The sequence below is a fragment of the Macaca mulatta genome, chromosome 4 (genome assembly GCF_049350105.2).
Source record: "Macaca mulatta isolate MMU2019108-1 chromosome 4, T2T-MMU8v2.0, whole genome shotgun sequence".
Taxonomy (NCBI): Eukaryota; Metazoa; Chordata; class Mammalia; order Primates; family Cercopithecidae; genus Macaca; species Macaca mulatta.
Window position 1 is genome coordinate 18,126,302 of NC_133409.1, and position 69,169 is coordinate 18,195,470.

Here is a 69,169-nt window from a genome sequence, read left to right on the forward strand (position 1 = left end):
TTAATTTACAGTGAAGAGCATAGAAGGGATATAAAATTGGAATAGAGAAAAGAATGTCAAGAACTAAGCAAAAACCACTAATGTTTGATGACCTGTCAACTCTCAAATGAAAAGCAGGTGTCCTGTCTCCTAACCCAATCCTGCAAAGACTCAGAGCTTCCAAAGGGACAGGAAAGTCAGGCTTCGATTACAGCTAAAATATGCCTATATCACATTGGATGCATGCATTTTCTACTTTTGTTTTGAAGTCGCTCTGACTACATCTGTGAAGGATTTGAGCCAACTTTGCTTCTCAAATGAGTTTTCTTTGATACATCTCTAAACACTAAAAAACTTTGTGTTAATGTACTGCAACTCGTATAGGCCAAAGAGTTTTAGATTGATTACCATTTTAGAATAGTAACTCATAACCATGAGAACTGGGCTAAATGTTATTCTTTTACATTTTTATAAAATATTTAAATATTAACAAAGACCAAAAAGAAAATTTCTATAAATTCTGTGGGTTACTTAGATTGTCATTAAAAACTGTGAGTTGGGGTGACGAAGAGATTGAATTTAAGCATGACCCTATATTTGCAGACAGAAACAAACGTAATTGAGAAATACATTTGTAACTGTTGTAATCCAAATACAATATATTAGCATTAGTCTTTACTTTGTAAATAGTAGAGCTTTAGAAATGATTCCAAAATTGTAAATATAGTAATATTAAGTTCTCTGAAATATAGATTTTTAATTAAATAAAAAGAAAATGGAAAGATTATTTTTATTAGTAAGACTTTACAGCTCTGGAGTTTGGTTATCTTTAAAAACATTTTGTGGTTATTTGTAAGTCTGTGTTTCTTTCTGTCTATCAACTGGTTACTATCCAAAATTACATAGTGTCTCCTACTTTGTCCTCGTCTCTAATTACAATTTAATTCACATTTTATAACTTTTATGGTAGACTAGAGATTCTGGTTCTCCTTCTGAGATGCAGCACTAGTATGAGAAACTGTCACTTTGTACCAGAACTTTAAACTATACCATTTGAAAATCAACAGAGAGTAGAAATCTAATTAGCCAGGACCCCTGTGGCCAGAGCTGCTGTAAACCCCGGAGCCTCCTCCTGGCTCCTCCTGGCGAGGTGCTGAATGAAAGGAGTCAGAGATCAAGGCACAGCTGGGAAAGGTTAGCTCTGTCCGCAGAGTGTCTTCCTGGAGTGAGCAGACCCCTGACCAAGAGAGGGTTGATGGAAGCATGTTGTGGAGCTTTCTCGGGACATCAGGGTCACGTATATGGTACAGATCCCATAGCACCTGTGACAGCATCAGTCTACCCTTTCCATATTAAAATAAACAACTCTAGCTTTCCCTCACTCTTTCAGTTTGGGAAGAGCAATAATGGAATAATTGTGCTTTTTTCCTGAATATCAGATGATTTTATTTTTAAAATACATAGATGTGTGTGTGTGTGTGTGCACATATATATAAAATGCTCATAGTGAACACACTGATTCATTTTATAGAACTCAAGGAAACCAGCAGTCAGAAAGTTTTTCTGCAGAATATTATGGCTTGGAACAGTCGAGAAAAAGAATCATAGCATATTGATTATGGTACATCAGAATCATAACATGAAAAATCAGAAAAACAGGCTTTTTATTTTTTTCCAAGAAATTTTATATCTTCTGAAATGTGTATATAAAATATACATCTATATTTCTATGTGTTAAAAAGGTAAACGGAAGCACAATGGTGAATGCAAGGGGTAGGTTTTCTCAGAAAGAACACAGCAAAGAAAATATTGATTGGTTATAGTTATACAGTTGCCTTATTTGGTCTATCCCATTGAAAAGCCTCCAGTTATATATACTTACATAAGTTTACTGGTGGATTCTGACTGGTTGAACTTAAGTTCTGTTTTTCCTTAATATAGGTGCTTACTAGAAATAGATCAAGTTAAGTTTTGCTTACGTTTGCAAGTCAAGCAAGGTTTAGGCCAGTCAGGAGACATAATTGGCTTGGCTTACTAAGGGTTTCTTCAGGCTTAGTCTCCATTTTAATTTCCTTTAACATGTATATATACATATACACACACACACTTAATTTATATATAAATGTATATACACATGTGTGTGTATATATATACACATATATATGTATTTTTTTAAATGGAGAAATGGTCATTTGTAAGTTTGGGTATCTTGTTTTAGTGGATAGGTTTTCAGCCTTCTTTCCTGTTTGGCAGGAGCTTCCTACTGCATGTCGTCTTGTTGAAAGGCAATGGTCTGCCTCTTGCTACCAACCCCAGCAGGGTGAGAACTTCTCCTGCTCTGTCCCGGTAGGCAGTGTGTATACATGTGACTTTGCATCAGCTCATCGGATGCCCCAAACCAGATCTTTGTCTCTGAAGTGAAGATTACAAAGAATGAAAAACAGCAAGAATTCTTTCAAGGCTGCAGAGGAGACTATGTCCTAAAGCCTCAGAAGACCTGGTCTGTTTCTGCTAAAAAAAAAAAATACACGTGCTTCTGGCTTTTTGGCTGTAAGAATCTATCTTGATGCCAGGCCTGGTTCTCAGCTGCTCATTGCCTCTGTGACCCTACATACCTTTCTAATAATTCATAACTTTTGCTTAAGCAAATTAGAGTAAGTTTCCATTTTTTGTAACCAATTGCATTGTAAAAGATGCAAATGTTGAGAAGAGACTCAGTCTCAGTCCTGCCATTCAAGATCTTCTCTCCCCAAAATAAATTCTGAAAGTTATCAAATTGGCAGTTTTATGTAATAGGAGTTACAGCATTAGATAATAATAATTCCTCTGCCTCAAAACAAGTTGTCCCAAAGTAATAAAATGTACTAAGTTCTGTGATTTTGAAATTAGGAGGAAGTAAAAACTTGTTCCTTCTTATATCTGGAACCTTGAACTCTAATATTTATTTGTTTTAAAAAGGTCACTATCATAAATGTTCTCAATAAAAATATTAAATGATATTGTAGTATGAACATTTTTTATGGAAGGACACAGCAGCAGCCCTAAGGGATGGACTATTTTTTATAAATTATGTTAAAAAGCTAACTTACTATTGAGCTGATATTTTTTGCCTATTAGAGCATTTCAACTACCTTCAAAATCATATGGCATATCCAAGCTAAATCACAGGGTGTTCATCAGTGGTAATCACTAAATCCTCTAGAAATTATAATACTCCCCAATACAATGGATGGATGTATTCTAACATTAGGAATTATTTCTATGTTTTAAGTTATCATGGGATACAAAAAGGTATTTGGTAGACTCTTTTAAAATAACAGTTTTATTTTTACAATATTTTAGGGAAAATTTAGCATATGATGAAATATTTTAAATTACTTAAATGAATATGATTGAGGAAGAGCATAAGAGAATAAGTTAAAGTCATCCTAGCCAAAGTTCTTGGTCAGGAATTTTACATGATGATATTAAAAATAATATTTTTAAACAATCCAATCAACAGAATCATGAAACTTTTTGCAGTTAACAGCTATAAACACCTGCTGGCATGCACAGATAACCTCCTAACAAGTTCATTTAGGAGGATTTACTGAAATCCAAGATGATAGTAACAATTGAAAAAAAATGAGCTGACTTCCTCTGAAACTCAGAACTACTATGTAGTACCTTTATCAATAGTTATTTTGTTAAAAAATTATTAAGACCATCCTGTTTTTGGCTGGGCGCGGTGGCTCATACCTGTAATCCCAGCACTTTGGGAGGCTGAGGTGGGTGGATCATGAGGCCAAGATATCGAGACCATCCTGGCCAACATGGTGAATCCCCGACTCTACTAAAAATACAAAAATGAGCTGGGCATGGTGGCGTGCACCTGTAGCCTGTAATCCTAGCTACTCGGGAGGCTGAGGCAGGAGAATCGCTTGAACTCTGAAGGTGGAGGTTGCAGTGAGCCAAGATCGTGCCACTGCACTCCAGTCTGGTGACAGAGTGAGACTCCATTCCCCTGACACCAAAAACAAACAAACAAAAAAAACAAACAAAAAAAGACTATCCTGATTTCCTAAAAGACATTCCCTCGGGTAAGTCTTCTTAGCAGTTAGAATAGGACAAGCCAATAGCATCTCCATAAGGAAGTCTCAAGGAAAACTTCCAAATCTCAGGAATATAGAATAGATTGAACAAATGTGTGGAGAACTTGAATCAGAAATTCATGATAATAACACTTACTCCTTTCATGTGTCTAAAAGCTCTGAAAGAGAAGATAATGGATGTACTATAGAACATTTACACTTTAAACTATACAAAGTTCTATAGGGAATATCAAACAATGGCCTTTGCTGATAAAAAGAGCAAGCAAAACGAGATATATGAATGGATAACCAATAATATATTACTACAATTTTATTTGCCAGGATGGGCTAACGTAGGTTTTGACAGACATAATAAGTTTGTGAAGTCTCTAAAAGAGACATAACAATTTAAAAATGTGTAAAAGAGATATTGAAGTTCTTAAAAGAGATATAAGAAGAAACATATAGTACCCCAAGTATAATGATCACTATTAGTTGAAGCATGCATCGTCTCTTCTTGTTGGTACCATCTAAAGACTTCTAGGTTTAAGTTGTTTAGGGCTTCAAAAGACTCTAATATGTTCTACTTGTTTTTCATATACCACACTGATTAAATCTAACAACCGGTACTAGCATTTAAGCAGATGAATTTGATGGTGAGAATTACACAACCAGGACCACTGATTTTCTTTTAAAATTAGGATCAAGAAATTTCAATGGATATTTACTGTTGTCGATAATTCTACATACTTTCCAAGCAAAGTCATTTTGCCACTTTCCTGTATACTTATTTCACATCTTTTTTTGTTAACTCTTGCATATGGCATAGAGGTTAAAATTGCAGGCTCTATAAGTTAGCTAAGAGGTAGAGCAATTGGATCTCTTATACTTTGCAGGTGGAAGTATAATGAGCTCAGAATTGCTTGGCTGTATCTACTAACGCAATTCCACTTCTAGGCACGTTCCCAAAAAATACATACATACGCATGTGTGTGTGTGTGTGTGTGTGTGTATATAACAAAGTACATGTGCAAGAACAGTCATAGATGTTTTACTTATAATGGCCAAAAACTGGAAAACAATTCAAATGTCCATCAATGGCAAAGCAAAAAATATGGGGTATAGTTAGACAATGGCATTCCACAGAGAAAAAAAAAAAAATGGCGGGTGCATGCACCAACATGGATCAAAGCCAGATGCAAAGGGAGCATAACATATGATTTCATTTGTGTGCAGTTCCAAAATCAGGAAAAACTTACCAGTGGTAATAGAAGCCAGGATGGTGACAGACTTCTGAGTGAATGGTTACTGACTGGGAAGGAGTACACTGAAACCCTGTGGGGTGCTGGAATTATTATTATGATTTTTTTTATCTAGATGGTAGCAACATGGAACTGTGAATGTGTAAAAATTCATCGAGCTATACATTGATTGGTGCATTTTTATATTTTCTATATGTATTTTAATGTTTTTTAATTTTGAAAGATGTATAGATTCACAGGAGATTGCAAAAATGTACTGGGAAATCCTATGCATTCCTCCCACAGCTTCCCCCTAAATATAACATCCTATACACACATGTTAAAATAGCAAAACCAATATACTGAGATTTATACAATATATACAGTTTATTCAGATTTTTAGGTTACACGTACACTCTTTCATGTACATAGTTTTATGCAATTTTATCACATATGTAGCCTTGTGTAACTACCATAGCAATCAAGATACTCAACTGTTATATCACCATAAGATTATCTTGATAGTCATGCATCCATCTTCCTCATCCCTAGCTCCTGGCAAACACTAATCTTCTCTCCATCTCTTGATTATGTTCTTTCACAAATGTAATATAATGGAAGCAAGTAGTTTGTATCTTTTTGAGACTGGCTTTTTTCACTCAGCATAATTCCTTGATGTTTATCCAAATTGTTGTGCGTATCAACAGTCTGCTCCTTTTTATTGATGAATAATATTTCATGATGTGGATATACCATAGTTTATTTAACCATTTACCCATTAAAAAACATTTGGGTGGTTTCCAGCTTAGGGCTATTATGAATAATGGTGCTATGAACACTCATGTGCACATTCTTGCTCAGAAATAAGTCTTCCTTTATCAGGAATAAATGGCTAAAAGTACTATTTTGGGGTTGTATGGTATGTTTATTTTTTAATTCTTAAAGGAGCTGCCAAATTATTTTCTAGAGTGGCTGTACTATGTTACATTCCCATCAGCAATGCATGAATAATCCAGGTTCTCTGAACCTCACCAGCATTTAGTGTTATCATTCTTTTTATCCATTTTGCCCATTCTGGTAAGTGTGTAGTGATAGCTCATTGTGATTTTAGCGTATATTTCTCTAATAGCTAATGATATTGAACATCTTCTAATGTGCTTATTTTCTATTTGTATATCTTTTTTGGTTATACATTATATGTGATTTCTATCAACACAAATGTAAAAAACATCGCCCTTAAGAAAACTATTGTAGGCTGTGATGACTCCTTTAGTGTGAATCCCACCTGTGTGGCTTATCGTCTTTGTAACCTTAGGGAAGTCACTTAAACTTTCTCTTCTTCAGTTTTCTTCTCTATAGAATGGTCTAATTAAGATGTTGGGGGTATTTAATATATTTGTACACTTAAAGTCCATAAAATTGTGTCTGGGAGATAATCAGAATAAATGATATGTTAACAAAAACAAACCTTTCCAAAATCTTCTGTTTGTCTCCTCATTCTCAGTTGCTAGCTCATCTTGAACAAAGAATTATAAGACATTAATCTAAGTATATTAGCTCTATTAATTCAGTAAGTCCTTACAACAACCTTGCAAGGTAGCCCTACATTTAAAAGATGAGGAAATTAAGCCACAGAAGGATCGAGTAGCTTGCTCTAGATTAGAAAGCTCTTAGAGGCCAGGCTAAGGAACTGAACCTAGGCAGTTTGCCCTGGAGCAGTGCTCTGAACCAGGAAGTAAGCAAATGGGATTGGACTCATTTTACCACTATAAATCCACTCATTTGCCTCTGAACTCCTTTACTTGACATTTCTTCCTTTCACAGGAAAATAAGAGTGTATATTCATTCATCTAAGGTCAGTCACTACAACTGTGCTTGCATCCTATCTCGGTAACTTGTTCACAAATTTTACTTCTGTTATCTCACTTCTCTTCTGCATCCTCAATTTTCCCTCAACCTGTGTTGCTTTTATTGATATAGCAACATGTCTTAACATTGCATCTCTTCCACACTTGTGATGACTTTGTATTCCTCTACAGTTGTCAGAGTTCTCTCTTCAGTTCGCAGCAAAATTCATTTAATGAGTTATCTTTAAACTCATCTGTGGGATCCACTTATTTATCTGTGGGATCCACTTATTTATCTGCTTTTACTTTTAAGGAATTCCAAAGAGGCTTTCTCCCACAACTTACTAGAAGATCTCTTACTACATTATCAAGTCACAAGAAACTACACTTTTTTCTTGCCTTTTAAATTATTAATTCCACCCTCTCTCTCAAAAAAAACTTTAACTTTATATTACCATTTGGTTGCTTAATTCCCCTTAGCCTCTTGGCTATTGCTGTATATTTTTCTTTCTGAGTCTTTCTTTCTGGACCAATATCTTAATGAAAGTATGGCTTCTATCTCAGTTCTCATCTGTCTTTTCTTTCCTGGTCTTGTCCTTTCCCTAGATGGGCTTATCCAGACCTATGGCTTTAAGTACATCTATATACTAATGATGTTTTAATTCACATCTCCAGCTATGACCAGTCTACTGAGATTTTGAGTTTTATGTCCATCTGCCTACTTGACAGCTGCACTTAAATATCTTATTGGCTTCTCGACTTTGACATTGTTGTTCAAAACTCATCACTTGATTCCTGTCTGCCTAATACTCCAAACCTAACTCTCCTTTAGTCTTCCTAACCTTAGTGATGCTAAGCCCAAAGTTTAGAAGTTTGTTTTAAATGATTCTTTCTTCTACTCTATTTATGCAAGCCACGTAAACATGGAGATAACAAATCAAGTCACAGATGACCATCTTCATTGCTGTCATGTCAATCTTTGAGATTCTGCAGCATCCTCTATTCTTGTTTTACTCTTGTTTCTCCACACAGCAGACGAAGTGATCATTTTAGAGTATAAATTAGATTTTACTATATTATTGCTTAAAATTCTCTAGTGGCTTCTTGTTACTTTTAAACTAAAACTAAAACCCTTATCAAAAGACTTGTCATCATCTAAAAAGGGTGAGCTAGCAATTAAAGACATTTGTGAAGCCTTCTGGATGCAGACTTATTTAAGATGTTTATGTTATTTTCGTCTATATTTGCAATTGTCTGGCTAAATTAAATTTAACATTTACATCTGTATCAATTCATCTTACTATTTTTAATATGTCTAAAGCTTTCAACTTAGTTTTCATAGAAATAGCATTTTTAGTTTACATTCACATTTCATTGCTTAGTGTGACACTAGTTAAATTATAATTAAAATAATAAGTACATTTTCTATAAATAGATTTGGTCACAATTTAAGTGCTTTTTGTTAATCCACTGAGGAAACAGAAATAAGGTTATGCCTTAGCCTAACCTTTCCGAGCTCTCCTGAACCTTTAACTAGTTAAAACTCCTAAACCTTCAACTCCTGAACCTGAGCTAGTTAAATAACTGGGGAATGATCCAGTGCTTTTGTCAATGAATTTAATAAAATCTTATTACATTTGGATATTTACATGTTCTCATATTCTAGATACAAGCAAAATAATAAAGATGTTTATTTGGCCATCATCAAAAGACCCTTAGGCATATTTATATAATTTAATGAGAAATAAATTTTTCTAAAATAATAGATTTATCTGTTTTGAAACAACTGCAAACATCATATATTTAATTAGATTCTTCTATTTTCTCGGGACACCAAAAGAGTTATGAGGCTTTAAATTCAGTTGTAAAGTCAAGACTGACAGAAGAAATATTAATGAACATACCTGGAAGACTTATAGATTTTGTAAAAGACCTTCATAGATATCTTCTACAACCTGCATATATTATATAATAAAATATTCATAGTACTAAATATTGTAAATAATTATTTTTAATAAATTATTGTATATATAATTTAGTTTTCTGATAAACCAGTGAAAATTAAAAATATTGTCCTTTTGTAGCATACACAAAAATTCTGTCCATCTGCCTAGAGTAACACAACAGATTCCTTGATCAAGTAGTGGATAAGAGCTCAATACAAGAATTATTGAATACACTGAGAAAAATGTAATGCATAGTTATTTCAGATTCATATATTATGCAATGCTTCATTTAAAACCCTAATTAATATCCCAAAAGAATTAGCTTATGAACAAATTTTTTCCAGAAATTATTTCCCTCACCCATACTGGTAAAATAAACAATAGATCTTAAGCCAATGGTGGGAAAGGTCCATTTTGATACATTTTTACAACAAAATTAATGAGGTTTAAGCATGCAGTGCCATTTAAAAAAATGTTTTAAGTATATTCTTTGTGTAAAGCCCAGAATTACTTTTTGGGGTGGTAGTAATGTTTGGAGTGTATAAGAGTTTCCAGCCATTTGGAAGGTATTAGCTTTCATCTGTAGCAGACTATTATGGTATTTGCAACTCTATCTTTGAAATTGTCTCATTTAAGTTAATGTAATACATACCTCATTAAAGAAATATAAAATGCAAGCTTTTCTATTTTAACCAAGCAAAAAACTAGCCAATTTTGAATATCTAAAATATTCTTGAACTTTTTGTATTTTTTGAGGAAACTATAACAATTCTTGCCAAAGAAGTATTTTTAAATTTCTCAAAAAGTTATTTGAGTTAGAAAGTTAAATAATTGATTTTGCTTAATTTCTTGCCAGCTGGGGACTTACAAAGAGAGCATTTATTTTAAAAACCAATTAAATATGGTGTGTCAGTGGAACATAGTTTGGAGAAGGAAGATACATGCTGTGACCAAAATTTAATACATATCCTCGAAGTATCTAAATTTCCTGAACTGCTTGCAAATGAGCTGGTTCATGCTTAAATCCTTAGTACATAAATCTTTAACTTGAAAGAGTATATTTATATATTTTCACTTTTATTTGAATAAAAGTTACTCATCATGCTTTTATTTGACAAACCAAATATAATACTTTATATGGTCTTCAGAGAACGAATGTCAGCAAATAAAAGCTGAGGTCTCAAGCTAGGCACACTGAAGTTTTGTCATAATGAGACTCTGTCAACAAAGTAGATAAAATTATAACAGTTCCTTTTGGGATAACAGTGTGAATTAATTTTAAAATGGAAATGTGAAACATTTAAAACTAGAAAGATGAATATTAGTAAGCTAGTAATTTGCTAGCTTATTAATTTAGAGGGAAAAATCTGAAGTAAAGAGAACTTACGAAATTTTCACAAGGTCAAAACATTAACTAAGGATAGCTAAGGTAAATTTACATGCACTTTAACTTTACCACGTGAGTGATTTGTCAATGAATTAGAAAACCAAGCAAAAATCTTCAAACCTGTCACAACTTTTCATGTAGTCCATAACCTGTAAAATTCACAGCCCTATGTTAGCTAAGTCTGCACAAACGTTTCCAGTAATGAATCAGTATGTGCAAAAGAAAACCAGCACAGATTAAATGCTGAGTGTGCCTGAGTATCCCCAAACATATCTACCCAAGCTTCCTATACTTCATATTTTTCTTTTTATAGTGTCAAGCAGTGAACCATACAGAAACAGAAGTGAGTGATGGAAAAACAGTACTTTAAAGTCACATTGTCATATACACTCATTCCTTTGATGTTTTATGAACACTTTCAAGAATCTATATCTAATCAGTCTAAACCTGTGGTAATACTGGATTGAGATATTTTAAATTTGTTCCTAAGAAATTAAACAATACAGATTCAGCTAAAACTTATGTATGTATATCTCTTTTCAATGCAGTTCTCCAGTCTTCCTTCTGCAAATGTGACTTAGTAGTGCAGGGTGCTGTAACAAATACCATGGACTGGATGACTTCAACAACAACTATTTCCTTCTTACAGTTCTAGAGTCTGGAAGTGTGAGATCAGGGCTACAGTACAGTGGGGTTCTTGGTGAAGGCCCTCTTTTTGGTTTGCAGACAGACATCTTCTCATTGTATATTCACATGGCAAAGTTTAGAGAGAGAGGAAACGAACTCTTTCTTGTCTCTTCTTATAAGGATACTACTTCCGTCATAGGACTCCATTTTCATGACCTAATTAACTCCCAGAGTCCCTACCTCTAAATCCCATCACATTGGAGATTAAAGTTTTAGTATATTGATTTTGGAGGGACACAAATATTCAGCCCATATCAAGATGTAACCAGTGTTTATCATTTTCAATAATATATTTATCTTACTTATATTTTTACCACAAACCTACTATGCACAAATACATACAGTAATGGTATAATAAGGTTTATATAGTATTCTAAATTGCTTTTTTAATGGACCTACATTTTGAACTCTATGCTTATGATAAATTTTCTAGCTTTTTTTGTGACAATATATATGCTACAATTTTGTTTGTTCTGAGATGGATATTTGAGATGCTTCAGATATTTGCTATTACAGATAATGCTGAAAAAAATGTGGTTTTATCAGGTATACGTTTAAAAGTTTCTATAGCATATATCCCTAGAAATATAATTTCTGGATTTTAAGATATGCAAATCTTAATTTTACTAGATATTGTTAAGTTGCTTCCCATAGAGGTTGTATCAATTTACACTGCTACCATAAACATGACAATTCTTTGCCAGCATGCAGTTTCGTGATATTTCAAAAAATTTTCATCAGTCTCATGCACCTAATTTTTGTTTTAAATTGAATTTCTATGATTGCTTATAAAATTAAGCAACTTTTCATGTTTATTGGCCATGTAGATTTCTTCTTTTGTAAATTGCTCACATCATTTATTTTCATTCACTTCTTTGCCATTTGCTTATTCCTTTGTAGATGTTAATTATATTTTCTGAATAATAATCCCTTGTTATATCTTTACTGGGGCTGGAGACTTTGTGTGTGTGTGTGCACATGTGTGTGTTGTGTGTATGTATGTGCATGTATGTATTTGGGTCAGTTGTCCCTTGATATCCATGGAGGATTGGTTCCAAAACCTCCTACAGATGTCAAAATATGGAGACTCTCAGGTCCCTGATATAAAATAAAATGGCGTAATTGCATATAGCCTATGCACATCCTTCTATATACTGCAAATCATCTCTAGATTACTTACAATGCCTAATGCAAAGTAAATGCTATGTAAATAGTTGTTCTACAATATTGTTTAGACATAACAACAAGAAAATAAAGACTGTACATATTCATTACAGACACAATATTTTTCAAATATTTCTATCCACATTTGGTTGAATTTATGGATGCAGAGTCCATGAATAATAAGGGCCAGTTATATATAGTCTATACATAAATCTGATATACATCTGTTCCACCTGGATGGGTGTGTTTTAGGACATCGTTACATTGCTTTATTTGTCTTGCTCTGTAATATCTAGTAGGTGCTTTAATTAAGAGAAGTTAAAAATAAATATTGACATTTTGCAGGAAAAACACCTCTCAATACATGTTTAATTCTCCTTTGTCTATTGTTTATATTTTCTTTTTGCCATGAAGTTTAAATTACTTTTTCAAGTTTTATGTGACAACTATTTAGATAGCTTTAGTAGTAATTCTTACATTAGCAATATGTTTTATTAATGTAACTTATATTTTGTTTGTTTTTTATAATTTTTCTTTTTAGTTTGTTCAGGGTACATATTAGGTATATACATTTATGGAGTACATGAGATATTTTGGTACAGGCAAGCAATACATAATAATCAAAACATGGAAAATGCAGTATCCATCCTCTCAAGCATTTATCCTTTGTGTTCCAAACAATCCAATTATATTCTGTTAATTATTTGAAAATGTACAATTAAATTATTATTGACTACCATCACTCTGTTGTGCTATTAAATACTAGGACTTATTCATTCTAATTTTTTTTTATACTCATTAACTATCCCCATCTCCCTGCCACCACAACCCCATACCCTTCTCACCCTCTGGTAACCATCCTTCTGCCCTCTTTCTCCATGAGTTTAACTGTCTTCATTTTTAGATCCCACGAATAAGTGAGAACATGTGATGTTTGTCTTTCTTTGCCTGGCTTATTTCACTTAACGTAAGGACCTCCAGTTCCATCTGTGTTGTTGCAAATGGCTGAATCTCATTCTTTTTTTATATCTTGATAGTACCCAGTTGTGTATTTGTACCACATATTATTTATCCATTCATCTGTTGGTGGATACTTAGATTGCTTCCAAATCTTGGCTCTTGTGAGCAAAGCTGCAACAAACATGGGAGTGTAGCTATCTCTTTGATATAATGATTTCCTTTCTTTTGTATCTATATCCAGCAGTGGGATTGATGCATCGTATGGTAACCCTATTTTTTTTTTTTTTTTTTTTTTTTTTTTTTTTTTTGAGACGGAGTCTCGCTCTGTAGCCCAGGCTGGAGTGCAGTGGCCGGATCTCAGCTCACTGCAAGCTCCGCCTCCCGGGTTCACGCCATTCTCCGGCCTCAGCCTCCCGAGTAGCTGGGACTACAGGCGCCCGCCACCTCGCCCGGCTAGTTTTTTGTATTTCTTAGTAGAGACGGGGTTTCACCGTGTTATCCAGGATGGTCTCGATCTCCTGACCTCGTGATCCACCCGTCTCGGCCTCCCAAAGTGCTGGGATTACAGGCTTGAGCCACCGTGCCCGGCCTGTAACCCTATTTTTAATCTCTTTTGAATGTAACCTACTTTAAATGACTGATGCAAATTAGGTTCCTAAGGCTTACATTTTCCCAAACATTTATTTATTTGTCTATTTACTTAATTTAATTATGGTATAATACATTTAACATGTTTAGAGTATACAATTTTATCTAGTTTTGACATATGTAAACTCCTGTGAATGCTTTATGATAATTAAGATGATCATTTTTATTATTCCTAAAGTTTCATTGTACTACTTTGCATCCTATCCCTCCTTTTATTCCTGTCCCAGGCAATTACCAATGTACTTTCTAGATTTAGTTTACACTTTTTAGAATTTTATATACATTATATCATATGGTATGCATTACTTTTGTATAGTTTCTTTAATTTATCAAATAGACCTTTATAATCATCCATGTTGTAGTCTGTATCAATACTTTATTCCTTTATTTTTTGTGTGATAATGAATGATCCATTGAATGGATGTATTCCAATTTATTTATGCATTAACCTGTTGATGGATATTTGCATTTTTTTCCAGTTTGAGGCCTTACATATAAAATTGCTATGAATGTTTATGTACAAGCCTTCATGTGAATATGCCTTTATGTTTCATTGCTCTTGGATATATACCTAGGAGTGGAATGCCTACTAAACTGCCAAATTATTTTTTAAAGTGGTTGTACTCTTCTACATTCCCACTAGCAGTGTAGGAGAATTCCAGTTTTTTCTTATTATCACCAATACTTAGTGTGGTTAGAACTACATTTTTGTGTTAATTTCTCAGCCTAGTTATGTAAATTCAAGCACAAAACTCGTGTGAGAAGCGGGAAAAATCTGACAAATCCCAGAAAATATTTTCCCTTGCCTAACCAGAGCAGAGTCCTGGTCAGATAATATCCTTTATTTTCTTTCTCTACAGGTGTGTGGATTTGTTTTTCCCACTCTTTCATTGATGGTATAGCACTTTAAAGGCCCTTGCTTTAGGTAATGGCTCCTTTCATAACTTCCTAACTTTCATGACCCAAAGGACTCATCTCCTATGCCTGTGTGTGCCACTAGGCTTTTGAGACAGGTAAGGCATCACCTATCACTTGCTGCCCCAACTTCCCAATTTCTACCCCTAGTCCCAATTTTGATAGCCTCTGCTCTGGACTCTGTTTCCCTCTTTGATTTTGTTCTTAAAGAAATTGAGACTAGTTCATTAAAATTAACGTATGCATATTTACTATTTTGGTTCCTTCTACAGCAAAACAAAACTATTAGCTAATTAATCAAATATGTTCTCCCACAATTGTTTTTGTGTAAGCCAAACAATTAAATTAAATTTAAAAAGTAGAATAAAACAAGAAATTTGAAGCAGTGCCATTCACAATAGCAAAGAGGTGAAAGTAGCCCAAATATCCATTGATGGACGAATGAATCAACAAAATGTGTTATATTCATAAAATGAAATCTTTTTCAGCTCTAGAAAGGAAGGAAATACTGTCATATACTACAACATGAATGAACCTTGAAGACATTATGCTAAGTGAAATAAGCCAGTCACAGAAAGAAAAATATGGTATGATTCCACTTATATGAAATATTTAAAGTAATAAAATTCATAGAAATACAAAATAAATGGTGGTCACTAGAGGCTGGAGAAAGGGGGAAAAGGAGGGTTGTTGTTTAATTGGTGTAGAATTTCATTTTGCCGGATGAAAAATCCTGGAGATTTGTTTCACAACAATGTGAATATACTTAACACTATTAAACTGCATCCTTAAAAATGGTTAAGATTGTAAATTTTGTTATGTGTTTTTTTACCTAGAAAAGTAAATAAATAAAAGCTTTGAATAGTTTTCCTCCTATCAGTTCTAAGAAAACTGTCTTCCTGTTTCTCCTGTGCTAAGAAGACTACTAACTTTTCCCACAAATATTGGCATGCATATTTACTGAAGCTTTTGAGCAAGACCAACAACAATAGTTCCACTGTGATGGATTTCTGAATACTGAATGAGGCTGAGAGAATTTTAAAAGATTTGGACTCACTGTGACCTCTACTCACTGAAGCACTGAAGTTCAGATTCCACTGCTCAAAGGGCAGACGAGTTTCCTACTTACCAGATGTCGGCTGAAGCATGGTTCTTTTTTTTTTTTTTTTTTTTTTTTTAGCTGAAAGGCAACTCCCTCTACATTTTCTTTATCAGCAATGAAGCTCAAAGGAAATGGCTTTCTGTGAACTATGACAGTTTCTTTTTATGGGACAATTGTGTATATTCAAATCTCATTATCCTGAAGCTTATCTTTAAAAGTTAGTTACTGAAGTTAACAATACTCCTGAAAAACACAAAAACAAACATAAACAGACTACTTTATTTATTTTAAAGCAGGAACAATACCAATAGCTTTATCTGAAATATACACAGAATATCAAAGTTTATATTATTTTAGAAATTTTATGTGCAGTGCCAAAGATAGGTTTCCCTTATTGACTTTTTCAATGGACTTTTTCACATTGTGAAAACAGTAATTTAATTTTCCATGTTAACTTCTAATTAAAAATTGTAGATATTTTTGAAAGAAAAAAGAGAGGGGCCCATTAAAAATCTTTCACTATATTCAGGAACTTTACTCCTGACACAATCACTTCACACAGCACCTCTTTTGAAGAGTTTCTTTTATAAATCTGAATTTGTATTTCTTAGTTCCTTTAAAGTCCACTCAGCAGGACAGAGTTTTAAGTTAAAATTTTGAGAGCAGAGAAAAAATCCTTTCCATAAACAACTTTTAGGAATCTGGTATATAAGAGTAGGTTTTCAGACTAGGTAGCTTTTCTTCTTACAAACTTTTAAGGCTAGATTTAACTCTTGTCAGAAACAGTGAGGTCAAAGTGATGAAATATAGTTTCCCCACCACCTCTTTTGGACTTTTGGTTTCCTTTCAAGATTGCTATTAATACTTATACTTTACAATAATTCCCTGTCATTTTTCCAGAAGGTAGTGTTCTTTGAGAGTTTGAAAGCCATGTGGTTATAAATTTAGGAAGTGGAAGATTTTCACTTGTAGCTTAAAAATGGTAAAAAAAAAAAAAAAAAAAAAAAAAAAAGTACAGTATTTCCTAATAATATGAAACTGCAACATGATAGCAAATTTTAAAGAAAAGGAAAACTTAAAAAAAGAAATACCCTTCATAATAACCCAAAAGTTTTTAATACAGACTTCAGATTATTTCTGCCTGAATTCTGGTTTACCTGCATTCTATAGATGGTAGAGTGGCTTCAGCTGTAACTTGGAAATAAATTTAATGGACTATCTTCTACCTTCTTAGAATTTAAGTTGACCTTACCTTACACTGAGTGAATTAAATGACCACAGACCATGTTAGCAGAAAATTACCCTCAGAGTGACTCTTTAACTATTCTTATTTGGTGTATGTGGGGGCAGCAGCATGAGGTAAGAAAAAGGAATTCTGAATCTAAAGCCAGAGGCTTGGGTTCATTTGCAAGCTTCACTACCAGTGTCTATCTACCTTGAGCAAGCCAGGTACACTCTTTTTCTCCAATAGAATAGATACAAAAACAATTGTCCTGCCATGTTATTGTACTATTATCAGAATCAAATAAAAATGTGAATAAAAGGAAGAAAAAAATCTTAAAATTCTAGGAAATACAAACCGTAATAGTCTATGGCTTTATCATATTTATGACATAATGACTTAGAATCACGAATTTTTAGAATTAGAATGAAATAGAGAGCATTTGCTAGTTTCTGGTTTCCTAACCATTTTTACATCACAGACCTTATTGGGAACTTAATATAAATTCTGAACATTGTATCATAAAAGTACACACACAGATTCACAGGCACGAAATACTGAATTTACTTTTTTGTGTGTTTGGTGTATTGTGTGTATGACTGTCTGATCAATTTCAATACTTTCTTCTGCAGAGTGGGTAATGAAACTTAGAGAAGTGAAGGGACTGAATTGAAGTCAACAGAAAGTTTGTGGCAGAGGTGTTTCTAGAGTACTTCTGCAAACTCACACTCAGGTACTCTGTTTCCCTAGACCAGGGACACTGATGAGTGTCCTAAAGAGGAGCTTCGTTCATTTCAAAGAGAGATCTCAGGAGCAAATACCAGAGCCCTGGTAACCCTCACCACTTCTTTCATCTGTTTTTTACATTGGTCTTCCAAGACTTCATCTTATTTAAAAAAAATTAAGTTTGGAAACTACTGGTGTAGGAGAATAACAAAATTTAAAACAAGAAGTGAGGAAAGAAAAGTAGTATCAAAGTCAGAAATTTCATCTTATCATGTACTTTCTGGAAGAAAAGTATAGCTCCCAGAAACTATGACATTCTTTAAAAACCACAGTGTCTGGTGGCCCAGAAATGAGTAACTCTAAAAATATTTTCAAATTTTAATTCAGAATTTTAAAGTCCCAAAAGAGTTATCTCTAGAACTGTTTCACTAAAGAATTCTACCAAATGTTTAAGTAAGAATTAACAACAACTTTTACAATCTCTTATAAGAAATAGAAAAGAGGACACTTCAAAATTTATTTTATGAAGGTAGTATTACCCTAATACAAAAATGAGACAAAGACAGTACAAAAAAAGAAAAGCAAACTGGAAAAGCAAACAGACTAATATTCCTTGAGTATAGCTGTAAAATATTTTAAGCAAATAATAGCAAATAAAATTTGGCAATATATAAAAAGAAGTATACACCCTAACCAAGTGGTGTATAATTGGTTGAATACAGGGCTGGTTGAATATTTGAAATACAAGGCTCTTTGAATATTTGAAAAACAACCAGTATAATCTGTCATATTAACAGGCTGAAAAAGAAAAATCACATAATCATATCAATTGATACAAAAAACATTTGATACAATTCAACATCTATTTATGGGAGAATAATTCAGAAAATTACAGTTTAGAGAAAAACTATTCAAATACAAAAAACCTACATCTAATATCATATGTAATGGAAAAATACTGAATGCTTTTCTCCTAAGATCTGGGACAAGGCAAACGCATCTGCCCTTACTCAAAATAGAACTAAAAGTTCCAGCCCATGTAAGAAAGCATAAAAAGGAAATAAAAGGCATTAGAGTCATAACAGAAGAAATCAACTATCCCTATTTGCAGAAGTCATGATTGTCTATGTAGGATATCCCAAAGAATCTATGAAGCTACTCTTAGAACTAATATCTAATTTCACTAAGGTCACAGGATACTAGATCAGCATATAAAAATCAATTTTATTTCTGTAAACAACCATGAATATATGAAAAGCAAAAACAAAATGTAAAATATAATATTATTTTCAATTATTAACAATGAGACGTTTATTTCCAAAGAAATAATAAGTAAGCTAAATGAGTACTAAACACAAGTATAAGTCAACAAAACATTTAAAGGAATTATATGCTGAAAACTATAAAACACTGATTTAAAAAATCAAAGAATATCTAAATAAATGTAGCAACACATCACGTTCATGAATTGAAATATTCAACATTGTAAAAATGTCAAATCTCTTTAAATTGATACAAGTTTAAGAAAATATCAAAAATCCCTATCAACGAAGAATAGTCTTTACTTTGTATATCATATGTCAAAAAAAAAAAAAGAACCTTAATCTAAACTTCACGCGTTAGACAATTTTAAGTCAAAGTGAGTGACAGATTCAAATGTAAAACTGTAAAACTCTTATAAGAAAACAGAGGGTAAATCTTTAAGAATTAAAGCTTGGTAAAGAGTTCTTAGCTGGGCGCAGCAGCTCACGCCTGTAATCCCAGCACTTTGGGAGGCAGAGGCGGGTGGATCATGAGGTCAGGAGATCGAGACCATCCTGGCTAACACGGTGAAACCCCGTCTCTACTAAAAAATAGGTGGTGGGCGCCTGTAGTCCCAGCTCCTCAGGAGGCTGAGGCAGGAGAATGGTGTGAACCCGGGAGGTGGAGCTTGCAGTGAGCCAAGATCGCGCTACTGCACTCCAGCCTGGGCGACAGAGGAAGACTCCGTCTCACAAAAAAAAAAAAAAAAAAAAAAAAAAAAAAAAAAAAAAAAAAGTTTTTTAGACATGACCGAAGACATAATCCATAAAGTGAAAAGAGAGGAAAAAAAAAAAAACTAAACATGTGTATTAGTCCATTCTCACGCAGCTAATAAAAACATTCCCGAGACTGGGTAATTTATAAAGGAAGGAGGTTTAATTGACTCATTGTTCAGCATGGCTGGGAAGGCCTCAGAAAACTTACAATCATGGCGGAAGGGGAAGCAAACACGTCCTTCTTCACATGGTGGCAGCAAGAAATGTCAAGCAAAAGGTGGAAAATCTCGTTATAAAACCATCAGATCTGTGAGAACTCTCACTATGACAAGAACAGCCGCATGGAGGTGACTGCCCCCATGATTTAATTATCTTGCACAGGGTACCTACCCCAACACGTGGGGATTATGGGAATTACAATCCAAGATGAGATTTGGGTGGGGACACTGCCAAACCAAAGCAACCTGTAAAATTCAAGTTAATTAAAATTCAAAACTTGTTCTGCAAAAGACCCTGTTAAGAAGATGAAAAGGTTGGAAAAAAATATTTGCGAGAGATACATGTGACAGAGGACTCATATTTAGTATTTATAAAGAACCCTCGAAACTCAACCAAATAAACAAACAATCCAATTCGAAAATAGGCAAAGAACACAAAGAGACATCTGTTTGTGGATGAGAAAAAGACATGAAAAGATACTCAATATCATTAGCCACTAAGAAAATGCAGACTAAGATAGTGATGAGATATCACAAAATATATATTAAACAACTAAAATAGCAAAATAGAGATTATATAAAATTCTGGAAAAGATGCAGTGGAAAACTGGACTTCTCTTATCATAAACTGATGGGACTATAAAGTGAGAGAGCCACTTGAAAAATAATTTAGCAGTTTCTTTGAATAACTAAACATACACCTATCACGAAACACGGTAATCATACTGTTGAGCAAGTCTCCCAGATTAACAAAAATTTACATTCAAACAAAAGTCTGCATGGGAATGTTCCTAGCAACTGCATTTTAAAAAGAAAAACAAAAACTGGGAACAATCAAAATGCCTCTCATTGGGTAAGTGCTGAAATAAAATGTCACATCCACACCATGAAATACTATTCAACAGTAAAAAATAATGAATTATTGATACATACCACAATTTGATTTCAAAGGCATTATGCTGAGAAAAAAAAAAAAAAACTTAAAAGGTCAAAAGGTCATATACTATATTGTTTCATTTATATTATCTTCTACAAATTATAAAATCGTAAGTATAGAAACTGGACTGGTGGTTGCCAGGAGTTGTGGATGGTTAGAGGACAGTGGATGGCTATGAAAATAAAGTGGGAGCAAGAGGTAGGAATTGATGGTGATGGCATAGTTGACTGCACACATAATTAAGACGCGTTTGATTGCAGGTGGTTACACTAATCTTCACATGTGATAAAATCACAAAGAACTGTTCGGGTGCTGTGGTTCACACTTGTCATCCTAGCACTTTGGGAGGCTGAGGTGGGCGGATCATGAAGTTAGGAGTTTGAGATCAGCCTGGCCAACACAGTGAAATCCCGTCTCTACTAAAAATACAAAAATTAGCTGTGTGTGGTGGCGTGTACCTGTAATCCCAGCTACTCACGAGGCTGAGGTAGGAGAATTGCTTGAACCTGGCAGGCAGAGGTTGCAGTGAGCTGAGATTGCACTACTGCACTCCATCCTGGGTGACAGAGCTAGACTCCATCTCAAAAAAAAAAAAAAAAAAAATCACACAGAACTATACACACACACACGCACACACATACACATCAATGACAACATTGTTGTTTTGATATTGTACTGTAATTGTGTAAAATGTAACCATTGGGGAAAACTGGATAAAGGGTATATGACACTTCCTGGTACTATTTTTGCAATTTTCTGTGAATCTGAAGTTATTTGAATATACCATTTTAAAAAATAAAGAGAGTTCTATCTTCCATTAATGACAGAATATTTAAGATCAAGCTAACACGTCTGCTGATGATAATTATAAGCTTTTCTTAAAAGTACAAAATCTTGCTCTCCGAAGACTCTGGAGACTATAAGGAAGGCATTTTGCTTTGTTTCTGACTTTGAGAGGAAAACATGTAGTTTTTCACTATTAAGGATGAAATTAGCTGTAGGTTTTTGTAGATGTTTTTATCAAATTAAAGATGTTTCCCTCTATTCCTAGTTTGCTGAGAGATTTAAAAAAAAATCATAAATGGACATTAAATATTGTTAAGTGCTTTGTCTGCATCTGTTTAAATGATCATATGATTTTTCTTCTTTACTTGTTGATGCGAAAAGTTTGCCTGTTAATGTGAAACTTTATGATTAAAACCTTTATTTCCAAAACAAAAAAAAATTTCCAGGCATCAATGGTTTTACTGGTGAATTCTATGGAAGATTTTTTTTTTTTTTTTTTTTTTTTTTGAGACGGAGTCTCACGCTGTTGCCCAGGCTGGAGTGCAGTGGCGCGATCTCAGCTCACTGCAAGCTCCGCCTCCCGGGTTCCCGCCATTCTCCTGCCTCAGCCTCCTGAGTAGCTGGGACTACAGGCGCCCGCCACCGCGCCCAGCTAATTTTTTGTATTTTTAGTAGAGACGGGGTTTCACTGTGGTCTCGATCTCCTGACCTTGTGATCCGCCCGCCTCGGCCTCCCAAAGTGCTGGGATTACAGGCTTGAGCCACCGCGCCCGGCCTGGAAGATTTTTAAAAAGAAATAATTTCAAGCCAGGCACAGTGGCTCACGCCTGTAATCCCAGCACTTTAGGAGACCGAGGCGGGCGGATCACCTGAGGTCAAGAGTTCAAAACCAGCCTGGCCAACATGGTGAAACCCCGTTTCTACTAAAAATACAAAAATTAGCCGGGAGTGGTGACGGGCACCTGTAATTCAGTTACTCTGGAGACTGAGGCAGGAGAATCACTTGAACCTGGGAGGCGGAGGCAGCAGTGAGCTGAGATGGTGCCATTGCACTCCAGCCTGCTAGGTGACGGACAGAGACTCTGTCTCAAAAAAAAAAAAAAAAAAAAAAAAAAAAGGAAATAGTTTCAATATGACACTAACGAAAAACAGAGGAGGAAAAATTTCCCAACATGTTTTATGAGGCAAAATGATACTGATTTCAAATAAAAAGATAACATGAAAATAAAATTACAATACAACAGCACTATTGAACACAGATGCAAAAAATTCTCAACCAAATATTATCAAATTAAAATCCAGCAATATGTAAAAGAACAATACATAGTAAATGATCAAGCATGTTTTCCAGATAGTTATCAAGAATAAAACAAATTCAACTTTGAAAATCAATCAATGTGATTTGCTGTCAAAGGAATAAAGTAGACCAATCAATAAACGTAAAAAAAAAATTATTTGCCATAAGTCAACAGCAATATGTAATAACATTTCCCACCAAAAAAAAAAAAGAGAGAATTTTTTTTCGTCTTGAAAAGAGTAACTAAAGACGAACAAAACAGAACACCAATAAAAAAGAGTTTAGTTAAAATATTTAAGATAAGGAAAAGGTAAATATGTCCACTCTTACTACTTTTATTCACTATTGTACAGAAAGTCCTACCCAGTATATGAAATCAAGAAAAAATAAAAAACGTGTATTTGAAAAAAAAATGAAGTAAAAATCTTTTTATTGTATAGCAACATTATTTATATTAAAAACTTTTAAAAAATCTACAAAAGCACAATTTAACAAAAGTATAGAAGATATCTAAACTGAAAATCTCCAACATTATAGAGCGAAGTTAAAGAAGACCTAAATAAATGAAGACATATGCGGTGTTCATGGATTGGAAGACTAAACGTTAAGGTGTTGGTTTCATACAAATTTATACAAAATACAAAAGACTTAAAATAGTCAAAACCATCTTGAAAAAGTATTACAAAGTTAGAGGACTATAGTATCTAATTTCAAAACTCACTATAAAGCACAGTAATCAAGACAATGTAGTATTTTCATCCAAATAGACAAATAGATTAATGAAATAGAATTGTGTGTCCAGAAATGGATCCACACAGATATGTCCAGTTACTTTTTGACATACATGCCAATAGAATTCAATGGGGTAAGAACAAACTTTTCAACAAATGATCCTGTAACCACTGGATATCCTTACACTTAAAAATAAAAACAATCCAACAAACAAAAAACCTTTACCTTTAACTCACATCATATATAAAAGTTAATTGAAGATGTGTTATAAACGTATACATAAAAGCCAAAGTCTTGAACATAAGCATTTGTAAAGATGCTCAACATAATTAGTCATCAGAGAAATGTTAATTGAAAGCATAATGAAATATTATTTCACACCCACTACAATGGTTAAAATTTAAAAGATTGGCAATATCAACATATGTTGAAAGTGGAGCAACCAAAATTTGCATACATTGTTTGTGTGAGTGTATAATTATACCACCAGTCTGAAAAAAAGTTTGGCAATTTCTTATAAAGTTAAAAACATGCCTACCCATTGACTCATCAATTACACTTCTAAGAGAAATGAAACATGTACTTCCACAAAAAACTAATTCAAGAATGTTCATAGAAACTTTATTCATAATAAACAATAAAAACAAAACAATTGAATGCCCATCAATGGGAAAATTTAAAAAAACAAACTGTATAATACATTAACAATATAATGTTGCTCAGCAATTAAAAGTAATGAATTACTAATACATGCAGCAACTTGGAAAAAATTTCAAAAATGTTATGTTGAGTGAAAAAGGCCAAAAACAAGAGTTCATACTGCATAATTGGAATTCCATAAAATGGAATTGAATGAATTCCATTTTGCTTGTTCCATAAAAAACAAGCAAAAATGACATATGATACTAGAATTGAGAATAGCAGTTGACTTTGGGATGAAGGAAAGAGACAAATGGAAAGGGACAGGAGGGAACTTTCTGGGGTAAATAAAATATCCTGTACTTTTTCTGTGTGGTGGCTGCATGGTTGTATTTGTTTGCTGAAGCTCATTGAACTTACTTTAAATTAGAATATTTTATTTTGTATGTAAATTAGACTTTGATACATTTTTAAGTGAAAAGTAAACATCATTTTTCCCAGATAGTTATTAGTTATTTAATATGTGTTTACTGAATACCTATTAAATAAATCTGTAATCACTATTCAATGAGTAATGTTGGTTTGGGAAGGCACTGAGTTTCAGTTTTGCAATTACCTTGTCTTAAATATGAAAAAAGTAAAAGATTCTTTTGAATTTAAATGATAATGTATACATTATTGAATGCGGCTGACCACATTTAGTAAATGTTTTCTTTTCTTTGTCTAACAACCTCCACAAAACAAACTAGTTCAAACTGAGCAACTGTAGTACAGGCAAAGAACACTGAACTTGGAGTCAGGTGACCTGTATTTTCTTTTAACTTCTGCATTTTATGATTTTATTTGGCAGAAGTTCCCAGTTGGTTGGCACTGCTAAATTTCTCTAGCACTAGAAATATGTATTGAATACAGAGAACCATCAGGACACAAAGCAATATCCTAATGCCCTATGGTCATCTTGGTTATTGATTTCAGGAAAGTGAAGAGATATTATTATCTATAATAAAATATAATTACTCTTGTCCTTTATTCTTCTCTTTCAGTATGTTTAATCTTCAGTACCTTTGTTTTAATATGCAAGAATCATTTTCACTTTTAAGGCACTTTTAAAGTGAAATCAGCCACTTGCTTCAGTATTACCTTTTAAGGTGTTGACATAAAGCCAAAGTAACAGGGCAGAGGAATAAATGCCACTTCTCTTTCCTTTTGTCCCTCATCACATAGAAACATCTCCATGGCTTTCATTAAGAATTTTCTTTCTATTTCTGACATTTTGAAAAATTAATGATTGTATAGCTTTAAAAATGTGTCTTTTACCACCTCTGCATTTTAAATGTTTGCCTCAATGTGTTATTGTATGAAGACAAGATAATTGTATCTCTCTATATGTATACATACATACATATACATACACTTATACATACAATGCTGATACAGACATACAAATATATAGAAAAATTATCATCCATTCATTCAAGTGGTCTTTCATCCATTTGAAACATAAATATTTTCGGTGCCTGCTATATACGGGTGTTGTGCTAAACACCATGAATGTGATTGTAAGCAAAATAGGCTACATCTCTATAATGATAATAAAGATTTATATTTGTGATTGATACACTTCTAACTATCTGCCCACTCTAGACTTGCTTAGTGGTCATAGCACTAGAAAAAGGTATTATTTGGCTAAAATTCAGATCCAGAGAAGAATAACCTGACCAATATCATACAGCTAGAAAACAGTAGAGCCAAAATTTCAACCCAAACACTCTAACTCCCAAGTATGGGATGTGTGACTGCTTCAGTCTGCTTCCTGCTCCTGCACATTCTCTCATAGAGCCTAAGATAAAGTTGGGGAAGATACTGACTAGTTATGAGGATGATGAAACAAGCAGGTACAACTCAAAATGTATTTCCCTCATGTATCTCCCTTATCTCTTCTCCTCCTATTACTTCAACAACTCAAAATTCCTTTTTTTTTTTTTTTTTAACCAGACCCTCTTTTAACAATGGAAATAACTGTCAAAAGGTTTTAGTAGAGGTCCCCTCTTTGTTCCTAATGTGTACCTGAGGCCAGATAAAAGGAGTAAAGTTTTCTCCCTTGATAATCAAGCTTTATGAAACAATAGGTATACTTGCTATCTCCACTTTCTCATTTCTCATTCCCACCCGTTTACTTCAGTAGCTTTTTCCAAGATCACCAAAGGCAATCTGGTTTTCAGTTCTAATTTACTTGGCCTCTCAGCAGATTTTAACCCTGTTGATTATATCCTGTTTCTCAACACATTCTTTCTGACTTTTTTCAACTATGGCTCCCAATTTTCTTCTTACTTATTTTGGCCACTTTCCTCTTTTCTTCTGTGGATTTTCTTCTTCAACCTAACCATAAAATATTGAACTTTCCTCCAAAGTTCTATTTGGAAAGTTTTCTCGCTCTGCATATAGTCCCTCAGTGAGCTCACATGCTGTTGGCTTACACTGCAGCACACCTGACAATGATTTATAAATCTAGGAATCCATTCCAGATCTCCTTTCTCACCATGACATGAGACAATGGAAGCAGTCCCTGCCAAGGGACCAGATAATTGCAAGGAATCTCCAAGCTTATAACTAATCTTATAGTAAGCCCAACAGAAAAGAAATGACTTATTTTCCAGTATTCCAACAAAAGTTCTTTATTTCAGTATTATTAGCTTCAAGGGGCTTCACTGGTTTATATGTTGTTGTCCCAGATGCAGAGGTATGGTCAACACCACCCAAACGACATGGACACAGGATTAGAGACAATAGGAAAGTAGCAGCTTTTAACAAGGAGAGCACATGATGTGGGGCTGCATGGGCAGCAGGTTCCCCCTGCACACTGTGATGTCACCAGAGGCATCCACACTTTCCCACTCCGGACAGAGCAACCATTTGAAAGACGTTAAAGAGACTGGTGACAATCTGAGTGATTATTGAGGAAATACGTGTTTTTTTTGGAGAAGAAAAAGGACCAGGGGTAGAAAGTGGAAAGTCAAGAAGGTCCTGTGTAAATGATGGATGTAGAGGGGAAAGGGCAACATAATAGAAAAAAATCCATGCAGGCAGGGGATCAGGTATCTACAGAGGGATGAAGGGGCAGATGAAGCCAAAATCCAAGGGAAGCAGACGGTCCAACAGGACAGGAGATGAGCAGGAGGCTACATAACAAACTGAGGGAGGGAATAGGACAACCAGTGTTCTCTGATATTGTGTAAGAAGCAGAAAAAGGCATGATCAACAGTTTCAAGAATCTGAAAATAAAGGAGCTGACAAAGTACAACACAACAAAATATGTTTACATGCATGCGGTAGAATGGTATTAGATAGAAGAATTGGATCAAACCAGTGTGTTTTGATCAGTGATTTAACTGCTTCAGCACTAGCAGTTGATTCTGTTGCTAGCAGGCCTCTCTAGTGAGTTGATGGCACAATTAAGTGTGTTCACACCACAAAAATGCCAGGGCCTGAATGTGATCAGTAACATTATAAGGTTATATTTAGAGCCAAAATGCAGAGGGTATAAATGAACTGAAGAGGAAAAGTCTGAGGTGAAGGAAAGAACAAGCATTAAAATGAGGAGTATGTAGGGCAGCGAAGCAATAACCCTTAAGGACAAAAGGGTCTAAATGATCTTAGACTTAGCATTTTGAATGAGTAACCAAGATTTGATATGTTGCCAGTAAGCATTTAGATTGGGATACAGAGGAGGCCATCCTGAATGGATGGAGTTAGTATTAAAAAAAAAAAAAAAAAAAAAAAAAAGCCAGGAGAGTGAGCAAGTGAGATTTAAATTTAAAGTTGTGGCCAGCTGAACAGACTGATAGGAAGTAGGCTTCACTCTTGTAAAATTTATTTAAGATCAGCTAGAAAAAGTGCCTTATGGCCAGGTAATTGAGATATGCAACAATTAGTATGCTTTAAAATATCAACTATCAGCCATAAGTGACACCTACATTAACATTATTTTGTAATGCCTTCATGGTGGATAATGTTATATCATGGGGTGGGCCTGGAAAAGTAGTGGTCTGGAATTAGGAAGCAAAGGGAGGAGAGAATAAGCTAACAGTGGTTGGGGCTGGAAAATACATTTTATAGATTTTTTAATGAGACTTAAAGTTGTGGATGATTCCATCCAGAATAAGTCCAACTGTTGGGTTGAAGTCATCAACAAAGATGAATCTAGCTGTGGAACTGATGTCATCATGAGACCTAAACACACCTGCAGGGATGAGGTCAACAAGGAGTGGGAGGGGATGTATCCAGCTGTGGGGCTGAGGTCATCAATGGAATATCATACCTGTGTGCCTAGAGAAAGCTGCGTGTGGTTAAGATCTTGCCTACAAATATTGTGTGTCATGGGAGGGCTCTTGAAGTACCCTATAGGTAGGTAATCAGGTAAAATGTACTGTGCCCGTTCAGAAGGACAAGTTAAGGAGGGACTCCTGGGGAGAACAGGTCAGGTATAAGCAGGGTTGGGCTGGGTTAAATGAGACAGAGAGTGTAGATTGTGTCTTTACAGTGGCTAGGAATTGGGAAAACTTTCAGAACCTGAGGGATTTCAAGATTTGAATTTCTCACTAATGTCAAAAGAGGGAGTGAGTGTACATAAGTTTTCTTATCAGCTTGCCCAGATGGTATACAAGAAGAAAATGGGGCTTGAAAACTGTCCAGGGTCAAACATAAAAAATGAAGTTAGACTCCTTAGCGCAAGATAAAGAGTTTTTTCTATTGCTATTACGATGTTTAAAAGATTTAGAAAATATTTAAGAACCTATCCAGATTAATTTCTAGTTCCAAGTATTTGCATTTAACAATTATTTGAAATGACCATGGCTTTGTAATATAATACAATAAAATAGGATTTTTTAAAATTAACTATGGTTTATAGACTAATAGAAAAATTAATAGTACTTGGAAGTTGAAATTGCTAGAAACTAAGAGAGGGCATGTGAATGCATGTGTAATGAGAAACTAAAATTACCTCCTTGAAGTTACTTTCAACTTAGGGATGAGGGACTAAAAGAATTCAGATAGGATAAGAAATAAACAATATTTCAACTTTTGCAGGAACTAGGCTTGAAACACATTTTTTGACTTTAAAAATAACCAACATTTTTTTCTCCATTGTTTTAAACTTAGATTCTCTCCACCTCTGTTTTTCACTGAAGTAGTTGTAAAAGTGACATTGGGTACCATTTCCACCCAACAGATGCAGGAAATACTGGAAATCTTTCAACAAAATCTGTACTGCAGAGATTTCCTTCTGAATTTTGCAAACTTAAGCAATTCACATAAATGAAAATTCAAAACAAAACAAAGTGAAAACTTTTTGGCATTTAACCCTTGAGTTACAGAGTGAGATTTTAAAAGGTAAAACGAAATTTCATTATGATAATTTGGGGATGACAGAACAAACTTTTCTTAAGTTTACATGAGAAACTTTGTCATTATTCTGTTTTAAGTTCAATGTCATTATGTTTGAAAGTCCTTTTGGTGATTAAAATTGATTCTTTCCATGAATTACCACATGCCACAAACAAAATTAAAATTTTTTTGTAGATATATGAAACACATTTAATATATGTATAGATGTCTTTTCATGTAAGTCAGGGGGTAGAGGATAATCTATATCTTTCAAACAACATAGTAACTTAGTTTGAAAATAATTGATGTTGAAACTCATAGAATGTGAGATAGCTGTAATAATTACATTTGAATTCTTAAGAATAACCTCAGAAATGCACTTTTAATGCTTGTGTCACTTTAAGGGCATGATATGCAGGTTAATAAGTTTGAGAGTGTACACAAATAAATTTCTTGTTCGTTAACCAAATGAACTATTTTAATATTTTGCTGAAGATATTCATATCAATATGCCTTGGCATTATTAAGTGTGAACACACTTCATTGTGCTAACAACTCACTAGGCTGTTTGCTAGCAGCAGAATCATTTCCTGGTACCAAAACCATTAGATCAGTTGTTAAAAATTATGAATTAATCCAATTTTAAATATTATCCTTTCCTACCACATGCATATAAACATAGGTTGGGGTTCACTTTCAAATATAAAATACATTGAATACAAAATAAACTCTGTGTTGCTTCAAAATCGGTAAGATGCTGACTCAATACAGAAAAGACATTTGATTGTTTCTTATACCAGAATTTGAACAGACAGAAATTTCTTAACTAACCTTAAAATATTACTGAGTGTTCTCATTTTAATACAAAAAATGAATCTCAGTTTAAATTTGTACTTGAAAATCCCATTAACATGAATGTTCTTAGATAGTTGATTCTGTATCTTTTTTGTTTATATATGTATTTAAATACATGTTATGTTTATTCAGAAAGAGAAAAAGAAATAAGAAAGAGAAAGAAAGAAGAAAGAAAGAAAGAAAGAAAGAAAGAAAGAAAGAAAGAAAGAAAGAAAGAAAGAAAGGAAGGAAGGAAGGAAGGAAGGAAGGAAGGAAGGAAGGAAGGAAATAAAAAGGAAGGAAGGAAGAAGGGAGGGAAGGAAGGAAGGAGGGAGGGAGGGAAGGAAGGAAAGAAGGAAGGAAGGAAGGGGAAGGCAAGGGAGAGAGAAGAAGAAGAAGGAGAAGAAGAAGGAGGAGGAGGAGGAGGAGGGAGGAGAAGAGAAAATAAGAAAAGAAAAGAAGGAAGGAAGGAGAAGAGAAAAGAAAAAAGAAAAGAAAAGAAAAGAAGGAAGGAAGAAAGGAAAGAGAGAGAAGAAGGAAGGAAAGAAGGAAGGAAGGGAAGAGAGAGAATAAGGAAGAAAGGAAAGAAGGAAGGAAGGGAAGAGAGAGATAATAAGGAAGGAAGGAATGAAGGGAAGACAGAAGAAGGAAGGAAGGAAGGAAGAAAGGAAGGAAAGAAGAAAGGAAGGAAGGAAAGAAGGAAGGAAGGAAGGGAGGGAGGGTGGGAGGGAAAGGGAAGGAAGAGAAGAAGAAGAAGAAGAAGAAGAAGAAGAAGAAGAAGAAGGAGGAGGAGGAGGAGGAGGAGGAGGAGGAGGAGGAGGAGGAGGAGGATGAGGATGGGGAGGAGAAGGGGAGTGAAGGAAGGAAGGAAGGGAGGGAGGGAGGGAGGGAGGAAGGAAGGAAGGAAGGAAGGAAGGAAGGAAGGAAGGAAGGAAGGAAGGAAGGAAGGAAAGACAGGAGGAAAATCGAAATGACTGACAATGTATTCTTCAATACAGCCAGGTAACATGGGCTAAAGGTAGCCTCTAATTATTTTATTGGTCAATGTATTAATAAAAGATACAATATAATCACTTATGTAAATTACCAATTACATAAAACATGAAACAAAAATATTGTGAATTTCTTAAAATGTCTGTGATGGATCCTCTAGAACACCCTCTGTGAAAGCACAATGTGGGTTTGATTGAGTATTTCTGATCAGATCTCTCAGGGTATGCCAATTATATCACTTTACAGTGAAAAAGACCTATTTCTATTAATAATATACACCAAGTAAAGTTTTATCAGCAGGTGAGGTAGAATCGTTTTATTTCCTGTTGTTATACCCCAATATACTTTTACTAGCAAAACCTTTCTCAGATTTTTATAGAATAATTATAACTTGATGGTCTAAAAAGCTGAAAATATTCAAAATAAGATAGATTTTATTTTTTAATATTTCTTAGGTTAAAATGTTAATTTTTCCTTATAAACAAACACATTTTATATATCTATAGATGTCTTTTCATGGAAGTCAGGAGCTGGAGGATAATCTATATCTTTTAAACAATATAGTAACTTAGTTTGAAAATAGGTGATACTGAAACTCTTATAGAATGTGAGATAACTGTAACAATTATATTCAAATTCTTAAGAATAGCCTCAGAAATGCACTTTGATGCTGTGTCACTTTAGGGGCAAGATAAGCAGGTTAATATGTTATAAATTAAAATTAATGACATCCGATGTTATAGCACTGGGTCCTCAGAAAAACAAAGAGTGAGTATAAAATTGTTGGCGAAGTACCTACCCAGCATGTAGCACTGCTGTCATTCAGCAATATTTAAATGATCACCTTTCTGGAATAGTTAACAGAGAATTTGTGAAGCATGATCAGGCATGGGCAACTTCAATAAAGATAACATGTGATACTGAGAAATGAAAATAAGTTTAGCTTGCAAATTTTTGGAAAAGATTTTTAACTGTAACTTGTAAATTTTTAGAATACAAAAAGACCACCAGTTTTAAAGACTATTACTTATGGTTGAATAAATTGTCACCATCCAGATAAGCAGCATATAGCCATGTTATAATTTTCCTACAAAGATGTATTTACCCACCTTAGCATGATGTGCTAAATACAATTTAATACCAACTCACAATTAATTAAACTGGTCATGGCTTTTACCTGAAACCACTGTGTTAGCAGCGTTACTCTGTGCTTATTTCTGGCATCCACATTGAAGACACTCATTTATTCATTCAATTAATATTTATTAAAACCAGTAGCAGATGATTAGAAAATGATCAACCGTGGGAGGAAAGTCTGAAATAGAATTACTAACTCCAGGGAAGGTGTGAGGCCAAGGACAAGGGACTGGAAACATGTTTTGAAACCTACTATAACTTTTCATTGGTATGAGCAGTAAGTTGTAGAGAAAGTTGGAAAAATAGAAGTTTGAGATAGAAAGTTGACCGAGTTTGAAGTTATAGAAATTCTAGCAAACAATGCTGCAATATACACCTAAAAGACAACAGTTGAGGTAGAACAGAAGTGAATGGCATAAGGATGAAGTGATCCTGACTTGGACTGCCATGTTTATGGATGCTGAAATCACTTCCTAGGGTGGTAGCATTTGGGGTTTAGAAGACCATTGTAAGCGGGGGGAAGTCACCAGTGAATGTCGTATGTGACCTAAAGGCAGGTACTTATTAGAAGTATAGAATGATGGACCAGGAATGGTGGCTCATGCCTGTAATCCCAGCACTTTGAGATGCTGAGGTGGGATGAATGCTTGAGTCCAAGAATTCCAGCCTAAGCAAGAGGGTGAGGCTCCATCTCTAAAAAAAAATTAAAGAAAGAAAAATTAGCCTGGGGTGATGGCACCTGTGTATAATCCCAGCTACTCCAGAGGCTGAGGTCAGAGGATCACTTGAGCCCTAGAGGTGGAGGCTTCAGTAAGCTGTGATCGCACCACTGCACTCCAGTCTGGTTGACAGAATGGAAAAAAGAAGAAGTAAAGAATGATAAAGAAAAATCACAGGTTCATGGAGGTATAAGAATATTGGTCACATAACAGCATCACAGGGCTAGGGAAATGTCAGAACACTTGCACACAGATAAACTTTGAATAAGGTTTCAATCAAAGCAAGAAGTTGGGGAAAAGTACTTTGAAGAGTTCTCTTTTCTATTATTCTTTTACTAGATGTACCTTATAGCACTTGATACTTGGTATGTGTATACATTTTTACATTTACTACAATGTGTTGCAACTATTGAATGTATTTTTATATTTCTCTAATTGTACCTTAAGTTCACTAAGATAAGGAATATTCATCTCTGTAACCCACTTTATATAATGTAGTAAACTTAGACACCTCATAAATATATCTTAGTGAAACAATAAAGGTGATATTAGTGAATGAATCTTTCAATGCAAGATTTCAGGTTACTAAAAGGGTCAGAGGAACTTCTCATGTTTTGCTCCTTTTTATAAGTTTTTTGATTTATAAAATAAATTTTGACTTATAAAAATAAATTTTGAAATAAAAACCCAATACAGTAAAGTGTACAAATCTTAGATGTGCAACTTGAATGTTGGCAAATGTACGCACCCTTGCAACCAGTAATGCCCTAAAGCTGACTCATAACGGCTCATAAGTGCTGATTGCGCACATTCCTTCCTGGCTTTGCTTCAGTGATGTCAAGTTGGTCATTTGAGATCAACCACACTAACAGAATTTACAACACAGAAATCTGCAAATGCTGGAAAGCAAGACATTTTTTTTTTTTGTCCCCCAGAGAGCAGTTGTTAAAACATTTACCAGGACACGGCTGGTTATTACCATCACCCAGATCAAGATAGACATTTTCATTGCCAGAGTGATTAATTCATGCCTCTTTCAAGTTAATTCCTTGACTATCACTCCTTGGATTTCTTTCACCATTGACTAATTTTTGCCTGTGCCTAAACTTTGTGTAAATAGAATCATACAGTAATGTATTCTTTTGTTGCAAGCTCCATCATGCAGCATAATTTAAAAAATATATGTATGTGTTATTTTGTGTATCAGTACTGTGTTCTTTCTTTATAAGTGTGTGATGATATTCCACTAAATGAATATGCCACAATTTGTTTATCCATTTTCCTGTTGATGGAAATTTGAGTTATATCCTGCTTGGAATTATTTTTGAATAAAGCTTCTATAAACTTTTGTGTACACATTTTGTGTGTGTGTGTGTGTGTGTGTGTGTACTATGTGCTCATTTCACTTCTGTATATACTTAGGAGTGAAATAATTGGGTGATAGGATAGAAATTGCCAGACAGATTTCCAAAGTAGTCATAATATTTTATATTTGCACCAACAATTGATTTTTTGGTGATTCTTAACCTTAAAAGGAATATTTATCATCCCAAACTTGCTTTGAAACTATGATATGTAAGACTATTATTTTTCTTACATTTTATATCACCATCTCAATGTTAAAGAAGCAGAATATTATATTTTAAGAATAAAGAGTTTTTATAAAATTGTTATGTAATATTGCCCTGGAGATTATATAAGCATATTATATGCCACAATCATTTCTTCTCAGGTGACATGATAAAGAATCATGCTTATGTTAACTCTACTAAATGCTTTATGGTAGCCCTTATATATCTTCTATCTAAAGACCAAGAAAAATGAAAATGAGCAATGATTTTTAAAGTTCTAGATATTGTTCTAAAAACTCTGCATTTTTGTTTAAAGAGGTACATGTTTCTAAATATGAGAGCAATATTTGTGTCTATTTTTCAGGTTCCATGTTACCATTGGACTCTGTATATGGACTCATGATCTATTTTAATAATCTGGGATTTAACTTCATTGTTGAGTACTCTGCTACCCATTCAGACTTTTCTCCAGAAGGAAAAAATGAATTATGATGATCCAAGCAACAGCTACTGGTATGCTTACTTGGGTCTTTAAAAATCACTCAGTTTAGTAAAACAAAACAAAACAAAACAAAAATGGCCCAAAATTATTTTCTAACCTGATATAGAGAAAACAATTTGCGTATTAGTTGTCTAGAGTTGGATTTTTTTAACCAACTGTGAGCAACATACATTTAGACATACTCCCTTATTTGATTGACATATGGAATTTAAACAACATTTTTATGAGTATGCTGCCAACTTGTACCTATTTCAATAGATTTTTCCAGCAACATATAGGCATGAATGTGGTCATGGCCTTTCTTAAATGATTAATTGAAAGGTTCTAGCGTCTTTTTTCAAGACTATCCAACCTTTTATCCTAACATAACTTCCATGAAAAAACATACTTTACTATACTCCGTCTTATGTTTGAGCTGTTTTAGATACTAATTTTCTATTAGTAAAATAATGTAAGTCATTAAAGCCACATGTTTTTACTGAGTAAAAAATACAATGGAATATTATAAACAATTTTATACCAATCAACATGAAAATTTAGATGAAATGAATAAATTCCCTGAAAAATAAAATTTAAAATAGCTGAGACAATAAAAATAGAAAATATGAATGGTTCTATACTCCTAACATAATGAAGTCCATTATAAGATCTGTTCTAAAAAGAAAACTTTAGCTCTAAATGACTTCACTTATAAATGTTTTCATATGTTCCTTATGGAAAATGAAGAAACACTTCCCAACTCATTTTAGAAGTCAATATAACCTTGATATCCACATGTGAAAAAGCATTACCACTAAGGAATATTAGTCCATGAATGCAAGGGTGACTTAGAAATCAATGAAATTTGCCCGGATATGCAGCCAACAAACATGAAAAAAAGTTCATCATCACTGGTCATTAGAGAAATGCAAATCAAAACCACAACGAGATAGCATCTCACGCCAGGTGGAATGATGATCATTAAAAAGTCAGGAAACAACAGATGCTGGAGAGGATGTGGAGAAATAGGAATGCTTTTACACTGTTGGTGGGAATGTAAATTAGTTCAGCCATTGTGGAAGACAGTGTGGCGATTCCTCAAGGATCTAGAACCAGAAATACCATTTGACCCAGCAATCCCATTACTGGGTATATATCCAAAGCATTATAAATCACTCTACTATAAAAACACATGCTCATGTATGTTTATTGCAGCAATATTCACAATAGCAAAGACTGGGAACCAACCTAAATGCCCATCGATGATAGACTGGATAAAGAAAATGTGGCATATATACACCATGGAATACTATACAGCCATAAAAAATAATGAGTCCATGTCCTTTGCTGGGACATGGATGAAGCTGTAAACCATCATTCTCAGCCAACTAACACAGGAACAGAAAACCAAACACCGCATGTTCTCACTCATAAGCGGGAACTGAATTATGAGAACATATGGACACAGGGAGGGGAACATCACATACCAGGGCCTGTTGGGGGCTGGGGGACTAGAGTAGGAATAGCATTAGGAGAAACACCTAATGTAGATGACAGGTTGTTAGGTGCAGCAAACCACCACGGCACGTGCATACCTATATAACCAACCTGCACATGTATCCCAGAACTTAAAGTGTAATAAAAAGAAATAAATAAACAAGTAAGAAACAAAAGTAAGCTAGGGAAAATACATCTAAAATCAAATGAGCAAGCTGTCAAGATTTGGTTTATTTTATTATAGCTAGAAAGACACTGCTGTAGTCAAAATCGGCAATGACAGTAAATAAATCCTCCGTGCTTTTCAATAAACAAATATATTTCTTCCAAGAGGAAAGAAAATAATAAATGTGATTCTTGTTCAGAAATGCAGAAGCTGTATTTAATATGAAGCAATATTTATTCATGATAAAAACTCATAACCAAGAATAAAAGACCCTCCTTCATCTCATAAAGAATATATATATAAAGAAAAAATACTACAACCTATATTATACTTAATAGTAACTTACTGAATGCACCCTGTGAAGTAAAAAAAGAGACAATGATGCCTTATGTCAATACTATACTGAAGTGGTTTGCCAGTGCAATATGCAAAGACAACATAAATAAAAGTCATCAATATTGAAGAAGAAGACATAAAATAGTTATTGTTTATAGTGGCATTTTTAACACTTAGAAAGTTCAAAAGAATCTAAAAGCAATATACAAATTAATAAGTGAAGTCATTAAGGTGTTGAGTGCAAGTTCAACAAGTAAAATTTGATTCTGTTTCTACAAGCCAGCAAAGAATTAATCAAAAAATTTTATTTTTAAAATGATATTTACAATACTATAAAAATCATTTTTCTATGGATAAATCTTATGGAAGATGTGTGATACACACACACATACACACACACCCATACACACACACACACACACGTGACTGTATACCCATGTTAACAAAGACCAAATGGGGCGACTAGAATTCTACCCTTGCCCTGACTTTAACAAAGCATATCTTTCTCAGATGAAAGTGATGTCAGAGTGTGATATCAGAGAAAGGCAGTGAGAAGCTGGTATTTCAATTCCCAGGTCTATACAGATGGTGTCAGTGGAAAGCTCAAGGTTTCCACTTCTACACTCGACCAGAAGTAACAAGGCATCACTTCCTCTCCCCACTAGATTACTATCATATGAAGCCAAGTGGGACACAGAACTCTTAGTGCCATCCAGAAGTAAAGAGATATACCTCTAACCAAGGTATTAATGGAGGTCATGTGGAGAACGGTAACCAGCCTCTCCTCTCCCTTGCAAGCATGCTGGTATCACCGAAATCCTAGTGGGTAGCCTCAACTCCCATGAAAGTCCTAACAAAAATTTTAGAACTAAACAAAATCAAATGTTTAAAAACAGGAAATTAATGGACTAAACAGTGGAATGGAGGAGACAGAAGAAACATTCAGTGAACTTGATTACAGAACAATAGAAATTGTCCAGTTTGAACATTAAACAGGAAAATAAACTGAAAAATGTAAACAGGACTACTCTCATAGGACTACAAGAAAAGATTTAACCTGCATGTCATTGGAGTCCCAGATTGGAAGAAAAAGGGGGATAGGAATGAAAAACTATTTAAAGAAAATGACTGAAAATTTCCAAATTTGTAAAAGACATATACCTGAAAATCCAAGAAACTTAGCAAACTCTAAACAGGATAAACCCAAGGAAGTCATGCCAAGAAACACCATAATCAAACTTCTAAAAGCTAAAGATAAGGACAAAAATCTTAAAAACTGCCTAGAAGGAAAAAAAATTTAAATAACAGATTTCTGATCAGAAACCATAAAGTCCAGAAGGAAATGACACATTTTCAAGTGCTGAGAGTACTATCGAAAAGGAATCCTATATCCCACAAAAATTTCCTTCAGAAATGAAGGGGAAATCAAGAAATTCTCAAAGAAAGGAAAACTAAGAATCTGTCACCAGTACACCTACCCTAAAAGAATGGCTAACAGAAGTTCTTAAAACAGAAAGGAAGCAATAAAAAGAAGGAATCTTAACCTATCTGAAAGAGTGAAAATATGGGTAAAGATCACAGAATTTCTCCTTTTGAGTTTTCTAAATTGTTTGATGGTTGAAGCAAAGTTTATAATATTGTCTAAAAAATTAACTGTATAATTTAACAAGACTGCCCATATACCTTTCCTGTAAATACCTCAGCCTTACAGTATGCTTGATTGTAAATTGAATTGGAAAACATAAGACCTCTGTTGGTGATCTACAGCAGTGGTGCCCAACCATTTTGCCACCAGGGACTGGTATCATGGAGGACAATTTTTCCATGGAGCAGGGTTGGGGTTTGGATGGAACTGTTCCACCTCGGATCATCAGGCATTAGATTTTCATAACGAGTGCACGACCTAGATACCTTGCATGTGCAGTTCACAATAGAGTCCCCACTCCTATGACAATCTAATACCATTGCTGATTTGACAGGAGGCAGAGCTCAGGCCGTAATGTGAGTGATGGAGAGCGGCTGTAAATACAGATGAAACTCTGATCTCTATCCTCCAGCTCGCCTCCTGCTAGGCGGCCCCGTTCATAACAGGCAGTGGACTGGTACCTGTCTGTGGCCCCGGGGGATTGGGGACCCCTGATCTATATATAGAATCTATTACTTATCAGTTCAATAAACTAGGACAAAACTACATTATATTTTCCTTTTTCTCAAAATGGGAATATAAAATCTTTATTATGTGTTTCATAAGATTGTTTCCAGATATTTTGTAAACTATAAAAGACTACAAAATGTAATAGTATGAAAATTATTACTATTATTTAACTTAAAACGTGGTCTTGTTCAAAGGTAATGTATAGTAAAATCTATTGTGCTTAAGTATTTAAGTACTGAGGTTTGTGATTTGTGTTGAAATAAACAAACTGAGAAGAGTGACGGAAAGAATGGAGAGATGCATAGCCATGTGGTAAGAAAAGTAAATTGTTCATGGTAGCATCTAGATGATGGGTTTACAGGTGCTCACTGTACATGTATTTTAACTCTTCTCTACTTGTGATAAGTTTCATAAGAAACTGTTGGATAAAACTTGAACACAAAATGTTTAATTCGCGTAGATTTCAAGAAAATAAAAAAGGTGACCTACCATGTTACTAAGCATAACAACTTCATGGTACATGATATCATCATAGCTTTGGCTGCAGCAACAATATTGTATTTATAAGGAAAATGGCACACAAGTTCACCATTGTGTGTGTGTATATGCTTTCTCTCTCACACATGCACGCTGTATAAATGTATATAAACACACCCACACATATATATACACATAAAACTCAACATGATACGAATAAAAGTGTAAGTTTTATTCCAAATTTTTGCTAATGTTTGCTGCATGCTTTTTTAAGGTCCATGGATAGTTTCACTGCAGCCTGTGCTTACAGATAATTTTATATCATATATTTCAGAGAATCTGGTCACATATATTTCATTTAATATAAAAAAGATTTGTTCCAATGAATCTTTTTTCATAACCAAAAGTTTTTGACAACAAGTTATCACAATCACAGTCATTTTCTAGATATGGTAACTATGACCAAAATTCCTCATTCCTTTTTACATTATTAATGGTGGAATCTGGGCTATGTTAACTGTATATCCAACTCAAGCCCAAAACACAGAAATCACTTCATTTTTCTGGGTCAGATTATCTTCAGGCAAAGATAAATATACTCAATATGTTTGAAAATGTTCCTGAAGACATAAACGTGTTTTTATAAAGCAATATTTAGAGATATAAATGTAAATGAGCCATATGGATTGCATTTCACTTGAAATAACCACACGTTGGAAACGTAATGGAAAATGGGCTTGGGAAAAAGTTTGGAATGTGTTAGGTTACCTTTCATGATTCCGTTTTATAGTTTCAACTGACAAGCCACAATTGAAGAGTAGAGTTACCATGTACAGCAGTGGTGGCACTGCAGTGGTACATATATGTTGAAAGGGACTCACTTTGAGAGTCTTAAAATCTGTCAGTCTTGCAGAGTATATCACATTCCAGAACAGGCTTGTTATGTGGTCTTGAGATATGCTCAGTGTACCCAGAAGTCTGGTTAGACTTAGCATGTCTGTAACTTTATAGAGCCATTCACTATACCAGTCATTTATCAATTTATTCATTCATTGTATAGCATTTTATTAGTGGGCTATATTTTCATCAGCTTAAAAGGATAGAATAAAAGAAGACTAGATCTAGATCAAAAGCCAGTGACTCACGCAATCCTTAAGTATAATAGGTGCTCTTGGTCCTACACTCATATCCCCCTTGGCATCTCCTTTTTTGTGCATACCATGCTAACTTCCAATATCCAACATCTAAATCTATTTATCTGAGGGCTTTTTCTGGCCACCAAATCCTACTCTGCCTGTGTGGAGTATGTTGAAGGCCTGGAAATTAATACCTTCCAGAAACAGCCCTAAATCAATCTCCTGAAGGTGGGATAGCACTAAAGTCCGTGTTCTACAAATTCCCAGAGTTCCCCATCAGATTTAAGTTCCAGCTGCCCACAGTGCTGGTTTTTCTTTCCTCATCTTGTTTCTCCACTACCTTAATCACGTTTCCTGATATCAAGTCTCAGACAAGCTACTTGTTCTAGAATCCTTATCTTATAGTCTGCTTCTGAGAAACTCAGAGTAAGGCAATAGGTAAAGCAGGCATGGAAACAAATTGTCACAATAAAATGTGGTATGAGCCATAGTAAATATATATATAACAAATGTCAAGGGACTCAAAGGAGGAGCTAGTCCTTTGTTCATTTAACAAGCATTTATTGGGCACCATTTTCTAGGTCCCCAATTGGCGCAAATGTAAATGGGGCACAAAGACACAGTCCTGGGTATTTCTAGGAATGTAGGCCGTTAACTGGAGGCAAAGAAATTACTCTGCCTATGAAAAGATGGGGATGGGGTTGTGGGATGAAAACCAAAGGGGATGAAAACAAAAAAAAAAAAATGAGTGGAAAGAGGAAAAATGAAGGCTGAAAATGTTTTTGAAGGTACATGATGTTTCAGTTGTATTTTGAACTAGGACTAACTTTTTCGTTCAGAAATATGGAGACTCAAAGTCTAGGCAGAGAAACAGAAAATTGAAAGGCCCAGAGCCACACCAAAGGGCACACTGACTTAGAAACAGCGGTTCAGTGTGGCGAGAACATAGCATGTATATGGGACACTTGAGAAAAGTGAAATACAACAGGATGTTGGAGCAGGATTGTGTAGACCCTTGCATAATATCTGAACGTGTGGACTTAATCTTCTGAGTAACGATGGCCAGACATGGTAGCTTACACCCGTAATCCTAGCACTTTGGGAGGCTGAAGCGGGCAGATCACCTGAGGTCAGAAGTTTGAGACCAGCCTGGCCAACATGGTAAAACCCTGTTTCTATTAAAACTACAAAAATTAGCCAGGCGTCATGGTGGGTGCCTGTAATCCTAGCTACTTGGGAGGCTGAGGAAGGAGAATCGCTTGAACTCAGGAGGCTGAGGTTGCAGTGAGCAGAGATTGTGCCATTGCATTCCAGCCTGGGTGACAGAACAAGACTGAAATAAAATAAAAAAACCTTATGAGTAACAGTAATCCACCAAGTTCTTTTGCCCTAGGGTTCCAACTGGCTTACCCATTTGTTCTGTGATGGTTTGAAGACCGCTCTTATAAAAGTTGCACTTTGGGGTCTAACTGGGGTAAACAATCACCAGAGAACTAGTACAAAACTGCTGAAAGCATTTGATAATATAAGCTGTTTATTCTGTATTACGTTTGGTAAAAATTACAGTGTTTTCAGCTATAAAGGATCATAGCGTTATATCATAAATCCAAGCCTCTCTCTAGTATTCTAAACTGTTTCTTAGCTAGAATATTTCAATTAAAATAATTATTTAAACGATGCTATGTATGTTGGTGTTCCTATCATACAGAGTTAACAAGTACTGTGTCGAAAAACTCAACACTCACAAACAGAACAAAGTTGGTCACGTGTTGATTCTTACCGATAATAGGCATGTGTGCACTAGAGTTCTCTGTGCTATTCTTTCTACTTTGGTATATACTTGAAATTATTCACAATAAGATTAAAAATTAAACAGCTTAAAAGAAAGTTAAAACTATTTATCAGTAGCAGATTCTGTTGAGGTGCCTTTAGTGATACGGAGCACCTGTCCCAGCTGCTGTTCTCAGCTGCACCCTTCTTCGAGTGTTGTCCTTACCTGACTCTGGGAGCCACCTCATCTGTCTCTGCCTGGGAGGTGCACCCCACTCCGCTCTCAGGGGTGTTCAGAACTAACCACTACTTAAAGGGGACAGAGTCCTTACAACAGCTCTCTCACTTCTGAGTGGGAAAAACCTCTGGAGCAATTCATACTCTGGAGCTTCCTGTGTGGTCAGGCTGAGGCCAGACTTCTCTTGAGCCCTCTTCTTTGGCTGATTTCGTCTTCTACTCTGTCTTGCATTCTTCACAACCCTAGATGTTTCTCCTGGGATCACTCCCTCAGTAAATCATTTGCAAAATAATTTCTGTCTTATGGTCTATTTTCAGGAACTCAACCTTAAGTGATTTTATTTTGGAATTAATGAGAGTTAATCTGTTGATCAGGAGACTAGACAAGTTATAGGAATCAGAAGACCTGGTTTCCAGACTAAGGCTGTATTTTCTTATCTGTAGCAATCAATTCTGAGGACATCAAGTTCCTTGGAAAAATGAGAAAAATAACATTTCCCCATATTGTATGATACTGTAAGGAACAAATGAGATTATGCATATGAAAGCAGTTTTGAAAAAGAAAAAAGTTCCGGATAATTTGATTACATTAATATGCTATTTCATTATCTACGAGCTGTTGTAATAATGTGATATTCAATTCTGCAAAGTAAGAAATTATTTTAAGGCAAGAAAACCAGAGACTTGGCTTCAATGTGCCACATAACAGGCTGGCTTTTTGTTTGTTTGTTTCATTTAAGCCTTTCATCTCCACCTGCCTTTTCCTGGCGAGACACTGGAACTAGGTGTGAATTTGAACTTCCAGTGGTCAATGGACTCTGTCATCTTTCTGTGCAAGGAGAGCACATTTCTATTTTCCCTCCCAGGAGTGAAGAAATGTTTTGTTAAGTGGATGTTAACATTTTATAATTTGTATCAAGAAAAATGATCAACAAAAATTCAATTAGTTATATACTGTAATAATAATCACCACGATGGGTCATGTGTTTATTTTCTAAAATATCCACTGACAAGAACAGATATCAGTTTCTCTATTTGAGTTACAGTCCAGGAATATAAATACTCACATAACAGAGAATCTAAGGGCCTGACTAAAGTGATAGCTACAAAGTTGAAACAGTGCATTAAATAAAACCTGAGTAAAAACTGCTAGAGGGTGATGTTTATACTCATGCTGAGTTCCTCACGCACAGATCATCACTCTTGGGCACGCGACTGTAGTCCCAGCTACTCGGGAGGCTGAAGCAGAAGAATCGCTTGAACCAGGGAGGTGGAGGTTGCAGTGAGCCAAGATCACACCACTGCATTCCAGCCTGGGTGACAGAGTGAGACTCTGCCTCAAAAAAAAAAAAAAAAAGAGAGAGAGTCATTGAATTCTCACACCACTGACTAATTACTCTGGCATAATGGTTTCTTCTTAGAAAGGTAGTTTGGGGAAAAGGGAAGAGTTGTTTTTGATTAGTCTTTTTCCTCCCCTCTCTTTTCCTTTATAGTTTTTCAAAAGTGATCAATCCCTACTTACTCACATATTCTTATTTTAATAGCATATCTTTCATGTATAGCTTTTTTGAAATATGTACGGAACTAAAATATCTAAGGCAAAATCCACATTTCCTGTCTTCCCTCCGTTGTGATACTTTTGCAAATGAACTTCACTCAAAAGTAATATCTGGTGATGTCACATGACTAGAAACTAAGGCATTCTAGTTAGAAGTCAAAGGAGTTTAAAGTAATAACTTGTATAAACTATACCAATATTGTGTTTTGTTCTGTTTCCTACTGCAGTTCTTCACAGAGCAACACAGAAGGTAAAGGAATCAAAATGATGTCCTTAAGTTTACCTCCACAGGAGCTGATTTCTCAATGGGGAATATTTAAATATGAATGATTCCCACAAGCATACTGAGCACATAGGAAAAAAAACTGTAAGAGCTCACTGTTTTGAAAAATCTGCTGTGCATACTAAAGTGGCTGCAATTTAAACAAACATTTGAAGCATTGAGCAAGAAGGAAAATTAACACAGACAGTGGTTATCTATTTTCAAGAAGGTGCCCTTAAAAAATATTTAGATGGTTAGGTTGCTTATGGGATGATATTGAGTATCTGTGATATGGCAGACTGAAGGATATTTGTGTGTGTGTGTGTGTGTACATATATCCTCAAACTATTTTATATGTATATAATCACTATATATACCCAAACTATTTTATCCTCTGACCCATCTAAAACTTAGTAAGATTGAACTTACCTTGAACTACTATTTATTTTCGTAAAGGAGTTATTGAAATATCTTCTTTCCCCTGGTTAAGAACGAGCTAGTTTATTACTAAATGTAGTTTCTTTATAGTAAGTGAGTGGAAAGAGGTGTAAAAATGGGCAGATAGTTGTATATCATCGTTTCACTGCTGATGAAGTGGAACTATCTCAGTAGGGCTGGGTGTAGCCTTGGAAGTAGTCCTTCCCACAGGCCAAAAGTTGAGCACTGGTCTCCTAGCAGAAAGAAAGGCCTCCTTCCAAGAACAAACATTCACAGGTAGCCTTCATACTTGAGGAAAATTTGCTTTTCATGGGCTCCTCTTAGCCCAATGTCCACACACTCACCCAGGCACAAACCCATTTAAGATGATCCATGTGCTAAACAGGAGGAAGGACTCAACAGGCAAAATGCTAACTAACTCCTCATGTCCCAAACGAGCTTCTATTTTTTTAAGCAACCTGCTCTCTCATCAAGTTGGAGGCTTAATGTAAGCAGTGCTGAGTGAGTTTTCACTTTTACACGAGTGCAGTTAGGATGTGGGGAAAAAAAAGAAAAAGAAAGATAATGTAAAACACGTTAGCAAATACAACGTGAAAACTCCAGATATAAAGCTCTGGAGTTTTTATCTTTACAGTTATACTCCTCCCAAATGAAATCATATTGGACCAAGTTTGGAATGTTAGTATAATTTTAAGAAAGTAGGGAAATGGAAAAAACATGATACCCCTAGAGATTCTTGAATCAGCAGACTTTGTAGCCTTTGGACAATTTCTATAGTGAACCTGATATTAATTTTTCATTGGGTCATTTCCAAATCAAAGTAAACAAGAAATTTCTGAATAAGATCCGTGGTTATTTCATCAGTGATTAGGTAAATCTGTGACAGATTTGTCATCTTAAGTAACATTGAATTAATATACTAATAAAATATGCATTTACTCTTTCCTAAAATTAAAACAAAATATATTAAAATGTTATACTTTATAGATTCTAAAAAGTCTTAAGTGCTTTCAGACTTCTGTTTCTAAGAAGATGGAGTAGATAGATTTTTCTTGTTTCTTTTCTAGGTACAACTAAAAACCATGTACGTTATACATAAAACAAACATAAGAAGACTATGAAAGGTGAAGGGAAGAAGGCAGACCACCTGGGACTGAGGATCAAAGGAATAACAGAGTAGTGAGTTCCCTGGGTTTTCTTTTTGCCTCATAAATACCGAACTTGGTGGTTAAGAAGTCAACAACTTAAAAACACCACAGGAGAAGTTTAGAAAGAAAGAGAAAGAGAGAGAGAGAGAGAGAGAAGAGAAAAGAGAAAAACAACAAAAACTACTCTCTAATCAAAGGACAAGGAAAAGGCAACCTAACAAGGTAGAGAACTTTTAGAAAATAAACACTGTACTTCAGCTTAGCATCATAGAAAAAAGAAAAAGGAAAACAAACAGAAAAACAAAAATGTTTCCTCATCCCCACTCATGATAGCAATGGCTGCTTGGTAAGCATAGATATTCATCCTTGCCTGGCTATAATGGGGCATTCCAATTTACCACCCCCTCCACCATCACCACCAAATTGGTGTGAGAAAGGCCAACTAGGGAACCAGAATTTTTTTTTTTTTTTGAGTTATAATCCAATCTTTATTTAAAAATCGAATCTGCCAGTTTAGCGTTTTCCACCAACTCGGGGAGCTGAAACTTTCACAGGCTTCACAATCTTTTGCTTCGGTCCTGCCTTTGTAGGTGCCTTAGCAGCAGCCATTGCAGTCTTTTTAGATGCTTGATTAGCCTTTTTTGCTTCCTTAGCAGCCCTGATAGCTGTTCTCGTTGAGCCTTTCTAACTTCAGGTTTCTGATTCCTCTTGGCCATTATATCAGCAAGAGATGCACCAGTAATGGCCCTCTGAAATTTGACTGCTCGGCGGGTTCTTTTCTTTTGAATTTCTTCCGACTGACCCTTTTTGTGCTTCCTTCTGTAGAGGACAGTCCAGTTTATCTGCCGAGGATTCCTCTTGGAAAGGAACGCCGACTCGCATTTTGCATTAAGAAACTGGAAAACCTTCCCGTCGGTCCTGGCGTAGCGCCTCCCGTGTCCGGGGTAGATCTTGTACCCGCTAAAACTGCACAGCTCCACCTTCATGGCGACGGATTCAGGGGAAGAGAAGAGATCGGGAACCAGAATTTTAATCATATTTGACAGTAACCAGTGTAGCTGTCCCCCAGCAGTGTTAGTGGGGACCATGGGAAGGGGAACCCGGACTTTCAGTCCCAGTCAGCAGTAGTGAGCTATTCTTACCCCTCTTTATTGAGGTGCTGTAGGAGAAAACATATGAGGGAGTCAGGATTCTCATCACCCCCCAGCAGTAGTGATATGGCTGGTAGTCACATGGGGATAATAATGAGGCATTTCTACTCCTCTTAGCCAGGGAGAGATCAATGAAGGTCCTATATGGAGTCAGAAACCTTACCCCTACCTCACAGCAAGAATAAACCCTTTCCCCTTGTTATCAGCAGAGGCTGAGTGGGGGCCTAAACTTTACTCCCACTAGTGGAACTCCAACTTCTAATGCCACCTGGTAGTTATAAGAAAGAAATCTCCCTTCTTCACCTGCCAGATGTTGGACAAAACCAGCAAAAATAAGAGCTTGCCCTTTCCTTGTTAACTAGAGAGAGAGCAGTTTTTTGCTCTCGTTGTTTTCTTTTCCTTTTTCTTTTCTTCACTCCCACCTTTCTTTTTAAAATCTGTAGTGTTTTCAGTTGTTGACTTCTTTAGCTCCAAGTCTGGTATATATGAAGCAAAAATAAAACCCTGGGAACTCACTACTGTGTTATTTCTTGGATCCCCAGCTCTAACATATCAATAATTACATTAAATGTAAGTGGTCCAAATACACAAATTATAAAACAGAGTAGAAGCTCAGTGGATTAAAAAACATAACCTAACTATATGCTGTCTAAAGGAAACTCACTTAAAATATAACAATATAGGCAGGAAACAAAGAGATCTATCCTGTAAACATTAATGAAAAGAAAGTAGAGTACTAATATTGGATAAAGTAGACTTTAAACCACTGTATTAGTCTTCTCTCATGCTGCGAATAAAGACATACTCAAGACTGATTAATTTATAAAGGAAAGAGGCTTAATTGACTCACAGTTCTACATGGCTGGGGAGGCCTCAAAACCATGGTGGAAGGTGAGGAGGAGCAAGTCACATCTTACATGGCAGCAGGCAAAAGAGAGATTCTGAAGGGGAACTTCCATTTATAAAACCCTCAGGTCTTGTGAGACTTATTTACTACCATGAGAAAAGTATGGTGAAAACTGCCCCCATGATTCAATTATCTCTACCTTGCCCCACCCTTGACACATGGGGATTATTACAATTCAAGCTGAGATTTAGGTGAGAACACAGCCAAACCATATCAACTGCAGAAAATTACCAAAGGTAGGGAAGACATTATAGAATTTTAAAATGAGGTCATTCCACCAACAAATACATAGCAATTCTAAGCTCTATGCACCGAAAAAACAGAGCTGAAAAACATATGAAACACACACTTACAGAAATGAAAAGATAAATGGACAAATGCAAAATTATATTTGGAGACTTCAATATCTCTAAGCAGTTGATAGAACTAGGCCAAAAAGTCAACAAGGGTATACAAAAATACATCATCATCAACTAGCAGAGTATAATCAACGTTTCCAGAACACCACAACAAATAACAGCAGAGTATATATTCCTTCTAAGTGGCCATGGAACATATACCAAGATAACTCATATCCTGGGCCATAAAACAAACAAAAAAAATAATGAAAATTCATATATGGTGTGTTCTTAAGAACAATGGAATCAAATGAAAAACCAATAACAGGAAGATTAAAAAAAAATCTCCAAACACTTGGAAACAACAACACTTCTAAATAGTCCATGGATTAAAGAGGTAGCTAAACGAATGCTGAAAGGTAAACTTATTAAAATTAAAATTAAAACTTCAGAATATTACACACATACATACCAATGAGTCACAAAGAAATTCATGAAAATAATGTATCATGTGTTAAGTATTTGATTTATGATAAAGGAAGCATTCTAAACAATGTACAACAAAATGTTATTTACTAAATTTTAACTTAATTATAATTGGTTAATTAAATTTTGAGGAGGATAGATTCACAAATTACACAAAAATAAAATTAATATTAGCAATTTTAAGCAATGTGTTATATTAAATTAATTTTAAAAACCTACTCAAAATAATCTGATTGACTATTTAGTTAATCTCTAACAATAAAAATCTTTCTGGGCCTAAAATGATAAAGAAAATTATAAACTAATAGATTATCCAATTATAATAAATAAAAATGTCAAACTCCTAAGTGAATACATTAGAAATGGGGAAATGTCTCAATAATCTAAGGCCTTACTTCAAGAACTTAGAAAAAGATGAGCAAAATAAACCCAAACAAACAGAAGCAAGAAAATATAAGAGCAAGAATCAATAAAGTTGAAAATAGAAACACAATAGGCTCAATAAAAGAAATCTCTATTGAAAGAACACAGAAAGAGCTGGTTCTTTGGAAAGATCAATAAAATTGATAAACTTTTAATAAGACTAACAAATAAAAAAGGAGAAGATACAATTACCAGTATCAGAAGTAACACGGGAGATTATCACCACACACTCTTTAGACATCAAATTAATAATAAAGGAATACCATGAATAATTTGAATTCTCCATACATACATTTGACAATTTAGATGAAATTAAATAATATTCAAATATATGCACTACCACAAGTCACCCAAAATTTAACTTGTAATAAAAAAAAAATCACCAAAAAGAAATCTCTAGTTCCAGATAATGTTACTGGAGAATGCTACAAAACTTTCAAAGAAGAGTTAACGCCAATTTTACCCAATCTCTTTTAGAAAATAAAAGAGGGGGGAATACTTTCCAGTTCATTTTATGAAACTAGTATTTCCCTGCTACCAAAATCAGAAAAAGACAGTGAAAACAAAGAACACTACAGACTAATATCCCTCTTAAATATAGACACAAAAAATCTTAACAAAATATTACCAAATAGAATTCAGCAGTATGTAAAAATATTATACACCTTGATTAAGTGATTTTTATCCCAGGAATGCAAAGCTGGCTTAAATTAAAAAATCATTGTAATCTGCCATATTAACAAACTAAAGAAGAAAAATCACATGATCATTTCAATTTATGTAAAAAAAAAAAACTAAAAACATTAAAAACATATTCATGAGAAAAATGCTCAGCAAGTTAGGAATACAGGGAAACTTCCTTAATTTGAAAAGTCATGTATATAATGCTTATACCTAATATTATGCTTCTCGGTGAAAGACTGCTTTACCCTAAGGTTGAGGACAAAGCAAGAATTTGTATTCTTACCACTTTTATTTAATATAGTGCTGGAGGTTCTAGCTACAGTAATAAGGAAAGAAAAAGAAATAAAAGACATACAGGTCAGAAAGAAGAAATAAATCCATATATTTGTAAATGATATATTGTCTACATAGAACACACCAAGGAATCTACATAAAATCCCTTAGAAGTAATAAGTGAGTTTAGTAGGTCAGAGGCTATAAGATTGAAATACAAAAGTCAATCATAATTTAATATTCTAACAATGTTCATGTGAAAACCAAAATTAAAAATACCTTTTACAAAGGCTCAAAGAATGTGATATTTAGGCTTAAATTTAAGAAAACATATACAGAATTTATGTCTTCCACAAATTTAACAAAATTCTTATCCGAATTACAAAAAGAATTTTCTTAGATGTAGACAAAGTTACTACAAAATTTATATAGAAAAGCTAAGAAACAAGAATTGCTAAAACAATTTGGAAACTCATAGCAATTGAAACTGTCATGTTGAGTGAGGGACAGACACACTGATGGAACAAAGTAGATACTCAAAAATAGATCCACACAAATATTTCTAACTACATTTTGAAAAAGGTGAAAATGCAATTCAATGAAGGAAAGTCTTTTTAGCAAAAAAAGTTTGCAGTAACTGAACACTGATTTGCAAAAAATAAACAAGTCTCACATCTAGTACACAGATTAACTCAAGATGAATCACAGACTTAAACACAAAATGTAAAACTAAATTTTTTAGAAAAACGTAGGAGAAAATGTTCAGGATCTAAGATGAGACAGAGGTCTCAGAATTGATGCTAACATCACAAACCATAAAAGAAAAATTTGATAAATTGGATTTCATCTAAATTTAAAAAGTTTGCTCTGTGAAAACCTTAGGATGAAAAGACTTTGCACATGTTACAGCTGATTATAAAGCAAAATAATTAAAACTTCCGAATATTATCACACATTGGTGCCAATGAGCCACAAAAAAATTTATGAAAATAATTTATCATGTGTTAAGTATTTGATTTATGATAAAGTAAGTATTCTAAACAATGGGCAACAAAAAGTTATTTGCTAACTTTTAATTTAATTATAATTGGGTAAATTTTGAGGAAGATTGACAGATTACATCAAAACAAAATTAATATTAGCAATTTTTGACAATTTATTATATAAAAGTATTATTATTATTTTATATATATACTTTTTTGAGATGGAATCTCGCTCTGTCACCCAGGTTGGAGTGCAGTGGCAAGCTCTTGGCTCACTGCAATCTCTGCCTCCTGGGTTCACGTCATTCTCCTGCCTCGGCCTCCCAAGTAACTGGGACTACAGGCACCTGCCACAATGCCTGGCTAATTTTTTGTATTCTTAGTAGTGATGGGGTTTCACTGTGTTAGCCAGGATAGTCTCGATCTCCTGACCTGGTGATCTCAGCTTCCCAAAGTGTATAAAATTAATTTTTAAAACCTACTCAAAATAATCTGATTGAATAATCTCTAACAATAAAAATCTTTCTGAGCCTAAAATGATAAAGAAAATTACAAACTAAATGGTTGCTCAATTATAATAAATAAAAATGTCAAACTTCTATTAGGCAAAAATGTAATTTAAAAAGACATGAGAAAAATATGTTCATAAACTACAACGAACATAAATGTCAATAGTTACATTTTATAAAGAATTTATTAGAAAATAATTAAGATCTTCATTGTTAACACACAGATTTTTAAAAAATTACTTAGTTGATAATTTCCATAAGGAAAAAAATTTATATTAAAAAATACGTTATTTTCCCCTCAAAGTAAAAACCGAATGCATTTGTTTTTGTTTTTGTTTTGTTTTTGTGGGGTTTTGTTTTGTTTTGTTTTGTTTTTTCAGAAGGAGTCTTGCTCTGTGGCCCAGGCTGGAGTGCAGTGGTATTGGATTTTTTTTTTTTTCCAAACATAAGGATTACCAGTGGTTACAGGATCATTTGTTGAAAAGTCTTTTCTTACTCCATTGAATTCTATTGGCATATATGTCAAAAAGTAACTGGACATACATGTGTACAGTGGCTCAATCTTGGCTCACTGCAACCTCTTTCTCCTAGGTTCAAGCAACTCTCCAGCCTCAGCCTCCTGAGTAGCTAGGATTACAGGTGCGGGCCACGACGTCCAGCTAATTTTTGTATTTTTAGTAAAGATGGGGTTTTGCCATGTTGGCCAGGCTGGTCTCGAACTCCCGACCTCAGGTGGTCCACCCATCTCAACCTCCCAAAGTGCTGGGATTACAGGCACAAGCCACTGCACCTGGCCAAAACTAAGTGTATTTGATTACAGTCAATATTAGGGAGTTGATGGTAAACCTGGTACACTGCTGGTGGTAAGGTAAGTAGAAAAACACCTGCATGGAAAGAAAATCTAATTATGCATTAAGAACCATTTAAAAGTTTATACATTTTAATCCAGTAATTCCACTTATTTTTTTATTCTTGACATGACATAGCTGTATTCAAAATATCACTACAATTTTCAATAAGAAAAAAACAACTCTAAGAAAATGGTGAAAGAAATCTGTTACAGCCCACACCATTGAAATGATATGACTATTAAAAATAATAAGAGGAACTTTATTTACAAGGGGAGATGGTAATTACAATAGGAGAAATAGAATAAAAATTTGGAAAACTTCTGTGAATAATGACCTGAAAGCACATTGAACAAAGTCTATGTGGTAGCCCTTACCAAATGTTTTCTTAACATAGCTGTTTCCTGTCTGTTTGTGCTGCAGTTACACTTCTGTCTTCCTGTTAGTCAGCTTTTGGACAATCTCTCAGATTCCCAAGAGGCCAAATGCCACCATCATGAAAAACATCCTGAACACGTAACTAAAATTTTACTAAGATCCATTTATCCCTGTGATTGGATGTAGACGCAATTTTCAATTAATTATTTGTACTTTTCTAGGAGTTTCCTAAGCCCTGTATTTTCCAAAATGCAGTTATATGCCTAAGCAAGTTATTCACTGAATAAATTCTTGATCCTAAATATTTATCATTAGCAGATAATAAAAACAAACATGACTCCCTCTTTCTTATTTTCTATAAATATTCTATTTTGACTGTGGATTTACATTAGATTTGAAAACTAAAGAAGTTCACAAGTAATCAGAGCACTTCCTGAAGTGAAAGATGAAATTATCTTTGTTTTTTACTTTATTTCATCCTTCAAATAATATTCCAATACTGTTAACAATAATTTCCTTTTTAAAAGAAGTTGAACACATTTGGTATTTCCAAAATGAAGCATTAAAATTTACCTCATAAATAGGCCTCTATAAGAAACTTTCCAGAATAACTTTTAAAAAGGCATCAAATGTTGTACATAAGATATACTTGAGAGTTCAGCCAATATCAGTATTTTTATTTTGCAGCTTTTGCTGTTTCTTTAAATATTTATGTGTTTCTCACATGTATTGCCAGTTTTGACTAAAACAGACTTGTTTCTCTTTTAAAGGGAGATAAATGCTTAGGACCGATAGTGGCTCAGAATTTGTGGTTTTCTTTAAAAAGAAAATAGATATTATTCTAACAGCAACCTTCTTTCAGTAGCTGGAAATTTTGAGTTGAAACTGGAAAGAATTTAAATCTTTTAAACATGGAAAAATGTATAAATGCACAAACACAGGTCTTAACTATCAGTCAAGAAACCAGTAACTGGTTGACTTTGGAGTAAAAAGAGAGACAGAGAAGGGATATGACGAAGACATATTTTCACTATCTACAGCTTGCACTTATGAGTTGTTTTATTGTGTGTGTGTATATATATTATTTAAATGACTCTACATATGCCTAGATTATTTGAAAAATATACTGAAATAAATAAAACTATTGTTTGAGATAAGACTTTCTTCTTTATAACTGTTTCTTTTGCTTTTTTAAAAAAAGTTTGCATTTAAGGAAAATTCCATTTGGGAATGTTTTAAGGAAAAAATGTTCTTAACTGTCAATGATTTATTACCATGCCTGCCACTGGGTTTGGTATGTTTAGGAATCTGCAAGTAGTTATACAAGTGCCAATTTGCTTTACCGGTTGTTACTGATCTGTAGAGCACGTACCACGAGTAAGTCATAAAACATCACCAGGACTTACTTGCTTTTGTAAAAAATGGAACCCATGATTCTTATTGATTTCTTGTGCATGGAGAGTATTATAAATAATTTATCAAATACCGTTTGGAATTCTTATTGTTTTACCTGGAAAGAAGGCAAAAATGTAATCATTGCTATTGTAGTAAACCATAAAGTTAAAAAGTGCCAATCCAAAGAGTAAGTTATTATGACTATAAAGTTTAAATTGGTTATGGGTAGAGAATAAAGATGATATTTATATTACTGATTTAGAATATTGTAAGACCAAAGGAAATGTAAGAGCAAGAGCTGTAGCTACTTCGAAAGGTAAATATCATGAGTGAAACTAGTATTATCAGAGGAATTGCAGTAGCAAGTATTCAAAACCTTAAACCAAGCCATGCTGTTAATGTTTCACCTGCATAACATTATTCGAAGACCTCAGTGTCATGAGTTCCATGTTAGCTTCTTGTTAACATTTCTGTTTATAATTATTTAAGCGGACGTGAAAACTCTGTGTGTCAAATGCAGAATTGTAGTCTACCCACCATTAGATGTCCACAGGCAGCTGTAACGAGCCCGTGGAAGCCTAGATGCCATCTCTCTGACTATGATGTTCCCTAAAGTGCAATATTTTAAGTGTAAATTTTGATATCTATTTGTGTAACCAAAATGCAAACATCTAAAAATGCCACTGACCACTTAGAGTGGGTGGTAACCAAAGTAAATTTTGTTGAAAAATATTGACATGGAATCACCTCCTAAATTCCAAGTTCTTGGCTTGGGAATTAGAACTTCCCATAAAGAGATGCTTTATGAATGGGGCAGAAAATTCCATGAGTCATTAAACTCTTTTGAGCTTACATTTCACAGCAACATTAGTGTATGGAGTAAAATATTCTGTATTAAGACAGCTACCTCAAAAATGACTCTATTTAGCATTGAAGACTTAGACCAAAAAGACAAAATCACTTCCCTCAAGAAGTTCGTAATGTATTCACCCAGAAGAGAAATTAGATAATGATATAACAAAAGGTATGGCAAAGAAAGTACACAGAAATAGTATCCAACCAGGACTAGAGACGATGGGGAAGGAGAGGAAGGCTTCCTAGAAGAAGTGAAGATTGGGAAACACATGGAAATGAGCCAGTCAAAGAAGAAAAGACGGGGGAAATGAATTCTAGATAGAAAATGTAGCATAGAATGGCATGGATGAAACCTGGAACATGATTTGCTCAGGAAACTGTATGATGGGTAGGTGGCAATGGAAGAAGAATGAGATATCACTGATTAATTGCAAAAGTAGGCTGGGATAGGCCACGAATGGCAAGGTATGTTTGAATGTCTACTGCCAAGCTGGTACAGTTCTGATAAGGCCATCAGAAATGGCATAGAGAAGAACTTGCTTATTCAAGGGAATAGGTGTACTCTTGAATGCTGAAAGAACACCTACTCGAACCTAATGATATACAAAGCAACAGGCCTGCAGCTAAAAAGAAGCAAGCCTTCTTTTCTGCTTGGTAGCCTCCTCACTCATGTGGGCTATTGCTAAACACAAACCAATACCCTTTTCATGAGTATATCCTTTGAGCTGCTCATTTGCTGACTTTGTGTGTGGGGAGTTAGGAAAATGATCTAGCTCCTGTTGTTGCTCTTGTTCAGTGTTATTTTGGTGTAGAAATAGTATTCCTTGAAAGAAGAATACAGAAGACCTATTTAGGTGGTAGGGTAATGATTAGATAATTTTTTTAGCTTTTGTGGAGGTATCTTTGGGAAATAAAATTGTGTACATTTAATAAACACAGACATATATAAATCTGTGTTCAGTAGCAGATAATAGAATAGGTAGATGATAACATATATAAATAATGTTTACTACCGTGGAAGTTTATAAGATTAACCCAGGAGGATCACAGTGAAATGGAGGTTGAAGACAGTGCTCTGAAAAACAGCAAATGGTTATTATATAGCTGAATAAAGAAATGCCTTTACAGCTGAGGAAAAGTAGACAAAAGGATAAGGAGAAATGGAAAAATGAGTTGAAAAACCAGAAGAGAGTCATGTTCTAGAAATTAATAGGAAGGAAACTTTCCTAAAATATTTCATTAAATGGGCAATGACTAGACACACTTTTTGATAACATGAATAAACTCTGGCAAATCTATGTCAGGTGTATTAAATTTTCCACTACACATAGAGGTCAAGTAAATTAAGAAATAAGTACTTTTTATGATAGTTACAGGAGCAATTTCATTGAACTGGTGAACATAAATGTAGCAAGGTAGAATGGTATGCAGAGGTGCACAGAGGATTGAAAGGTATATGGTGTTGCTATATATTTTTATGTACAAATTAAAGAAACCAGAGGAGAGAAGAAATAGCAGAGAGAGAGAGAGAGGCGGGGGGGGGGGGGAGAGAGAGAGAGAGAGAGATACTCAGTAGAAAATTAGAATTATGAAAGAGGAGAGAATTAATAGGTAGGAATTTAACAATGAGAACACTTGGACACAGGGTGGGGAACATCACACACCAGGGCCTGTCATGGGGTTGGGGGCTGGGGGAGGGATAGCATTAGGAGAAATACCTAATGTAAATGACGAGTTAATGGGTGCAGCAAACCAACAGGGCACATGTGTACATATGTAACAAACCTGCACATTGTGTACATATATCCTAGAACTTAAAGTATTTTTAAAAATACAAATACAAACTATTGTAAAAGACAAAAATAACATTCCTCATTTTGTTTCAGTTTAATCTATAGATACAGGACATTTCTAACAAATTTCAAATAGCCTCTTCCAACTTTAATTTTTAAAATAAATATGTAAGTAGTATGGTTTCTTATTTGAAATGTTCAGATTATTCATTTTTATTCTAATAAGAATGGTCTTCATTACATGTATGTCTATACATATCTGTATATGTATACAGATACACATGTATATTTATAATTTATAATATGTGAATGAATACACCTTCCCAAAATGCATTTGAGCCTTTACTGCAGAATTACTATTTATGGAAAATTTTCAAGAGTAAAATTTAATAGGTAACTGAAGGGTCATGAATCTAAAACAAAATATTTTGAGGATTGTCTTCCATTTTCAGGGACTGCTTTAAGGACTTAATTAATTAAATGATCCACATATAAAATGTTATTTATAAGTAAAACCCCCCACAAGTAGGCATTATATGATAAAATCCAAGTGCAGCAATATGGAGAAGCTATTGCTTTTCCTGTAAGCAGAAAAAGGGCAATGTTTAAAAAGAAGGATGATGAGTTTTGTTTGGGATATGTTTATCTCTAAAGTCAGTTGAGCTGAAGCTTTTAGGGCAGGGCAGGTCAAGAGATACAGGTTTGGATGTCATTGGTATATAACTCAGTGTTTCTCAAATTATGGCCTATGGACTACCAGTATCAGAATCATCTGGAGAAGATTACAAAAAGTCAAGGCAAACTAGGTGCCATTAATTTAAAATAATCAGGTCTTCTTAATTTGAATATGTGCAAGAGTGGCCCTAGGAATCTTCATTTTAATTGAAACACCTCATATAATACTTAAGCCCACTAATGTTTTTTTTTTTCTGTGGTGGTGTGCTATTTATTTTATTTTATTTTTCTTTCCAACTTTTAAGTTCGGGGGTACACATGCAGGATGTGCAGGTTTTTTACATAAGTAAATATTTGCCTTTGTGGTATGCCGCACAGATCATTCCATCACCCAGGTGTTAAGCCAAGCATCCACTAGCTATTCTTTCTGATCCTCTCCCTCTTCTTGCCTTTTGCCCTCCAACAGGCCCCAGCATGTGTTGTTACCCCACATGTGTCCATGTATTGTCATATTTAGCTCCCAATTATAAGTGAGTATTTTGTTTTCTGTTCCCGCATTAGTTTAATAAGGATAATAGCCTCCAACTCCATTCATGCCCCTACAAAGAACATGATCTTGTTCCTTTTAGTGGCTCCATAGCATTCCATGGTGTATATGTACTACATATTCTTTATCCAGTCTATTATTGATAGGCATTTTGGTTGATTACATGTCTTTGCTATTGTGAATAGTGCTGCAATAAACTTATGTGTGCATGTGTCTTTATGATAGAAGGATTTATATTTCTTTGGGTATATACTCAGTAACGGGATTGCTGGGTCGAATGGTATTTCTGCCTCTAGGTCTTTGAGGAATTGTCACACTGTCTTCCACAACAGTTGAACTAGTTTACACTCCCACCAACAGTGTATAAGCATTTCTCTTTCTCCACAACCTCGCCAGCATCTGTTGTTTTTTGACTTTTTAGTAATAGCTATTCTGACTGGTGTGAAATGGTATCTCATTGTGGTTTTGATTTGCATTTCTCTAATGATCAGTGATGTTAAACATTTTTTCACATGTGTGTTGGCCACATGTGTGTCTTCTTTTGAGAAGTGTCTGTCTGTTCATGTTCTTTGCTCACCTTTTAATGGAGTTGGTTTTTTCTTGTAAATTTGTTTAAGTTCCTTATAGATGCTAGATATTAGACATTTATCAGATGAATAGATTGCAAGATGTTTCTCCCATTCTGTAGGTTGTCTCTTTATTCTGTTGATAGTTTCTTTTGCTGTGCAGAAGCTCATTAGTTTAATTAGATTTCAGTTGTCCATTTTTGCTTTTGTTGCAATTGCTTTTTGTGTCTTTATCGTGATATCTTTGCCCATGCACATGTCCTCAATAGTATTGCCTAAGTTCTCTTCTAGAGTTTTATAGTTTTGGATTTTACATGATTAAGATGATCAAAAATCATCTTAAGAAGATTTTTGTATAGGGTGTCCTATACAAAATGGAGTCCAGTTTCAATTTTCTGCATATGGCTAGCCAGTTATCCCAGCACCATTTATTAAATAGGAAATACTTTACCTATTAATTGTTTTTGTCAGGTTTGTCAGAGGTCAGATGGTTGCAGGTGTGCAGTCTCATTTCTGGGTTATTTATTCTGTTCCATTGGTTTATGTTTCTGATCTTGTACCAGTACCATGCTGTTTCGGTGACTGTAGCCCTCTACTATAGTTTGAAGATGTTAAGCCCACTAATGGTTGATAAATAGTTTGCTCACCCATAGCAGAAGTCAAAGCACCCAAGGAGAAAATATAGAATGATTTCCCCCAGGAAAATAACTCTGTTTTTCACTTCTGTATGTCTAGTAGCAATACGTTTCTTGAAATTTACTATATAATCAATAAATAACTATTAAAATATTTTTGAATTTTCTGGGAAATAATGTACAGTATGCAGCAAGAATCATAAAAATGTCCATATTTTGATCTAGTAATATCATTTCTGGAAATTTATTTTGAGTAATAATCCAACAGGAAATAAAATGTTATCTATAGAGATGTTTAGCATAACACATTTATAATAGCAAATAATGAGCATTAGCAAATGACAAGAAATAGGGGTATAAGTAAAGAAGATATTTGCCTACTATATGACATAATTTGTTACAACTAGAAATAGTAGTTATAAAAGCAGAATATTAACAAGGATAAATAAATATTAATGTTACAAAAGATATTTTATATATGCTATGGTTACAACTATAAAGAACGATATACTGTTTTACATGTACTAAGAGAAATATAAACAATGAAAACCATTTCATTTGGTGAGCTTAAAGATTATAAGTGATTTCATAATCATTTCAGTTAATTATATTGGAATGTTATGTATATCATAAATAATTCTTTTCAAAAATTAATGACATACCATTTAACAATTTCAAATCACTATAAATGTGAGATATGGTTAAATAAGACCTAATTCTGCTCAAATGAAAAAAATATAAATATGATCTAAAAGAGGAAATTTTTAAAAAGAAATAAAAAGGTATCATAATTAATTCCTAGATTCCCAATAATTTTCATGACCAAACATCAGCAGATGTTCTTGCAACTTATTCACAAATAGCTCTAAATTCTAGCGCACTTTCAAATGATAAAATTGAATAAAATGAGATATTTCTGTCTCGCCTCCCTCCCTCCCTTTCCTCTTACAGTTAGCACAGAAGAATGTGGAAATCTGTTTGAGATTTTTGTCACTGAATTTTCCACCTGTTTCATGACATGCCAACATAAACACATAAGGACTCACATACCATTTACCCACCCTATATGTACATGCATACAAAATCACTCAAATCACAGTATCCAATGAAACTAAAGAAAGAAGCAGATAGATTTCAGTATAAAAATTAAATATCAAATCAGTCTTATAGAGAACAGTAAAGTGCCTGTTTTGCTAGTGAACATTTGTTGAATAAATGTCTGTAGGCTGTATTTGTGCAGAATTTGGTTTATGCCTGCTCTGCTTTCTTTATAATGAGTAGCAGGGCTGAGGAATTAGCAAATTCCTACTGTAGCATGGCCACCATTGCCGATCAAAAAATGAAACCTAGGATTATGAATTGCCTAATTAGCTTTGGTCAGTTTGCAACATCTGAGAAATAATGATAATTTAAGGAACAACCAGAGAAAAGGAAGCCCACACTGATGACAGAGATATAAGGAAAACATGAATTTTCATGAAAGATAAAAGTGCATTATTTAAGGTAGTAAATGGAGGTGGAAGTGGGGACAGGGAAAGAAAAAAGAAGTGAAGACAGCAAGCACAGAGAAAGGGCTCAAGATCTTCTGATGACAAAAGAGTTAAAGAGATTGGTAGAATATAAAGAGAGTATGGATAGTAGGGTCTTTGTCTTATGTTTTATATAAGGAGGGTATGTTGACCTGAATTTTTCATTCAGTAAGAAAAGGATCAAGTAAAGAAGGAGCAGATCATAATTCAAGGCAAAACAATCAACAGATAAAGCAAAGTCCCCTGAGAAGATAAGGAGGTTTTCAGCAGCACAGTTGAATGAATTAGTCCTCAATGGAATAATTAACCCTCCCAGACTAGATTGAAGAGAATAAGAATGCAGTGGCCCCACTGATTTGTCTGTGGATATAAAAAGCAGGAAGTTGAGTGAGAGTGTGGAGGAAAAGGAAAAGAGTTTGAATCATGAAGAGAATGGTAAGACTTTGGAGTTTTTGTTGATGGCGACAAGACAGGAGCATTTGGAAGCAAAAAAGAGACTGAAATAGACAGAAGACCCATCAGAAGAGAGAAACAGTGAATTTGTAAAGAGGTCAAGTTGCATGGTTTTTCAAACTCTCTAGCACTGTTTACCAATGGGAAAGGCAGATTGTTGCAAAGATCGAGGACTAGGAGTCTGCAGGACAGTTATAAACTAGAAAGAAGAGCAAAGGAAATGAAGATTTAAAGGGTCTGCTTGAAAGAATAAATCAGGTGATTAACTATAAAATCTTTATTGAATTAAAAAATATATTTGATTGAATAAATATATAAGTAATTTTTTACCATAAGGTGCCCAGGTACTAGCATAGCTCCATCAACATCATCATCATCATCATCATCATCATCATCATCACCACCACCACCATCATCATCATCAAATAAAAAGGATAATTATTTATACTGTGAGAGAAATAGTGAATTGAGCATTAACTTGGTAGAAATTATGTTAGTGTTTTTATTCAGCACAAATAAAATGTGATCTTCTTTCCATTATTTTAAGAGTAAAAATGTCTTCTCTATTTAGAGAGTAGATAAACATATAAAGTGTGACAGAGATGCCAGTTGCCCATAGCAGCCTCTCTATTAAAGGGAAAGTATTTTTGAGAGATTTGGGGTACAGCTAATTTCATTTCTCAGTTAGTCCAAATCCGAACCATATAAGGCAAGTCATTTGTCTCAAATGGCCCTATGGAACATGAGGACACTTTAGACTCTTTGGAATTAAGCAGCCATATGGAACTTGTAGTGAGCTTACAATTGAGACAGATGGCAGCAGAATGGAGTCAGCCTTGAGGCTGTATAAACACCCCAGTGACCATCAGCAGTCAATTAAGAGTAGAGACAACAGAGAAATGTCATTTTAACTCCTGTAAAATTTATCTAGTAGACTCATCCTTGCTGCCTTTCATAAGCTTCTTTCTTGGTTTATGGGTCAAACTGGGGCCAGAGGAAATGTTTTCCTGACTTCCTCTTATAGAAAGCATCTGAATTCTTGTCCAGTTCTTAGGATGTCGAGGATCCAAATTTCTGCTTCTACTTGGGGAAAGCTTAGCAGACTAGATTAGCTCCAGTACTGTTCTCAGCAAGCTCCAGATGAAATATTCCTTTAACTCCCAGAATAGATTTATATCCCCAAGACTTTTTCATTCTTTAAGCAAGTTCTGCATATCTACTTTCTACCAATCACTTTGTAGCTCTGATGGCACAAAATGAAAGTCATAGCTCTTGTTTTCAAAGAAGTAATGAAGGAGACTGACAAGTAAACCAGAATTATAACACAACAGAGTGAGTATTCTCATAGAAATGTAGTACTCTGTTAACACAGGCTAGCTCTCCACCCTGACTAATTGGGAGAGTCTTCTGAAGGAAGAATTGTCTGTGCAGAGTCTTGAAGAATGTGTGTAGATAGCTAGAAACAAGATGATGGAGGAAGGCAAGTATTTGACATGATAGATGTATCAACTGCAAAAACAAATAAAGCAAGAAGCAGCATCATTTAAAGAAGAACTCAGCAGAATGTGTTGTGCCTAAGACATAGGCATATGAAAGTGTGTTGTGTTGGAAATGGAGGGTAGATAGGTCTGCAAGAGGCCGGCCTGAAGACTTTGAGTGGCAATCTTGGCTATTTGACCTTCACAGCCCGATGTTGTGAAGACTCATTGCTAGGGTTACATAAAAAATGAAGTGGTCGGGTCGGCCGCAGTGGCTCATGCCTGTAATCCCAGCACTTTGGAAGGCGGAGACGGGTAGATCATGAGGTCAGGAGATCGAGACCATCCTGGCTAACACGGTGAAACCCTGTCTCTACTAAAAAATACAAAAAATTAGCTGGGTGTGGTGGCAGGCGCTTGTAGTCCCAGCTACTCGGGACGCTGAAGCAGGAGAATGGCGTGAACCCGGGAGGCGGAGCTTGCAGTGAGAGATTCTGCCACTGCACTCCAGCCTGTTGGACAGAGTGAGACTACATCTCAAAAAACAAAAACAAAAACAAATGAAGTGGTCAGATCTGGATCGATCGATCTGTCTATCTATCTATCTATCTATCTATCTATCTATCTATCTATCTATGTATGCAGAGTAGAGGACAGATGTAGAAATGTGCAAGGAGAATTGAGATTATGGAAGAAAAGTGGTGCAACACCACAGGAAGAACAATTAGGTAGCTACCTCTGTTACCTGAGCTAGAAGTGTGATGAAAACATGAACTTCTGTGTTTGAGAAGACAGAAGAGATTTAAGAGAGGGCAAAGATAAGATAACTTAAGGAAAATCAGAGTATAGCATTAAAAAGTATTGGTAACATACTGTGTTCAGAGTTAAGGAAGAGCAGGAGTCTAGGATAATGTTAGGCTTTGGCTTATGGGTTGACCATTCACAAAAATAGGCTGGTATGCAGAATACCAGCCCTCTCCAAATATGTTTGTTTTCTAATTTCAGAATCCTATGTATATGTTATGTAACATGGCAAGGGGAAATAAAGAACATGCATGGAAAATTGGGAGGCCGAGACAGGTGGATCATGAGGTCAGGAGATCGAGACCATCCTGGCTAACGCAGTGAAACCCCGTCTCTATTAAAAATACACAAAAAAATTAGCCGGGCGTGGTGGCGGGGATCCTGTAGTCTCAGCAACTTGGGGGCTGAGGCAAAAGAATGGCATGAACCCGGGAGGCGGAGCTTGCAGTAAGCCGAGATGGCACCACTGCACTCCAGCCTGGGCGACAGAGCGAGACTCCATCTCAAAAACAAAAAACAAACAAACAAACAGACAAAAAACCACACACACCTCAAGAATTTCGTAAGTATTAACAGTAGAATCAACCAAGCTAAGGGAAGAATCTCAGAGCTCGATGACCAGCTCTCTAAAATAACTCAGTCAGGCAAAAATGAAGAGAAAACAATAAAGAATAAATAAAACCTCAGAAAAAAATATAGGATTAGGTAAAGAGATCAAATGTATGGCTCACTGGTGTCCCTGAAAGAGAGAGAAAGAAAGCAACTTGGAAAACATATTTGAGGATATCACCCACAAAAATTTCCTCAACCTCTCTCAGATGCCAGAATTCAAATCCAGGATATGCAGACAATGCCTGCAATATACTACACAAAACAATCATCCTCAAAACACATAGTCATCAGATTCTCCAAGGTTAAAGTGAAAGAAAAAAATATAAAAGGCAGCCAGAGAGAATGGGCAGGCCACCTACAAAGGGAACCCCATCAGGCTAACACTGGACCTTTCAGCAGAAACCCTACAAGCCAGAAGAGGTTGGAGGCCTATATTCAAAGAAATTCCACCCAAGAGTTTCATATGAAGCTAAATTAAGCCTCATAAGCAAAGGAAAAATCAGATCCTTTTCAGACAAGCAAATGTTAAGAGAATTCATTACCACCAGACCTGCATTACAAGAAGTCTTTAAGGGAGTGTTAAATACGGAAATAAAGAAAGACTCTCCTGGGCACCACATAAACAGACTTAAAGTACATAGACCACTGGCACAATAAAACAACTATTCAATCAAGTCTGCATTATAACCAGCTAACAACATGATGACAGAATCAGACCTACAAATATCAATATTAACCTTGAATTTAAATGGGCTAAATGCCCTCAGTTAAAACACACGGAGTGGCAAGTTGTATAAAGAAGTAAGACCCAAGTGTATGCTTTTTATAAGAGACTCACCTCACATTCAATGACACCCATAGACTCAAAGTAAAGGGACTGATAAAAATCTACTAAACAAACAGAAAAAAGCAGGAGTTGCTATTCTAATTTCAGACAAAACAGACTTTAAACCTCCAATGGTGGAAAAAAATGAAATGGAGATTGTTACATCATGGTAAAGAGTTCAATTTAATCAGAAGGTCTAACTCTCCTAAATATGTATGCACTCAACACAAGAGCACTCAGATTCATAAAGCAAGTGCTTAGAGACCTACAAAGAGACTTACATAGCTTCATAAGAATAGTGGGAGATTTCAACACCTCACTGACAGTATTAGACAGATCACTGAGGCAGAAAACTAACAAAGATATTGAGGAATGAACTCAAAATTAGACCAAGTGGGCCTAACAGATATCTACAGAACTCATCACCCCAAAATGACAGAATACACATTATTCTCTCTTCCGCGTGGCACATACTCTTAAATAAACCACACAACTGGCCATAAAACAATCCTCAGAAAATTAAAAAAAAAAGAAACTGAAATCATACCACACACACTCTTAAAACACAGCACAATAAAAAAAGAAATTACTACTAAGGAAATTACTCATAATCATACAATTACGTGGAAATTAAACAACCTGCTCCTGAATCACTTTTAAGTAAACAATGAAATTAAGGCAGAAATCAAGAAACTGTTTGAAACTAATGAGTACAAAGATATACTATAACAGAATCTCTGGGACATAGCTAAAACAATGTAAAGAGGGAAGTTTATATAGCACCAAATGCCCACATCAAAAAGTTAGAACGATGTCAAATTGACAAAATAATATCACACCGTGAGGCACTAGAGAAAAACGAGCAAACAAACCACAAAGCTAGCAGAAGACAAAAAATAAAATCATGACTGAACTAAAGGAAACTGAGATGCCAAAAAACCATGCAAAAGATCAATGGGTCAAAGAGTTGATTATTTGAAAAAATAAATAAAATTGATAGACTGGTAACTAGACTAAAAACAAAAAAAGAAGAGAAGATCCAAATAAACACACTCAGAATTACAAAGGGGACATTACCACTGACCACACAAAACCAAAAAAAAAAAAAAAAAAAAGAAAAACTCTGAGACTACTATGAACACCTCCATGCACACTCATGCACACAATCTAGATAATCTAGAAGAAATGGATAGATTCCTGGAAACATATAATTTCCCAAGATTGAACCAGAAAGAAATGGAATCCCTTAACAGACCAATAATGATTCCCCAAATTGAATCACTAATAAAAACCTACCAACCAGAAAAAGCCCAGGATCAGATGGATTCATAGTCAAATTCTACCAGATGTGTAAAGAGCTGGTACCATTCCTACTGAAATTATTCCAAAAAAAATGAGGAGGAAGAACTTCTTCCTAACTCGTTCTGTGAGGCCAGTATTGTCCTGGTACCAAAGCTTGGCAGAGGCACAGCAAAAAAAAAAAAAAAAAAAAAAAGAAAACTTCAGGCCAATATTATCAATGAACATATATGCAAAAATCCTCAAAAAAATATAAGCAAATCATATCCAGCAGCACATCAAAAAGCTAATCTACCATGATCAAGTAGGCTTTATTACTGGGATGCAAGATTGGTTCAACATACACAAGTCAATAAATGTGATTCACCATGTAAACAGAACTAAAAACAAAAACCACATTATCATCTCAATAAATGCAGAAAAGATTTTTAATAAAATTCAACATTCCTTCATATTAAAAACCCTCAACAAACTAGGCATTAAAGGAACATACCTCAAAATACTAAAAGCTATTATAACAAACCCACAGCTAACATCATATTGAGTGGGCAAAAGTTGGAAGCATTCCCCTTAAGAACCAGCACAAGATGAGAATGCCCACTCTCACCACTCCTACACCACAATGACACCACTTCCAACATAATATTGGAAGTTCTAGACAGAGCAATCAGGCAAGAGAAAGAAATAAAAGGCATCCAGATGGGAAGAGAGGAAGTCAAATTATCTTTTTTCACAGATGATACAATTCTATACCTAGAAAATCCCATAGCCTCTGCCCAAAAGCTCCTTAAGCAGATAAATAACATCAGCAGTTTGAGGATACAAAATCGACGCATGAAAATCAGTAACATTTCTATATACAACAACATCCAAGCTGAGAGCCAAATCAAGAAAACAATTCCATTCACAATAGCCACAAAAAGAATAAAATACTTAGGAATGCAGCTTACCAGAGAGATGAAAGATCTCTACAAAGAGAGTTACACAACACTTTTAAAAGAAATCAAGAGATGACACATACAATGGAAAAACATTCCATGCTCATGGATAGGAAGAATCAATATCATTTTAATGGCCATCCTGCCCAAAGCAAGTTACAGATTCAATGCTATTCCTGTCAAACTACATATGACATTCTTCACAGAATTAGGAAAACCTATTTTAAAATTCATATGGAACCAAAAAAGAGCTCAAATAGCCAAGGCCAAGGCAATTCTAAGCAAAATAACAAAGCTGGAGGCATCACGTTACACGATGTCAAACTATACTACAAGGCTGCAACAAACAAAACAGCACTGGTACAAAATAGACGGATATATCAATAGAAAATAATAGAGAGCCCACAAATAAAGCCATACACATACAACCATCTGATATTTGACAAAGTAAACAAAAACAAGCAATTGGAAAAGGACTCCCTATTCAACAAATGGTCCCAGGGTAACAGATTAGCCACATACAGAAGATTAGAGCTGGACCCCTTCCTTAAGCCATATACAAATATCATATATAGATGAATTAAAGACTTAAATGGAAAAGCTAAAACTATAAAAACACAGGAAGATGATTTAGGAAATATCATTCTTGACATAGGCCCTGACAAAGATTTCATGATGATGATGCCAAAAGTAATTGCAACAAAAACAAAAACTGACAAATGATACCTACTTAAAGAGCTTCTGCACAGCAAAAGAAACTATTAACAGAGTAAACAGAAAACCCACAGAATGGGAGAAAATATTTTCAAACTATACTGCTGACAAAAAAAAAAAAAAAAATATCCAGAGTCTGTAAGGGACTTAAACAAATTTACAAGGAATTCCAATAAAAAGTGGGCAAACAACGTGACAGACACTTTTGAAAAGAAGACATACACATGGCCAACAAGCAAATAAAGGAAA

The 69,169-nt window shown here is 34.7% G+C and overlaps 1 pseudogene; it reads right to left on the reverse strand.

Annotated features, from left to right (window-relative positions):
- Window positions 1–47,319: 47,319 nt before the first annotated feature.
- Window positions 47,320–47,836, reverse strand: LOC695715 (large ribosomal subunit protein eL24 pseudogene; annotated as a pseudogene).
- Window positions 47,837–69,169: the final 21,333 nt, after the last annotated feature.